Genomic DNA, 72,089 nt, shown 5'->3' with positions numbered 1-72,089 from the left:
CCGACTAAATGGGTAAAAAATTTAATTTAAGTAAAAATATTTAATTTGATGGCTAAATCTTTTCGCCTAGGAGAAAGAAAAAAGAGCCGCTAAAACTTCAAATTCGGTAGATAGAATAGTTAATTAGGCCTAAAAGATTGCAAAGTAGATGGCTAAAACTTTAAACTAGGATAGAATAGTTAATTTGGCCTAAAAGATTGTAAAGTAGATTGTAACACCCTAACCCGGAACAGGCTAACGTGTCACCTTTACAGATATCAAAACATAACTCATAAAAGCCTAAGTTAAATTAAATTCAATCAAATAACCGAAATGAATAGTCTTCTAAAATCTTGAACTTTGTTACTCTCTCACAACACTAATTCCCATGATTTCCCGAATTACTTGTGAGCAAGTAAGAAAAACACAGACAAAGAAAACACGGCTGAGCCAAAAATTGCCCAGTAATGGAAAGAATAATAACACATGTAAAAACGGACATACGGAAAACACCACATATATTGAACCGAAGAAAGGACTGAATTGGCACCAAAACTAATACGAACACAAACTCGAAATCCACACCGAAACAGAAACAAATGCTTTGCAAAATCAAAACCAAATCCGACACACGATCCTAGCATAATCAGATGCATATATATATAAACATATTAAAACATATCAGAAACAAAAAGCATATACAGATACTAAACTACACGACCGTGATGCAATAATAATAAAATAGGTCGTGTCTCACAGAATCACCCAGAGCCAGAAACAGAGGGGTACACAGCTAGCTAGTCCATGCACCTATGAGATGGTACATGTGGCGTATACGCATTGTTCCATCCCCCAGAAGTCAAGAGTCAAGGGTTAGGAGTCGGAGCTAAAATCGATCTATATGCCTCTAGGGGCCAAAGTGCTGCACAAGCACAAGTTAGAGACGCCGTGAACTTTGATTACGCACTGTCACAATAAGTGTCATGTCGTTGACGCCCCAACGACAAGTCAGAAATGCTCGGATAACAGAGTACTGAAGCTAAAGTCATATAACTAAATTCAAACAGGAACATGCAACAATGAATACAAACTATATATAACCTATTGTATGTTATAAACTTAATATAAATATATCATACGAATAAACTGAACTGAATTTGAAACTGAAAGATAACAAAAATCCGTACTACGAAGTGACGGACAGAGAATATAAAATAGAACCAATACTACGAGTGAAGAAAACAAAATCTTTACTACAAAGTAACGAAACATAATTAATACTAAGAGTGAATGACAAGAGAAACCGTACCTTAATAGTCACTGAGCAAGCAAGGCACAACCAGTTAAATCTAAGTGTGCGCACTGCGTACGATAACCTATGGTTTGATTACAATTAGAATTTGATGTATTAACATAACTACTTGGCGTATTCGTTGAGTTCCCCATGACGGCCATAACGTATTGTGATATGCTCGATTTAGTAAATACTCAAACAGGTTTAAACTTCTAAAATATAACTAGTTATATAATTAAAAGATTAAAACCTCTACTTAGTTATAAAGGAGTAAAGTAATTTAAATAACTTTACTCGAATTTCATTACTATTATCATTATTTTTATAACCTGCCAACTGTTTCGTTTAATTAATTTGTTTTAAAATTTCCAAATCTTATATATATAGATAACAGTATATATTAATTATATATATATATATATATGTATATATAGGTGGGATCTAGTGAAAATTTCTCTTAAAGAGAAAACTTAAAAACTCATAAAAAAATATTTTTAACTTTTAAATACAACACTACTACACATATACCATACAAAAATATTGAATATATGCAATTAAACACTATTAAACTCAAAAATACGTAGTAATACACATGTGTAATAAAACGGTATCGCACAATAATACGTATGTGCACTACAGCTTTTTTTTATTTTTATTTTTTTCGAACAAAGGGTAAGAAAATATAAGAATAATGGCAAAAACAGAATTTTAAAAATAATTTTTTATTTTTAATTAAAAATAATTCTTTAAGAGTTTTTAAGTTTTCTTTCTAAAGATAGTTTTCTCTTGATCATCTCCCTAGGGTGGGATCTAGTGAAAACTTCTCTTAAAAAGAAAACATAAAAACTTCTAAAAACTATTTTTAACTTTTTAAAATTTTTTTTTGAAGTTTCTTTTTTTTCCATTATTCTTATATGTTATTTTTGGTTCCAAAAATAAAAAAACTTATCAGTAACCTCGTCGGCATAGTGCGCATGTGTAATAGTGTGCATTGCATATATGCAAAAGTATTTGTATTGCATAGAATACAACACTATTACACATATTTGATACACAATGTTGTTATTGGTTCCAAAAAAAAAAAACTTGTCGGTAACCTCGTCGGTATAGTGTGCATGTGTAATAGTGTGCATTGCATATATGCAAAAGTGTTTGTATTGCATAGAATACAACAGTACAACACTATTGCACATATTTGATACACACTATTGTATATATGCAATATATGACTAATACACACATCGAATACACATTAGTACGTATGTGTAATACAACATTAACGCACATGTGCACCATATCGACTTTTATTTTATTTTTTTTTCATATTAGTAAATACATAGTAATACACAAAAACTCATAAAAAACTACTTTTAACTTTTTTTTAATTTTTTTTGAAGTTTCTTTTTTTCCATTATTCATATATGTTGTTATTGGTCCCAAAAAAAAAAACTTGTCGGTATAGTACGCATGTGTAATAGTGTGAATTGCGTATATGCAAAAATGTTTTTATTGCATAGAATACAACACTATTGCACATATTTGATACACACTATTATATATATGCAATATAAGACTAATACATACATCGAATACACATTAATACGTATGTGTAATACAACATGAACGCACATGTGCACCACAACGACTTTTATTTTATTATTATTTTTTTTCATATAATACAATACTATTACACATATACAATACACAAATATTGAATATATACAATTAAACACTATTAAACTCAAAAATACATAGTATTACACATGTGTAATACAACGGTATCACACAGTAATACGTATGTGCATTACAGCGGGTATTTTTTTATTTTTTTATTTTTTTTGAGCAAAGAGTAAGAAAATATAAGAATAATGGCAAAAACATAAATTTAAAAATATTTTTTTATTTTTAATTAAAAATAATTCGTTAGAAGTTTTTAAGTTTTCTCTCTAAAGATGAGTTTTCTCTTGATCCTCTCTCTATATAATATATATATGTATATATATATACTAGGTTAGGTACCCGTGTGATACACGGGTTTAACAAATTTTATTTTATAATTCTAAAAGCATTTGAAATATTTGAAGAAACAATTTGGTATTAAATATTAAATGTAGAAACATACATTTAATTTACTAACACATTAATCTTAAAACATCTAAAATATCATATGATTGGACACAATATAAATGATAGATCTATTCATGTAGTGAGCGAAAAAACAGAGACAAAAAGTGGTAAATCAATCAATTGAACAAAATGGGTTTACCAAAAGGAGCAGAGAAATAAAGCTTATGTATATTTGACATCACATTATGGTATTTATAATGTTATATAATTAACATTCATTGAATGTTAATTATATAATTAACATTCATTGAATGTCTTTGATGTTATTTTGGTAATAGAATAATTTGATTGAGCGTAAATTAATCAACTTAACAGATTATATATTTAAAATAAAATTTCATAATTAAACCAAATTGTCCAAAAAAATATGAAGTTAACAAAAAATAGTTGAATTTTAAAAGTCAAGGTAATTGCAAAAAAAAATATGTAGTACAAATATGAATTTTAGCCCATGGGTCTATGCACTTTGTATTTTTCAAAAAAATATAAAGTTAACAAAAATAGTTGAAATTTAAAAGTTAGTAACTAATCTAAGGCCTTAATTTACGTTAGTTAGTATATTACATAATTAAACCTTTTAGAAATGGGTTTTATATATACATATATATATATATATAAAAGTTCTAAGTTAATAGAATATTAACGAACACGGGTCTATGCACTTTGTATTTTCCAAAAAAAATATGAATTTAACAAAAATAGTTGAAATTTAAAAGTCAATTGCAATCTGGGCCCTTGATTTACGTTAGTTAGTATTTCCCATAATTAAACTTTTAGAAATGGATTAAATATATTTTTATAAGTCCAAAGTTAACAAAATAATTTGATTGAGCATAAAACAATCAATTTAATAGATTATATATTTAAAATAAAATTCCATAATTAAAACAAATTATCCAAAAAAATATGAAATTAACAAAAATAGTTGAAATTTAAAAGTCAAGGTAATTAACAAATAAATAAGAAGTACAAATTGTATTAATATATGGTAATGGTCAAACACGTAATTGAATTTTAGAAATCATTTAATTTAAAAGTTTACAAATATGATACATTCTTATTTTTGGTAATGGAAATTAATCTAAAACAACTTCATTAGTTACACTAAAATAAAATTTTACCTAAAGCTGTGCATCACAGACCAGCAAGAGAATCAACATACTTCTTCCCATTGATATCATAGACATATGAACCCTATCAGAACGTGAACACTAAAAATTTTATAAAATAAAAGTAAAAGAATTAGATAAAACAACAAATACATAATCATCGAAATTCACAAAATTTAAGACAATTAGTTAAAACAACAAATACATAATCGACTCTAAGAAGAATAACTAAATAGTCAAAGAACGATCTGTTACACTAATTAAAGATGAACTAAATTACAAATATAATTCATAAACTTATAAACAAATCAAAAATCTCTAAATATTTCCTTCTACGAATACATAATCGACCCTAAGAAGAATAACAAACACGATTTAGAGTTTATATCAAAAGAAAAATAAAGAATAAAAAGCACATATCGAACATTATTTGCATACACTATAAAACCGAAGAATAAACAATCGCCACCAACTTGTGCACCGCCGTTTCCACCTCACTATTGACCGCCATCACCATCACCATCACCATCACCATCACCTCCATCTCCAGTTGTTGTCTTAGTATTCACATCATGAACTAACATTATCAATATATCATCACAAAATTGTAGCAATGAAAAGGAAAAAAAAAAAAGGAAGAAGAAGCAACCTGAAGTACCACTAGGGTTTCTAGTATGAACTTGCTTCGGTTCCATCTCTACCACTACAGAATCTGACATCAAGAATGTTTTTGCCAATGCTGAAGCATGCTCATAACCACATGTTGTCATTTGGACTTTCATCCTAAATATGAATGATAAACCTTAAACACACCTACTCAATATAATTTAGATCTTTCATTGTTTTCTAATCCAAGCGGTTCTTAAACTCTCCCCAACCTCTGAAATCCTACTGGAATGTACAATGTTGTGTTTTGTACTGTCTTAAAACAAAACATCATCTCTCCCATTTGGTTTCTTTTCTGTCTCTGAGCCTGCCACAAACTTGTCTTTGCAGAGTGCTTTCTCATTGGAGATGGCATCTCTATTTCTAATATATCTGTTACACTAATTAAAGATGAACTAAATTACAAACATAATTCATAAACTCATAAACAAATAAAAAATCTCTAAATATTTCCTTCTACGAATACATAATCAACCCTAAGAAGAATAACGAACACGATTCAGAGTTTATATTAAAAGAAAAATAAAGAATAAAAAGTACATATCGAACATTATTTGCATACATTATGAAATCGAAGAATAAACAATGGTGAGACGATGCTTGTTAATCAATTCAAAATACATAATGAAATCGATTTAGGGTTTATATAAATAATTAACGAACACCGAAGTTGCTGCTTGTTAATCAATTCATGCCTAAATACATACTGAAATCGATTTAGGGTTTATATAATAATTAACGAACACCGAATCATATGAGAAAGCAAGAACTATAACATACCCGCCTGAGGTCCAAACACCGGTGTACCAAAAGGTTGTCGGCGGGACCAGTGGTGGAATCCGGTGAGAAAAGGGGGGTGGCGGTGGCGGGTGCGGCTGCAACATCGGAGACGAAGGTAGCTAAAGAATGACTTAGGGTTTCTATGAAAGACGGCATTCAAAAGTGGTTAGTCTAACAGATGAATCGGACCAGTGGTAAAATCCGGTGAGAAAAAGGGGGTGGCGATGCCGGGTGCAGCTGCAACACAGGAGATGAAGTAAGCTGGAGGATGATTTAGGGTTTGTATGAAAGAAGGCGTTCAAAAGTGATTAGGCTAACAGATTGAATCGGGCTGGGTATAGGAAATGGGTTTGTAAATGGATATTGGTGGGAGGCGGGAATGGGAGATAGAAGATGGGTTAAATGGATGACACGTGGCATGAAGAAAGTTTTATTTATTTAGTAGTGTATATATATATAGGGGAAGTATAAAATGAAAACCCACTTGAGTTGTGAAAACCCTATGTAACATCGTTTTTTTTTAATTTTTTTTTTACTACACACGTAATATATGTTGTAACATTTAATACAAAACATTGAAAACTAAAAAAAAAATTGTTTTGCTATTTTTTTACTAATTTTTATATATATGTGATTGAGAATGGGTTTCCAGAGTTTTCACAACTCAAGTGGGTTTTTATTTTAACCTTATCCTATATACATATATATATATATATATATATATATGTATATATATATAAAGGATAAAATACAATAATCCTTTATCGTACATTACGTACACGACACTTCAGCCGTTAGATTTTCAAAACCCAAAATCACAATTACACTCATCTGCTCGTCCCTCTTCCTCAATCCGTCTCCACTACCAGTTGCCGACATCATCACACCTTCTTCACCATCAACACTCTTCGTCACCATCATCGCCGTCGACAACGAACTCATCGGAAAAACGCAAAACTCGTCACAGGTTTGTTTAGTTGAATTAAAATTGAAATTGAAGCCAATTGATCGGTTCATCTTTGAAATCGATCCAATTAATCATTAATTTGGATCTTCAATCGATCAATTTTGAGTTCTGAATGACGGGTTTTAAAGTTGTCTGATAAAGAACATATTAGCAAAGCATATTAACATAAGGGTATAATTGTCTTTTAAACATTTTCTTAAGAAAATATCAGAGAACGTTTTAGCAAACCGTATTAGAAGAAATCTAAAATTAGAGTGTTGATGAATTTTGACATTTTTAAACTGAACGTATAAGAGGAACGTATAATAGGAACGTATAAGTGGAACGCATTAGAAGAAATCAAAATTTGGAGTGTTGAAGAATTTAAACTAATACTTTCAAGTAATAGATTCAACTAATACTTTCAACCAATACTTTCAAGTAATACGTTCACGTAAGACGTTCACGTAATACGTTTATAGCTTCTGGATGGTCTTCTTCGTCGGCGGTGTCTTCGTAATCCGAATTGTCGTCGATGAAGTTGTGGTTGGAACCGAAGGGGTGGAGCATGCAGGAGTTGATTGACCTCTATTTGTAAGCAATTGGTGGTTTGATTGCCGTTTGGAATGCGGTTAACGGATTTCGGGGAATTTTGAAGAACAGGGATTTAGCGAAATTGAAGAATAGAATTGGGGAGCATAGTTGGACGGAAAATCTTTGGACGAAAATACCCTTCTGATAACTGTCGTATAACGGGGTATAGTTGTATTTAAAAAATTTAATCACGTATAATTAGACGTACAGGATATTTGCGTACGTAATGTACGATAATGTATTAGTGTACGTTAACCGCCCTCTATATATATATATATATTCACTTCACACAACAATACAACTAATATGTTCGTTTGGATTTAGTCAAAGGAAAACATGCATGTGCATGAATTATCCAAAAGACAATAAAAGTGAGAACTCATGAATGACAACTTATGAAGACAAAGGATGACTACTCAAAAACAATCACAACCACACACAACTCTTATTTTCCTTTCTCTTAATATTATGTATGCATGAGTTATAATAGGAAATTCTAAATACAGTTTATACTTGAACGTTTCCATCTCCAGAACAAATCAACGATCGTAGACGCCACATTCAAACAACTTAATGAGGCATGCGAACTAGAAGAGAGGGAGTTGAAGATTACCTCTATTGAAGAACAAAGCTGGCAGCGCACGGAAACGAGACGGTTCGAACCGAACAAATAGAAGGCGGAACTCGAACGGTCGGTGCTTGCGGGAAACTGAAACGAGTGGCGGTGCACGACGTGAGTCACCGGAACTAGATGCGAACTAACGAACACGCCGGTGGCGTCTGACTTGCGGCGGTTGTTGGTGGTACACGATACGTGACGGTTCGTCGGCAAGTGGGGTAACTCAAGAACGCGTGCGGCTCGGTTTAACTCGGAAAAGAAAACGACGAGCGGCAGCGCTAAACGGATACGAGATGATGGCCAAAACGTGCCACAACTAGTATAGAGCTTCAAATCTCGCGTATGGCAGAATGGTATCCGGTTCCCTAACTGTTGTGCACCCGCTTCGGCTTATACAGGAGCGAGACTGATGTCGGTTATGCTGAGGTGATGGTTCATGGCTGGTTGAAATAGCCGGCGATGGAAAACGGAACCAGAATGGTGGCGGCGAGTTGTGCGTGGTGACTACGGTAGTGAAATAATACGGTTTAGGGTTTTAGTAAAAAGGTTACAATATATTTAAACAAGTGATGAATCCCTGAGCTTCGGTTTAATTCGTTTAGAACATATTAGGTTTACTCAAAGATAAGGTTTCGTATTTGACGGGGTTGCAATAGTCACCTAATGGTTTCAAATTTGGTTTTAAGATATGATCCTTCATCTTTGATTCTTAATTTATTTCCATATTTACACAATAAACCTTTTACTTTATTATTTGTTTTAACTAACCCATGAACTTATAAGAAGTGTTACTAAGTTAAATTTTTTAATATAATAACTATATTAAAAACGTTAGGTTATTTGTCATTAACATTATACCCGTTTAACAAGATACTAACACTTTTAATTAATGACATACTCGACAATTACTATTTTATTGTTTAAGAAAGTTCCGAGTATTACATAGACGGCTAACTAAAGTTTTAAACAAGCCACCTAAGAAACTAAGTTGTAAACTAAATTTAGCCAACTACTAAAGTAGTAGACCGACTTTAGCCGACTACTAATACATGTCGTCTTTTAATTATTTAAAGTGGTGCCATCTACTTTTTACTAATTTCATTGTCCGAAAAGAGTTTACTTTTTTACTAATTTCATTGTCCAAAAAAGTTGAAGTGGGTCACATCTACTTTTACTAATTTCATGGAAAAAAAGCTGACCAGACTAGACAGACAAAGTCTCACATGCCTTCTAATTGGTTGAAAATAGGTCTCATTATATATATATATATATATATCAGTTTGCAACTTTTTGTTGCATAACAGGTTGTACGTTCTGCATTGTGAGTTGTACATTAGGTTTTGTAATTAGTGGGTTGTACAAAATGCTCTATTTGTTTGTACCAGTGTGAGCACATGTCTGTATTTCATCCAAAGAAGACGTTGTCTTCTTTCTTTTAACGTATTGACGGCTCCTGCCACACCAGCTGCCACTGTTACACCCACACCTAATCGTCGACAGCTGCCGCCCCTGCTCCTTCTACATCTTCGGTACATTATGAGTTGTCAATTGATCTTGATAGGGCTCAAAAGTTTAAGATCTGAAGGTTAGTAGGCGGATTTTCCTCTTAATCGTCTTCGTGGTTCGTTTATTTCTATTGTACGCCAGAGGTAACTCCTCTGTCTTTTTTCCCATTTCTGCCTGCTTATTCTGTGTTATTGAAGGAATGCTTTTATTGATTTTAAGCTGTCTATTAAGCATACGTTTTTCTGTAAAGACTTATGTTAAAAATTTGATCTAATTTTGTTCATTATTTCGAACTTACTTTTTGAAGTTTTGGTTTGAATGAAATATATATTAATGCATCACAGTTGAAATTATGTTAAACATAAAACATGCCACTTAACACCACCAACTTAACTAGATGATTACTCAACATGCCACTTAACACCACAAATGGTAGTATTTTTTGTACCTTTTTTTTTGTCACACTCCCATGGTTTAGGAAATATTGAATGTACAAATTGCAGTAGCATCCGACTTTTGGTAGTTGTTATGTGCCTCTTCTTCCTTTTGCTTGGTTTAGTGTAAGAAATTGCTTGATTATCTAAACAACAAATTGATGATTCATCTGTTTTGTACCATCTATTCAAATCACAATGTTGGTCAATGGCCATCTTAACCCCGCCGCAACGCGCGGGGACTGCTTTCTAGTTTACTTTAATATTGATTTTTTTGAATAAATTTCAAAAATCACCATCTAATTTCATTTTCCTTGCCATACACTAAATATAAACATAACTACACATGATCTACCTATCAATATTTAAACAAATTTCACAAATCACCATCTAATTTCATTTTCCTAGCCATACACTAGGCATGAACATTACCCATATCTACCTATCAATATCTACCTATCAATATTGAACAAATTTCAAAAATCACCATCTAATTTCATTTTCATTGCCATGCTTTAAATATAAACATAACTACACATATCTACACCATCTAATTTCATTTTCCTAGCCATACACTAGGCATAAACATTACACATATCTACCTATTGTGAGAACGTTATATGAACGTTTACGAGCCTAGGAACTAGTCGCAAATCAATATGTTAAGTCGAGTTCATTCAATACGTTAATGTAGATCAATACATTAAGCCTTGAGAGAATCCGGCAGCATAACGTTATAGGGGATAAATATGGCACAGATCTCTATGTACATTCACTAGGGAAGGCCTATTTATAGGCAGTCCTCCTCATTCGTTAACATCACTAACGAATGAGGCTTCCCATAGCAAATGACCTCCCATTCGCTAAACATCCTTAGCGAATGGGCATTACTTTAACGAATGAGCCTCCATTCGTTACACAGTAGTAACGAATGAGCTCTTACATTAACGAATATGTCTAGCCTTTAACGAATGAGGCCTATTCGCTAAACATCCTCAGCGAATGTGCCTTTATACATTAATATAAAGACTAAACAACCCCTATCCTATTCGAACAGCTGCGGACACCAAATCTGTGCACTAACAAACTCCCCCTTGACCGTAGCTGTCGAATGCTTTCCAATACTTTAGCATCCAATACTTTAACGTCGAATACGTTAACCTTCAATACTTTAGCGAAGAATACGTTAACGACCAATACCTTAACGTCGAATACGTTAACAACGAATACGTTAAAGTCGAATACTTTAACCGCTAATACTCTAACTGCATATCATCAGCCGTACAACCAACCTCCCCCTTGGTTGATGATTCTCGGACTTGAGCAAACAGACAAAATATAACTCTTTGTAAGCAAACCAACAACTTGTAGCGACTCGTATAGATCTCCCCCTCAAACAAGCATGTCCATGTGATCATTTCGATCATCCAGTTGGCATATGATATGGTTCAATCAAACGAATCAATTAGCAGCAAGTCATCGGCTATCTGTCGCACCGGTAAAGTAAATGTCTTTACGTTTAACCTCGTCACACATCTTCATGAACAACCCGATCATTCCACATCTTTCACAACGGTCTTCACTCTCTCGATAACGTCTATCCCAAAATATAACCCTTTAAAGCTCTTCGGCAACCAATACGCTTGGATGCGCTAATGCTTTGGGCATATGATTCAGAGTTCCAACCTTCGATAATCAATCCCGAACGATCATATTCTTCAATCAGATGACAAGACTCGTATATTCCTCAATCAGATCAACCCATTCAAGAAGTGCCCCCTTCAACATAAGCAATCCGCCGAATACTCGTAGCCAACATTGTCAGGATCAAAGTCCCTCAGAAAGAAGTAATCGGACAGACACTCGTATCCTACATAGTCAGGTTTCAATTTTGAACAAATCAATCACCAATCGAAGAACAAACACAGTCTTGAACTCGGTCAAACATAGCTTTGCAAACATGAATTACCACCCGAATTGCAGTAATTTTTCAAGAAATCCTTGCAAATGTAGGAAAGATACCAATCATTTAAACTCTTTGAAAGTTTTATCTCCCCCTTTTCTTGACATGAATATATTATCAATTTCATAATTCATCAACGAAATCATCCGAAATAAGATCAAAACCCGATGAACACGAAGAACACGAACTGGTACGTATCATGAGCAACCTCTTGCTCTGATACCACTTGAAAGAGCTTGGTTAGGATCTAGAACTTATGATTACAACGATACATGATGTTTAGGTATACGATTAAGGTCGATATACGTTATGATTGATACGAATGATGTGAGAGAATGAATTGGCAGAGTAACGAGAGAGAATTGATAAAAAAAACTTGAAAAACTTTTATTAATGAATAAGTTACAGCATATAAATAGGGGATGATCACATTCGTTAACATAACAGTTAACGAATGTGTCATTCGTTACATTAAACCATACGAATGAACTATTCATTCGTTAATACATTTACCACATAACGAATAGCCTTCATTCGTTATCTCATTCGTTAAACTGGGTTAACGAATGAGTTTACAGATTAGACGAATGTGTTACATTCGTTACCCGTAACGAATGTAACATTACATTAGAGCGAATGGCCCATTTAGCCGTATTTACATTAAGACCCCTATACTTTAGATTAATTACATTAATGCCCTGATAAAGACTGAGACGTACAAAACGTGTATCAACACCTATCAATATTGATTAAAATTTCAAAAATCACCATCTAATGAAAATATCATTTTAATTGCCATACATTAAACATAAACATAACTACACTATATATGCTGCCATACATTAAACATAAACATAACTACACTAATATGTTGGTCTTTTGCTAGGACAGGGGGTTAAAGAGGTTTGGAGTGAGGTCTCAAATTCTATGGGACTAGAATAGAAGGAAGGATACTTGAGAGATGTTCAGGTGAACTTCTAAAACTTGTTTATTTGCTTATTTAAGCAAAAGGTGTTTGATAGAACTCCAAACAAAAACTTATTTTGAATGTTATTTAAGAAGTAATTAAAAAAAATAAGTATATTTAACAAAAATGTGTTTGATAGAACTCCACCAAAACCTTATTTTGAATCCCATTTAAGAAGTAAATAGAAAGAAAGAATAAGTAAATTTTATTTGAATGCTATTTAAGAAGTAAATAGAAAAAGGAATAAGTAAATTTAAAAGCTTACCCAAACATAAAACACTCCCTCCAAAAAAACTTATTTTGAATGGTATTTAAGAAAGTAAATAGAAACTCCCTTCAAAAAAGTACCCAAACATGAAACACTCCATTCGGGAAAAAAAACTTATTTTGAATGTTATTTAAGAAGTAAATAAAAAAAAAGTAAATCTTCTTACTTCATTTGGAAATAATTGTTTTCATTTGGAAGGTGTTTAGAATTATCCTATCTTTTTATCAATCTATCTATTCTAATCAAATAAAATAAATGAGGACACTTGTTATGTTTTGGTTAATTCTCACAAATTTTTTCTCTCCAAAACTAATATACCATAATATATGTAATAAATCAATACTTATTCACTTTCTTTTTACACAATATTTATATAATATCTATATATTTTTATAAATATTAACATATTATTTTACTATATAATTTCAAAATACTTGGTGAATTTCAAAAATCAACAACAAATCATGTTTCTCAAATGAAAATTGTTTCGGGTCTTTTTGTGAAAGTTAAATTTGATTTTATGGGTCAAAAGTTGGTAAATACATTGTTTGGTACCAGTTAACTACATTTGGGTCAAAATTTGTTACGGGTCAAAAATGAAAATTTTGAGTATTTTTAAAAGTTTGAGAATGCAAAATAGATTTATCGTTAATTTTGTTATGAGTTCAAAATTTTGACTTTAAATTGTCAAAAATATGAAAGTTAGAATTTTAAACATGATTCGGGTTTCAAGTTTACTTTTAAGGGCATTTTTTGAAATAATCAAAAGGTTCAGGATTTGACAAATTGACTATTTTTCCCTCAACTATTAAAATTTAAGAAAAGATTGCGAACACTTTCAATATGCCACACCCACGCCTATCAATGCTTCTAACTTTTATCAAATTTGAAATATTTATGTCAACATTAATTTTTCCTTCAATGATGATCAAAATGTTATAGAGAAGCATGTCATGCAAAACTATGCTCAAATGAAACAAAATATTCACAAAATTGAATTGGTTAACATGCTATTTTTTATGTTGTCAAAAAGCCTTCTAAAACTTATCAAATCATTTTTATGGTGTACCTCAGAAAAACATAGTTCTTAAAGAACATCCATTGCTACAATTTAATATCCTACTTTTCTTTGACAAGTGGTAAATTGATAAATATATCAATAAAGGTAACGCATCTTTTGTATTTAGGCTGAGTAGTTAGAACCACAATCGTATGAAAAGTCTTATTTTCGAAATTGGTTCATAACCAAAAATCTTTCAGTTATACATATATGACACCAAAAATAAATTTTTTAATAGAAAGAAGCATTCTCGGGTACGATTTTGCACGGACATTTTTTTTATTAAGTTCATTTAAAAAAATGATTTTGTGACATAAATAAAACTAATTTATGTACACATTGTATAGATATAAGTAAAAGATATAAGTATAGATGTAACATATTTTTTCATATACGCTATATAATTATTTGTTTTACTTATAATTTTATAATTTGAATTATTCCGTACGTGACACGGGCTCTAAAATAAATAACAAATATCCACATACGGATCAAAAACTGAGTAATAGCAGTCACAACCGTATCCCGTTTATTGTAAATCACATACATATAGAAATTCTTTTTAACGTAATATACCACCAGCTACACCAACAAACAACGCTCAAAATAAAATACCATATATTAGCTCCAAACTCCAAAACACCCACTTTCGCAACTCAATTCCCAGATTCTTGCAGCCTTCTTTCTCCTTCCTCTCTAACCACTGCAAAACATACCATATCTATCACCAAATCATACAACAAAAAACAAAAACATCACAACATAAAACATCCACACTTACCATAGGTAGTGGTAGTGGTCTCCTGCGTCGGCTGGTTCCCTTTACCCCGGTGAAAAGCATGCGTTATCGCCTCCGACAACACTTTATCATCGTCCCCCGGCTTAAACGTATCCACCAAAAATTCCTTCACCGTAGCTCCCTTACCCGGAGCCTCATCATGTCCGCCCCCCTGCATTTTCGACGTCACCTTCTCATAAACCGGACCCAATGTGCTCGACAACGTATCCGCAACTTTATGTGAAAACGCGGTAGGGAACGATGACTTGGTATTTGTTTTAGGTGATGTCTCGACTTTGTTTTCAGTGGAAGAACCTAGTTTAGAGACTAGGGTGCCCTTAACCGCCGCCGCTTTGTCGGCTATAGCTGAAGTTGCGGTCGATATCCTTTGGGAGTAGCTACTGTTTGGGTTGGATGGGTCGGCGGCTATAGTGTCTAGTGGCGGCGGGTTCTTAACAGGTTCAGGTGCAAATTGATCATGAGATCCTGTATACACCTTTGGTTCGGTTTGGTCGGATTTAGGTTTAGTGTCGTGTTCGCCGAAAACCTTCATTTTGTCGAAGGAGTGCAAGACTCCTGTGATCCCTACTTCTTTCTCACCTGTAAAATTATATGATCTATTTTCGTAACGGCTTTTAATTAAAATAATAAATTCAAAACAATAGTTTGAAATTTGATACCAGCTCCATGGAACGTATTTGAATGTTGATCTTCATTCGCATAGACATGAGCGCCTCCAGGATGAGCTACATAGACCCCGCCACAATATTTCCCCTCCTCTTCCAACCCACTCGGATTTCCAACACCAACCCTTAAATGGTTCATTATATACATCACCACCAAATGTGTACTGGCCACCATGAGGTAGGTTGGTGAGATGAGTTTCGTAGCCGGTGGAGGGTGGCGGTGGTGCGTAATTTATTTCCTTGTCCTCCCACTGCGCAGGGTCTACTATGTTGGAGCGAGTTGCGTACATATCCTCGGCTAAAACCGGTGTACCCATAACGGTGGGTTCCGCCAAACCGCTCCTAACCACTGCCGAATCGTTCACTGCCAAAGTTTATAAAGAAACCGTTACGTTTTGATTGATTGATTGATTTGAAGACAAACTGAAAGCAACTCACCAGTATCTGCTTCATCTTGGTTTACTACAGTACCTACAATATACATTGATCACTTCAAATTAACAAAATATAAATAACGGTTGGAAATAATCAACTATGCATGCATAATAATGGCTTGTATTATTATTATAATTATTAATATATATAAAAATAACCTACCGGCAGGATGGAGACGATCGTCATATTCACGGGCGTAAGTACGGTGCAATTGTGATTCCATATTAATTACAAATGTATTGAGTTTGCAATGGTGATGAGCAAAAGCAAAAGATGGTGCATTTTAAGGAGAGTAAGCGTAAATGGATAAGGACACAAGGTTAGCCAGCTCGGATCAAGGCTACATAGGTGGGCAGCTGACACGTATCATACGGTGGACAGGTGGCATGATTCACCACTTTATTAGCTTCATCATCACGTGACATTATTCTAGGCCGGGTTGTATTTTGTTTATCTGGAAGTAACATTTGTTTTCTTTTGCACATTACTAATTTGTCCTTTTTTTAAGTGTAATTATTACTAAAATGTTTAATTTGTGATCTAAGTAAAACTAGTGGTGAACTAAGTCGTGCTTCGCCACGGCACTATCCGACGTAAACACGCAACCATGAATAAAAAATAAAAAAAAAAGATGTGCAACACAACCAGATGTAAACACACAACCAACGAATAAAACATAAAAATAATGTTTATGCCTTTTCAAAAGTTAAAAAGTAAACATAAGTGTTTTGAATATTAGATATTATCGATCTTCGGTGAAGTAGTGCTCCCACGTGTTTTTACCATTATTTACGCTCTTATCAGGTGTCAAATAGCAAGTGATAAAGTAATAAAATTATTGTTAAATAGGGGACTTTTATTTAAACATTAGCCTTTGCTTATAAAAGATTGTGCTACTTTTATTTGAAACTTAAAGATTTTCCTACTTATAAAGCAAAACATCATTATAAAATTCACCAGGGGCAAAATTTGATTTTTAAAATAACAAAGGACTAAAGTTGGTATATCTCATAAGGTGCCAAATGTTTATTCACATCGCAACAGTATTTTATGTAAATATCAAAAGAACTTGTCCGGTATTGGTTCTGCTCATTACGGTATCGACACTCGGTATAGCTTACGATAGAATGCTACACTGTTATAAATGCTGTTGTATTTTCAACAAAACTTATATACTTTATTGTGGTTTTAATGACGCGACATAGGTAAAAATAAACATAAAAATAAATATGTTGTAAAGGCACACACAAAAAAAAGAAAATATCATCTGTTAAGCATTATAAAATAATAAATAACGTAAATTATTAACTAAAGTAAATTTGGCATAAAAAACAAATGTGAGGGCATAAATTAAAATTGTGAAAACCTTAGCGAGTGCAAAGTATATAAAGCCTTGGTAGAATATATTAGGGTACAAATTGTCAAAACATAAAAACTTTGGAGGGCTTGTAGAATGTCAAGAATAAGTGGTGTAGATGCTACAGTGTAACCCTCACTTTCCTTTAATACATAGTATAATGTTTAATTTAATTGGTTATAATAAACATATATATTAGTTATTATTAATGCTATCTAGTTACTTTCAACCCTCGTGATACAGTGGAAACTTGGTTGTACACTATGGCAACCGTAAAAGAAAAACCAAAAATTACTTATTATTTATTTTTGTTTTGTTTTTTCTTTTGTAGTCGGAAAATCAGAAGACCTTTTGATGACATCACCAATGATATTAATTCTATATTATATCTTATTATGATTATTTTATCACTTTGAACACAACCTATAAATTAATTAAATCTAAATACAAAAATTATGGTCTATACTTACAAATTAGCATAATTGGCTAATCAATTTTACTTTTAATAAATTTAAAAACCTTTTTTTCCCTTTAGCTGTCAGAATCGAACGAAGACCTTTTGAAGAAATTCCCAATGGTTAGTAATATTTTTTTACGTTACAATTTATTATACTCACTATTGATTATCAAAACTTGCTAAAAGTAGAGTTCCAAACTCTATTCAATTCAATTACTTAGAAGAAAATTGTTTTTGATCGTATAATAATGGCTGCTCAGCAGAATAAATGGGGTGTGCTCTTCGTATATGGTTATGGTGGAACAGGTAAAACGTACTTATGGAAGACCTTATCAACTTCCATAAGATTAAAGGGCGAAATCGTCCTAATTGTTGCTTCAAGTTGAATTGCTTCGTTATTGTTAACCGGAAGTCACACAGCGCATTCTAGGTTTCATATTCCTATAAATCTGAATGCGGATTCTACCTGCTACATGGATCCAGGCACAGACGAGGCACAATTATTAGAAAAAACCATATTAATAATTTGGGACGAAGTTCCAATGGCTTTCAAGCTCTTGGTAGATCTTTAAAAGATGTTTTATCTTCTAATTTGCTATTTGGAGGAAAAGTTGTATTTGGTGGAGACTTTCGACAAATCCTACCTGTAGTTCAAAAAGGCACTAGACAAGACATTAAACGCCTCTCTTTGTTCTTCTTAAATTTTGAGTGAATGCAATGTCTTGAGATTAACAAAAAAAACCTAAGGCTAACTATGGGTAGGCCATCATCTGATGTTAAAGAAACCAAATTATTTGCAAAATGGCTTTTAGATATAGGTGAAGGTAATGTTGGAAGTCTTAATGATGGTGTTGCAATGATAGATATACTTAACGATCTGCTTATAAAAGATTCTGTTGATCGTATATCAAAAATTTTTGACTTTGTATATCCTGATATTCTATAGAATTACGAGAACCAACATTACTTTCAGGATAGAGCCATACTTGCACCAACAAACGAAATTGTTGATGAGATTAATGATAGTTTGCTTAAGTTTTTTCCAGGTGATGAAGTCGAGTACTTAAGTTCATATACCATATGTAGTTCAGAATATATCAATGACACGGTTGATACAGCTCTAAACTAGCCTGAACTGCTTAATGGTCTAAGAATATCCGGACTACCAAACCATAAGATTGTGCTAAAAGTTGGTGTTCCTGTTATGCTCCTTAGAAATCTTAACCAGAATGAAGGCTTATGTAACTGTACTCGACTACAAATTATATCTTTAGGTACTCGTGTAGTTGAAACAAAAATTATTTCTGGAACTAACATTGGATATTTTTGATCCAGAGGTCGCCACTGACTCCAACAGACAACAAAATTGCATATAAATTTCAAAGACGACAGTTTCCCCTTGCAGTATATTTTGCGATGACCATAAACAAAATCCAAGATCCATCATTATCTAGGGTTGGTTCGTACTTGAAAGAATCCATGTTCTCACATGGACAGCTATACGTCGCCTTGTCAAGAGTTACAAGCAGGTGTGGGCTAAATATTCTGATCCTTGATAAATAAGATAATCTGACTAATACAACCACAAATGTAGTGTACAAAGAAATTTTTTCTTATTTGTAAAATACTTTCATAATATTTGTTTTGTAATTCCTGTAATTGTAATGCAAGTTGTAATTGTATTAACAATACATGATAATTGTGTTATTGATTGTATTTTGCTTAATGCTTAAATATTGTAAGTTTCATTAATTCCCTGTGTAATACACGGGTCTCAAACTAGTATAATATAATATAATATTGATAATATAATTTCTTATTTGAACCCAATCGACCAATCGAAGCAAATGTAATATAGGGTAAGGTTAAAATACAAAGTACAGGAAAAATGAGAAAGATGAGAAAAAATCTAATTCATTGATCTTAGATTTGAATGTTGGAGATTAATTTAAGAATAAAAATTGAGGAGAATGACATTAAGGTAATAAGTCACTTATGATAGCTTTCTCTACACATGCAAGACGCATGTCAATTTCCACATCATTTTAGAACGGTCCAAAACTTTTTCATATGGAGTTTTTTTTAAATTCACCATAATATCAAGTATTTTTTTATCTTTAATATGAATATCATATTGTTATCTAAAATTAAAAAAATTAGTGGGTTTTTTTTATATTGTGTTACTTGGTTGTTCATTTTGTTTTTCTATGCATCATGCTATAAAATTTTGGTGATGGTATTTTTCAACTAATACTTATATTAAAGATAAAAATTAAAATAAAGAAGACATCATTGCGTCATTTATTCGTCATTGTGTCTTTATGCTCAATATTTGTCTTTCTACTTATCATTGTGTTTTACCTTCATTGTCTTTTGTTCAGACAATTGGCACGTGACATTCATTTAATTTGAGAAAAGTAGTATTATGTTCATTGTGTATTACATTTAAGTCATTGTGTAATATGTAGTTTCTATTGTGTTTTACGTTTCAGGTCATTGTGATATATGTATTCACCATTATGTCCTACCCGTTCTAGGTCATTGTGTTATATGTATTTATCATTATGTTTTATAGTTCAGGTTATTGTGTAATATGTATTCATCATTGTATTTTATGTATTAAATAATTTATTGGTAATTTTTATTATATTTACATTATTATTACACAACGATGTTATTGGTATGCAGAAAAAAAAACACAAATGATAAGTTGAAAAATAATGATAAGTTAAAACACAATAACGAAAAAAACATGACAAAAAAAAACACAACGGTAAGCAAAAACGTAATTTTTGTTTTAATTGTTATATAAATAAAATCATACTCATATTAAATATAAATGAGTTTTTTTATTTTTTTTAAATATCATATGAAAAAAAAGTTTTAATAGATTTAAAATAGATGCTTTAAAATAATAAGATTAGTTTTAATAGATTTAAAATAGATGCTTTAAAATAATAAGATAATTAACATGTAACTTGTATATGGAAATATACAATATTATTTTTTTACCCTATTTTCTTTAGTGCCAACTTTAAGACACCCATATAATAATAAATATTGTTAATATAATATAATATAAAATAAGGTAAAACTGTGAAGTTTCTTATTTGAAATAAGAAACCAATCTTACTAAAGTATTTGAAATCAATCGAAGTAGAGAAGTAATTGTAGTATTATTGATAATAAGGTCGGCGACAATAAATTTTAGACTTATATCAATGGTGAATTAAGTAGGAGCACTGAACATAACAATGTGATCATTAAGCGTGAGCACTGAACATAACAGAATCCCCACAGTATGCGATTATTCATATTAATTGTCAAAATAAAAACAATATTGATCATTTCAAACTCACACGACAACATTTAGACAAAACCAAACCCTCCCCCACCCACTACTTATTTTGTTGTACCTTACAAATATGTACTTATTTTTCTATCGCACCTACAGAAAACAACATACCAACAAAAAACAACACTTAAATAAAGTATAATTCAAACACAAAGCATCTACACATGCAACTCAATTGCGACGTATATAATTGGCTTCTGTGATTCTGGCTTGTCGCCCACCTAGAAAATGACAGAACTCTTTTTAGTAATCCATTAAAAAGTCAGCTTCTTCAGTAGTCCATAAAAAATTAAGTTACCAAAGATGTCCAACCGAAGGCAATGCTTACGTCACTTAAGTGCATTTTAAAATCTCGGTTTAACAACTTGCTTGAGTTGTGGCAAGCTCAATTGGTAACAAACTAAATACTAAATGAGCCGAGTCGACCTGCTACAACTAGCAGGTAGGTTTGAAAGTTTGTTTAAAATAAACTTTCAAAAATCAAAATTAAAACTTCAATGAGCCAGAATCATGCTGAAATAGCTCGTTTAATTAAAAATTCATCTTAATATTTATCTGAAAGAGGTTACCTGAATTCGTCCCTAAGATGAATGCTATTATTTTTCTTGTTAAGATGAATACTATCATTTCAATATGGTTTTATTTCAAATTCAAAAAAAATGATCAAAAATCGAAAATAACGTTTTAAGGAGTCGACAAATAGAGTTAAGATGAATACCATTATATATCTTAAGATATGGTTTATCTTAATGACATTTCAGCCAGCCAGCTCTTATTTATTTTCAGAGCTGATAAATATCATCTATCTTTTATCTATCTTAATGACATTTGACATTTCAGCTCTTGTTTATTTGAAGGAGCTGACAAATATCATTTATCTATGAACAAGGTTTCAGGTCGTCAAGAAACGAGCAAGACGGGCTGATCCGCCTAGTGACGGACGGCTCAACTTGTTTATAGCCTATATCGGTTGTACATGGTGAGATTCTTGATGGTACCTGTATACGCGGAATCCTCCTCCACTACTTGACTTGATATCCCAGGAGGCACCGGGTAAGTATTTAAATCTTCATCCCCATAGGCATCATACCCTACCCGAGATTGATCGGTAGGAGGAGTTTCATAAATACGAGTTTCATACACTCCAGTCTCATAGACTCCAGTGGCTGGCGGCGGTGGTGCATATCCCCCCTCCCTGATCAGCTGTTCCCTATTTACCACTTGATCATAAGACGGGTCAATCTGGTAACCCGCGGGAGGTGGAGGTGGAGGTGGCGGTGGCGGTGGTGCTCCATGTCTCCCCATCTCTTCCACGCCAGTGGGATTTCCAAAACCACCCATCAACGGTTCCCTATTCACATCTTCGCCATAGCGGTCCGTAAGACTTCCATAACCTGTCGACGGTGGTGGCGCATCACGTCTCTCTTCATCCTTCAACTGCACCCTCCCATGGTCACCATGAGGCATGTCGATATGACGAGTTTCGAAAGCGGTGGACAGTGGTGGCGGTGGTGCATCATCTTTCTCCTCCTGCACGTGAGTGTGTTTTCCAATCAACTGCTCCCTATTTTCATCCCGGTGCGGCAGGTCGGTGTGATGAGTTGCGTAATTTGTGGACAGTGGCGGGGGCGAACCGCGTTTCTCCTCGTCCTGCCACTGCGCAAACGACCTCACCGGGGGGTCTAGTATATCGGAATGAGTGGCGTAAAGATCCTCGGCTAACAGTGGGTTCCACCAGACCACTCCTAACCACAGATGACTTATTCACTGCCAAAATTCATTAACAAACATTAATTAAACTAAACTGAAAGCAGCAAGTAATTAATAATTACCCGTTTCTGCTTCATCTTTGAGCTCTGATCCGCCATGATGCCCATGCTTGATTGTAGCCTTCAACTTGTCAACCTTCTCCTTCACCTTCTTCATCGTAGATTTTGTCTCTCCGCTACGTTTTTCTTCGCCATGAACATCTGCAATACATTGAAAAAATAATAGTAATAATCTATGTAACAAATGTAACAACTCATACATTTGTTAGATCGTAAAATAAGAAAAGGTACATATTTGGGTGGTTTGCGACGATACACTAAACCTCAACGTGGGTAATACCCATGCATATTGTTTGACGGTATTTTTTTTAGTCATGATTCGGCTCCATTCCATATCTTGTGGTGAAAATGTTGTGGTAAGTACCTAAAAATGTCGATGTTTTTGTTCTTATATCTCGCCACTTCGTGGCAAGTTGCTGACTGGTTCTGACATTGTCGACACCCTGCCGTTGAAGAAGCAAACGAAACCGAGTGATTACGTGATCCGAGACGGTATTGGGAGTTGTTTACTTCTACCACACACTTCAACCACCGCTCCCCCCCCCTATTTTTTTTAAGGAAAATTGGATTTTAATAATCCTAACTATTGACCAATATTAATCTCAACTATCATTCTGACCGGTGATAATCTCAACTATCACTTTTGATACTAATAAAAGTCATAGTCTAACAAATTGCTAACTTCGTTAGTTTTGTTCCATTAAGTTAACGTAAAATGACCAAACTACCCTCATTAACAAATAATAATAATAATAATAATAATAATAATAATAATAATAATAATAAAACGTGTAGCTGAATGACTGAATTCATAGCTTGGAGTTAGTAGTGACGATATGAGTTGTAAGGCGCGGGAAAATTGGTAACTCCGGTAACCACCGCCAGACCTCACCTCACCGGAAAATGGAAACTCCGGTAATCACCGCTGGACCAAACTTCACCTTCATCACCAGATACAACGAGTAGAACTCCACTCCGACGACCACCGCAAAACCAACTCCAGCAATCATTCTCTATATCCCCGGTCTCCGCCTCCTTCTCCACGCATTTTCCATGAACCACCATCTCCACAGTAGTAAAACCCTCGCCTCTTTGTCTTCCTCGCGTTTTTCCAGCGAAGAGTGTTGGGCCGGTCACAAGCAACCAGATTTCTCACTCTTTCTTTGTCGGGTGGTCAGTCGGTAAGATGATGATTGTCTCTAACATCATTTCAGACGATAGATCTGAGCCAATTTGGGAGTAGGGTTTCACATTGAACTTTGTGATTATGCGTTGTACGTCGGGTGTGATATGAACCAAATGAATGAGGTCTCTAACATTGTCTATGAGTTTAGTTTATGATTATTCGTTGATTTAGTCGAGTTGCAAGTTTGGCGGTGGTTACCGAAGTTCCCATGGAGTTAGTTTCGGTAAATTTAGGTCCAGCGGTGGCTACCGGAGATCGCAATTTTCCGGTGAAGTTAGGTCAAAGGATATGACTAATGAGGTTGGTTAGATGGTGTTATAATTTTTACTATTATTTGTTAATGAGGGTAGTTCGGTCATTTGAGACTAACTTAACGGAACAAAATTAACGGAGATAACAATTTGTTAGACTGGGATTGTTATTAGTAACAAAAATGATAGTTGGGATTGCCATAGGTAAAAGTGATAGTTGGGATTGATATTGGCCAAAGGTCTATAGTTTGGATTATTAAAATCCAATTTTTCTTTTTTTAATAAAATTAGAAATAAATTTGATGTAAGGTTGTTTGTAACATTGTTATGTAATATTGTCTCAGATTATGTTAATGTTGAAATTTTATAATATGTATATTATGTATCTCAATATAAGTTTGAAAATATTCATCACAAGTATCTCAATTTATGTTAATGATAAAGGTTAACAACAACCACTAACAACGACAATTAGTTGTTTTATAATCAATTATGTTTGGGATCAGGCAACCACTTGGGTAATGATGACAGTTTACAACAACTTCTAATACCGTTTTGGACCAGGTTACCACTCAGTTTTATTCGCTTCTACAACATCAGGGTGTCGACAGCGTCCAAACCCGTCACCAACTTGCCAAGCGGTGGGCATGATTTGAAAAAAAAATGTCGACATTTTTAGGTATTTACAACAATATTCTCACCAACGGTTACAAGATATGGAATAAAGCAGAAATCTTGACAATGGCTGAAAACAAATACCGTCAAACAATAGGCATGAGTGTTACTCATGTTGAGGTTTTGCGTATTGTCGCAAACCACCCAAATTTGCATCTTTTTTTATTTTAAGATCTACCGAATGTATGGGTTGTTACCTTTAGCCCTTAAATTTTCCACTAAAAAATAAAATAATGTTTCGATTATTTGGATTTTTTGTTTTTATATTATCAATTATTTAATAAAATTAAACATAAAGATTTGAAGGAACCAAATAAATAGATTTGAAGGCTCGGCGGAATAGATATGAAGGCCGCCGGAATAAATCTGTTGGTTGATGGAGTACATATGAAGGCCTAATGGAATATATATAAATGTAACATCTCGAACTTTCCGTATTTGTATTCGTTTACATTTAACCCAACTCGGGAACGCTATTCGGATCTTTATTATTAATAAAATCAAACATTTATAATTATTCCTTCATGCATTTTCAATTCCTACCCTCTATGTTATTTAAATTGGTCATTTATTGCTTAACGACTCTTAAAACATAAAAAATTAACACTCTAACAAGTTTAAGGATCAAAACAGCCAAACCACGCAACTCCCCCCCCCCACCTAGGCATTTCGCGTCGTGCGGCCAAGGAGGGTGAGGTGATCGTGTGGTGCGGCCACATGCCTGCATAGATTCTTATTTTGTTTCCTAGTTCGTTTTTTGTGCTAACTTGGTTATTTTTGGACCAAATCACATCAATTAAGCCCCAAGAAAACTAATCTAGACTAGGTACTTATCCACATTCAATAACCCCTTCATCAAGAATGAATTTTGATGATTCTATAGTTTATTTAGTCATTAAAACGATATTCTGTTTCTTAATCGAGCTTATTAGCTAAAATTAACTTATGCTTGCATATCCTATATAAACAAGACATCAATCATCTGCCAAATACTTCCCTAAACCCTCAATTATTATATCCCAGCCTTCACCCTCATTATACCCTCAAGTTCTTCTCTGTTTTTGCCATATTACTCGAAGATACAAGCTTTGGTGTTTGACTTTGCCATAATATCAACCTTTGACTTCACTTGTCTATCGATTCTTACACATTCCTGGTAAGTTGTTTACTGTAAATCATCTATCATTATTCCTTAGTCAATAGCCCTCAATCAATATCTAAGATTGAGGGGTATTGATGGGTCAATTCGATTCAAACCCGTTTAATGGCGTATTGGTCAATAACTTTGACCAATCAATTTCTCATACTTCTGGTCATAGATGACTTTCGGTCCAGAAGACTTTTATTTTTTTTTCGAGATTTTAAGGCTATTGACCAAAACTCGACTTCCGACTCGCTGTTCGGATTATGGTCAGTATCAGCTCGGTTAAACGTTAAAATCTCATAACCGGATTTCTTGATATCCGTTTGGATGGATTCCAGCGGCTATGTTCTCGATTTTAATCATAGTTTATTATATCTAAGTTTCAGGTCTGTTCGGTTTATCTCAGTCAGTACGTTAAAGGACGGTTCGTTCGTTTAATCGTGTTTTATTCTACTTTCTCGCACACTCGCCTAAGCAATAAGGTGAGATATCATTCCCCTTTTATTTACTGTTTTCCAACGTTTATAGGGCATATGCGTAATTAACTCATATTTTCATTATATATATACAAGCTCGCAAACATTAATATTGTGTGTATTTCAATTAAATGTTAATTGCTATTTGTTTAAGTGTTTATATGCTATCATATTCAGAGAGGTCCATCATAATCATGTTATAGTATGATCATACTCCGTCCTAGTAGCCATAGGCTGTGTTCGTGAGGCATGGTTAACCGACAATCACACTTGTATGCTAGTCCTAGTAGCCAATGCCCGATTCGCTAGGAATGGTCAACTGACTCATTATTTGCTTACGGTTTAATTGATTATTACTCACATTATTTTGTTTGCGTATTTATCATATATTATACACACACACACACACTATTATATGTATCATGAAAACTGGTGATCATCTCACTCAACATGTGTTGTTGACAAATCTCTTTATTTTCTACCCATATGCAGGTTAATAATTGATTCAAAGCTAAGGTGACGAACGCATAGAAAGACCTTATGAAATAAAATAAAGAATATTTGCTCTATTATTTAATTTGGATTTATTATTGTTATATTTGAAACTTATGCACTTTATTTGAAATTTGAAATAAATAAATTAAATAGATATTGTCATATTTTATTATGTATGATAGTACCTTTTGAGCTGTGAACCACGGTTCGCACCCCGGCATTTCCGACTTAGGTTGGGGTGTGACAATGAAGGCCCAACTGAATAGATCTGTTAGCCGACCATTTATTAGACCGTCAGACCGACCGTTTAAAGGTTTTCAAACTGTCAGACTGACGGTTTAATAAATGGTCGACGCCGTAACTAAACAGTCGTTTTTTTAAAAACGGTTGGGCCCGATTGTTAAAGTGTATGCGTGTCTGGATGTGATTGGTTCAAAAACAGAAGGGCTAGTCAGGAAATTAGTTTGGTAAAATGGAACATTTTGGTAATTATCCATATTAATTTTTTTGACTGATATTAGAACTACTAATATACTGCTTTTTCTTATTTAAATTTTATATTACTAATAGCTATTAGCCAACGTGTTACACGGGTTTATTCAGGTTTTTTTAATATTACTTTGAATATATAATCTTTTATAATAATGTAATTAATTGTGTGCTGCAATGTTATAAACCTGCAAGGGCTATGGTTGGTGTGTAGTCTTAATAAAAAAAAATGGTTCAAGACTCCATTTTGGTATGTGGATTATGTGAAATCAATTGCAACACGGGCTGCAGCTAACCTTGCATGTAGGCCTGTCAATTTTCACCCGAACCCGAGAACCGAACCCGACCCGAATAGACCCGAACCAAAGACACATATAAACCGCATAACCCGAACCCGAGATACCACGTAACCCGCCGATTGCAATAGTTTAGGTTGGTGTTTGGATAGGATTTCCTCAATTCGGGTTAACCCGATTAACTTGAGAAAGTAGCGATTTGAAATGCCGAAATTTTCTAGGTATGAATCTTTACCTATTATACCAACAATACAATTCAAAGGTAGAATAATAATAGATGCATATGACACACTCTGTTTCTTCATTAGTTTCTTCATCAGGCAATACAGTTTCAAAGTTTCAAAGTTTCAATCAAAAAAGTTTGCAAAAGGTATGCTCGATTAATGTTACATTGAAATTAGTCTATCAATGTTAGTCACTGGTACAACATTCGTGGTGTCATGATTGTTTCTTCGTGGTGTCTGATTGGATCTGTCACTATTCTTCCTAATTGCCAAATTAGTTAATTTTATATGAATAAATACAATTTGTCTAACATCCAACTCAAGGTTCTGTTTGAATACTATTCAATTTATGAAATTAGACTATCAATGTTAGTATTTTATATGAACAAATAGGGATGAGCAAATTTGGTACCGATTTGGTACCGTCGGTATCGAATCGGTACCAAATTTTTGAGTTTCGGGATCGGAACGGTACGGGACGGTACTAGTATTTTCCGAATTTTTACCTTCAATATCAGTACCATCCCGGTACCGAACCGAATATTTCGGTACCGGTACCGGTACCAAGATTTTGTGATTTTCAGGATCGGTATTTTCGGTACCAGTACCGATCGATACCTGTACGGTACCGAGCTCATCCCTATGAACAAATACAATATATCTAACATCCAACTCAAGGTTCTGCTCGATCAATGTTCGTTTATATTGAAGTATTAATTTATGATATAGTTTAAACATGATGTAGTTTATTTAATACATGTTCAGTTTCTAAAATTTGAAAAACATGAAAATATTAATTTTTTAATATTTATTTATTTTGTTACAGATGTCAGGAACATTCGATGCGGCTGAAGAACAAAGGATTAATCTTGATAGCAATGATGATGAGACTCCACCAACTCAGCCAACTATGAACAAACCTTAAATTTATCAAACAAGATCGAAAGTGTGGAATGATTTTGAAAAGTACAAAGATGTAAACGGGGTTCAAAGAGCAAGATGTATGCATTGTAATCATTCGTACAACTGCGTCAAAAACTCAAGGTACGAGTAATCTTAGCAACCATTTAACACAATGTGAACCGTACAAAGCTAAAAACAATGGTGGTCAAACACAAATTGTATTTGGGGCTGAAAATAAAATGACCACATGGAAGTTTGAACAAAAAACCATTAGGAATGGCCTAGCCTATATGATAATAGTAGATGAACTGCCATTTAGTTTTGTGAAAAGGAAGGGCTTTAGGTATTTTATGAGTCTATGTCAACCATCCTTTAAAGTTCCTTTTAGAAGTACAATTACAAAAGACATATATCATATATTTCAAGAAGAAAAAACAAAAGTTCGTGATTTTATTAAAAAAAATGTTGGGATTTGTTTGACAACAAACACATGGACTTCTAATCAACAATCTAGTTTCATGTGTATCACCTCCCACTTCGTAGATAACGAGTGTACATTAAGGTGCAAAATCTTGACATTTTGTACCCAAGAGAATCATCGTGGTGTAGATATTGGGAAAATGGTTGGATATTGTTTAAATGAATGGGGAATAGAAATATTTTAACGGTTTCGGTTGATAATGCTAGTGCAAATGATGCTGCAATAGACATTTTGAAAAGGGTATTCCAAAATTCTAATAAGTGCCTTTTAAATGCTAAATGGAGACACATTAGGTGTGTTGCACATATTATAAACCTAGTGGTCCAAGAAGGAATTAAACTAGTTAGCAAGTCGGTTGATAAAGTTAGGTAGGCGGTTAAGTGGATTAGGCAGTCACCATCAAGGATTGACAAATTCGACAAGTTTGCTAAGATTGTTAATGCCGATACAACAAAACACCTAGTTTTAGACGTAGCAACTAGATGGAACTCCACTTACCTTATGCTGGAAGTTGCACAGACTTATGAGAATACCTTTGAGAGATATGATATTGAGGAGTCTGTCTTTAGAATTGAACTTGAAAAAGCGGGTTACAGGGAACTTACAACTGAAGATTGGCAAAGTTGTAAAGATTTATGCCATTTTTTGAAACCATTTTATGATATTACTTTGAGAGTCTCGGGGACACGTTATGTAACGTCAAACTCGTGCATTGAAGAGATCTATAACACTCGTGGCATATTAGATGAAGCTATTGGTACTGCTAGTCTATGTCAGATTGCAATGGCAATAAAGGAAAATTTTCAAAAGTATTATGGGAATATACAAAAAATTAACTTATTGTTATACTTTGCGTTGGTTTTAGATCCAAGGAACAAAAAATATTACTTGGATTTACTTTTCGTCGATCGTTATGGGAAAAAGTTAGCGGATGAGAACATAAAATTTGTTATGGATTCTATGCATGAGTTATATAATGAGTATATTAGAATTCATTCCCAAAGTTCTAGTACTGCCGAGTCGTCTGGTTCGTCGGTGTTAGGTAAACGTGATAAACCTGAAGACACGACACCAAGCCAACCATTCAGAAACAAACTAAGGGAACAGATGATTACACAAAGAGTTGAACCTATTGGTGAGTTAACAAATTTTTGAAAGAAGATTTTGAAAAGTATTCGGAGAACTTCAATCTTTTAGAATGGTGGAAAGTTAATAGCCCAAGATTCCCGATTCTGTCTTTGATGGCTAGAGACTTATTCGCCATTCCAGTGTCAACAGTGGCTTCTGAATCAGTTTTTAGCACAAGTGGGAGGGTTTTGGAACCGTATAGGAGTTCTTTGACTCCTAGGATTGTTGAGAGTTTAATCTGCACTCAAAACTGGCTTCGGGATAGTTCTACTTTAAGCATCCAACTCTTGACCGAAGAAGATTGGAACACAATTCAAGAAATCGATAAGGTATTTTTATCGCTAAATAGTTTTGTAGTGTTTGTTCATGTTAATATGCAACTATGGTAATACTTACTTTAATTTACTTTTATTTGATGTAGAATTGGAAAACGAGGAACATAAAACATGAAGTGGGCCACGTCAATTTGAAGAATGAAGAATGAACACATAATATGATATTTATTTAATGCATTGGATTTTTGTTATTTGATTTTGATACGTTTTGGTTTGGGACATGGTATTTCTATTTAACAATTGCTTGTTATGAATTGAGATTTTGTTTTTTTTTTCATTTAAATGATTACTCTTATTGTTTAATATAACTATTGTTAAGTGCTATTATGTTCATATAAGAGGTGTTGTTTCATAATACTATTTCAGTGGAATTGTACACTATGATGACCAAAAACCCCACTTTTTTTTTCTAAATCATACCAGCCCTTTCACAACCTTCACTTAACCCGAAACCCGAATCAAACCGACCTGATCTAACCCGACCCAATAAACCCGAAAACCGTAAAACCCGAAACTAGAATGGTTTGGTTTTCAGTTTATATTTTCACACATGAAAACCCGAAAAACCCGAAGCCCGGCAAAAAAACCCGAAGAACACCCCTACCTGCATGTGTGTTGATTTTTTATATTAACGGAGTACTGAAACCATTATTATTTTAGGACCAGCCATTTACAGCCAAACCAAAAGTACAAACATGCATAAGAGGTTAATCATTCAATAGTAGGCCGATAAACGAACCAAATGAACATGAACATTGTCACACCCCCGGCCAAAGGCGGAAACGCCGGGGCGTGCATAGATTGAAATCATGCACATAGTATTAGATGTAAAAACTCATATTAAAATGAACTAACAAATTGTTGAAACCAAATATAATCCAAATAGAAAGCATGACATAGTTAATCATTAAACTTCTAAGTCTGACTCATCCCCTATATGAAACTTCAAGAATCTTCATAACTTAATTCCCATCACTTGAAAAACATGCGAGAGTGTCAACTAAAAAATAGTTGGTGAGACCATAGGTTTTAAAATAAGTTTTATGTTGAAAACATTCCATATGTGTTAAGTTACTTGTATACTTTTGTGAATACAACCAAACCTTTGACACGTTTAGCAAGTCGTCGAATCCACGATTAGACTATTATGTTTAATGTTTAATGATCGTCGGATTATGAACACACAGGCCTCTACCCGAGGCCTGAGTGGGCGGGTCGGGCCAATAGATCTATCATCATACTACCACGGGCTTAACAAGTTAATGGTTGTCAATGCAAATATGTATACACTTGTAATGATCACACACAATGAATATTATGAAAAAAGCTTGAATCAAATAGCATTTATAAAACATTGAACAAATAAGTTGCATGTTTCCACCCCAAAGTATAAAACGTTTAAAAGCATGTAAAAGGGACTATGAACTCACCTTGTTTGACAGATGAACACCAACATGAGCAAGAGTTTGTTGAACCGGTTACGGGATGCCCTAGATTAAGTATGATTTTTAAATTAGTTAATAGTGTCACATACTAGAATGTTCTAAACCAAGAGGATGACCTCCAGCAAGTTGATTCCCAGGTAAGAGTCACGGGTCCAATGGGATTATTTACGCCACTCTTACCTTTGACAGAACGGTTTGCTTGTCAGATGCTTACATACTCGGTTTATACTCTATTTGTATACTAACTCAAATGTTTTAGAATGGTTTTGATAAATAATAAAGTACGAGGTTAAAAGTATAATATCATATAGTTTGGGTGTCTATTGACATTTAAGAAAGTATAGGGTTCAAAGTGTAAATATTATAGTTTAGGATGTTTATTAACATTTATGAAAGTATAGGGTTTAAAGTATAAATATTATAATTTAGGATATTTATTGGCATTTATGAACGTATAAGGACCAATTATGTAAATATAATTTTTAGTTATGATAACTTTATGGGTTTTTGAAGATCATAAAAATATTCATAGTCGTTCATGGAAAAATTATACTTTGGTATAAGATTTTGAGAAATAATTAGGACTATTGGTTTTTATTGGTCCAAAGTATTTCATTTTTGCCGGCGCTGGTCCCAACTATCACTTTAACTGCCAACGGTCCCAACTTTCACACATGTGTCTGCCACCAGTCCACGACTAACCGAGTACTAACTCCGTTATGTTTTAGATGACGTGTCCATCCTACGTGTTAAAAAACCTTGACGTGGCTGCCTACGTATATATTAATAACAAAAAACCCAATTTATATGTGTTGATTGGCTTTGGAATTACCTGACAACGAAGATTACCTCGTCCTTTGTAATCACATTCCAATAACCACAATCTCAACGCCGTTGCCGGAAACCAACGCTCCTGAATTCTTCTCTCTTGACGTTGCTAACGACGGAGATGATTACAGTACGCCTACGCCGCCGTTAAAACGGTCAAAATTGGCTACGCCGGTGGTGGATGAAGAGCCGAAGAGGTTGCTTGAAGCTGGATGGTTTCGAGCTAGCTTCCAAATCTGCAAATTAAAGTCAAAATCAAAACCAATGGGGTTAGGGTTACTAGCTTCCAAAGCTCTCCGATCCAAACTCATACCCACAAACCCTAGACTCCTCCGTACCATCACCTCAACACCGGACCTCCACAAACCCGAATTCGCAGCCGAACCGGATCTCCTGAAGCGGACACCGATTGCCGGAGCCAGGGTTCATTTCCCCAACCCGGATGACGTCATCGAGGTCTTTGTGGACGGCTATCCGGTTAAGATCCCGAAAGGTATGACGGTGTTGCAGGCGTGTTCGGTTGCCGGTGTGGACATACCGACGTTTTGTTACCATGACCGCTTGTCGATTGCCGGATTGTTGGGGCAGTGGCAGATGCCGATAACGGCGTGGATTTTGCGATTGAACTGGAAGTCCTCCCGGGGGCTGGGGGGCGATCCGCCGGGGATGAAGTTGAAGCGGAGGGAGCCGGAGTGCCAGGGCTTTGAATTGGTTTTGATTTTGACTTTAATTTGCAGATTTGTGAATGAGGAGAAGGGTTTTTTTGTTATTAATATACACGCAGGCAGCCACGTCAAGGTTTTTTAACACGTAGGATGGACACGTCATCTAAAACATAACGGAGTTAGTACTCGGTTAGTCATGGACTGGTGGCAGACACATGTGTGAAAGTTGGGACCGTTGGCAGTTAAAGTGATAGTTGGGACCAGCGCCGGCAAAAATGAAATACTTTAGACCAATAAAAACCAATAGTCCAAATAATTATGATTTCTTAAAATAACATGATCATCATAATCTTTTAGAGCAAAGAGTAAGGGTTTTATTAACAGTTTATGATGATCATGGTGAGGGTATATGAACAATTATGAAGATTCAAAATAAAACTCAAAACATAAGAACAAATTAAAAGAAATTCATAAGAACAAAACCAAAATCAAAGAAATATAAAGAACAACAAAGAAAATATGTAAAACTTACTTGATTATGTTTAAAGAGAAAAGAAATAATGTGATTTGGTGTGAAAAATAATAAGAATAAGAGGCTTTATTTATAGTGAGGGTGGAAAGTTTGAATTCAATTGGGATAGAGATAAAATTGGTTTAAATATTAAGAGATAAGCTAATAATAATAATAATTAAAAAAAATATGCAAATGTGCATGCACATTAAATGTGCAAGGCACTGTGACAACCCCAAAAGTAGTGCAAAATTTTTTTATAAAAAAAACTTATCGTTAGATACCGAACATAACGTTGGTTGAAGCGAACCGTATGTCGATAGGTTTGGCTCAAACAGGAACAAAACGAACCGAAACTCTTTTAACCCAGACGAACCCGAAACTAATAACTCAAAAATTCTAAGAAACATTTCAACAAGCATTTAATCTTACCGAGTATTCAAAATACATAACTCAAACATCAAACAACATTCTATATTATGTTCAGTCACTGAATCAAACACAACAAAAACCGAAATATGAGATTTAAGACCCATTAGGTATTTCAAAAATTACCATAAACTATGTTTTTATAAAAATAAAAACACTCCTTTACCTTATCAAAAACTAATTATATAAGTTATAAAATAACAAAATATAATATATAGTTTATTATAATCCTAAAACAAATCTCTACAGAATCCATCAACCACCCCTGCCCCCCCATTCACGTTCATCCTCTAAAGCCCCAATCAGACCTTGTGCATGTCCTCAGTACCCAAGAAATCCTCTGACCTTAAGCTTTATATCAATATATTGATCTTCATTTCCTGCAACACCTCAACCCTTTGTTCTCTCTCTGAATAAGCCAAGAAATACCATGGGAAACTGCAATCCAAACTCTCTATATTCGTGGGTTTTGCCCAAGATCAATAAAATCGGTAATTCCTTGTCATAACATTATTGTATTATGATTCTGAGCCATACTCGATTGTTTCTAATCTTCTGGTCACTTACAGCAGCCCTAATCTTCTCGTGTCTCTCTATAGCCTATGTTCGTTTCTATGTATAAATTATTCTAAGCTTTGACTCCGTGTTAAACCTGTGAACGAATCAGTAAATAACTTTGCTTAAAAGTTATCTCAACACTTGTTAACGAACATATTAAAATCTGATTAAATGGATTAGTAAATTAACACTTTGAATATTTAGAATCTACAAACAAAAACTATGTTTTTAAACTAACAAACGGGCCAAAAGCCAAACTTTAAAATTTTGTTTAAATAATCAGAATCTGCAGAACTAGATATTGGTCTGGAACCTTAAAAATAACATGTCATGCAGCCCCAAAACCGAGGCCAAATTAATGGTCATTCGGTAACTCGTTTAAGGACGAACTAGTTCGAAAACCGAACAAATAAACGACTTTTAACTTCTGAACTGTTAATATAATTTCCAGAAGTTAAAATCATTTTATTTTGGTCCTTAAACCTGGAAAAGAACCAACCCAAAAACTAATGTTAAACCGTGCGTTAAAAACCTTTCAAACCAACATTCGGTAATACTTTTTTAGGCAAACTAGTTTGAAAAACACACCGATAAGTAACCGCTTCAGCTGCTGAATTTTTACATAATTTCCAGAAGTTAAAATTGTTAAAAACCAGCCCTAGAAACTGCAAAAAACCAGCCCCGAAAAACAACTCTAAACCTCACATTAAAAACCTTTTAAAACCGCATTTTGCAACTCGTTTAACTAAGAAATAAGCCCGTAAACATAAATAAGAATATAACATTATTTTACAGCTCTAAAATGATATTTTGAAGGATAATAATCTGACCCGGAACTGGTTTTCGCGAAACCTCGCCTTAAAAATCGAACTAGAAGCTAAACGGGCCAAAACCGGGTATGTTTGCATTAGTGCAGCCAAGAGCATGATTTTAAAACCCGAGGAATGATAAAACAACTTATTTTTATGCATCATAACTGGCCTTAACAAGTTTGATGGCTAAAAGTGGGTTTTTGTTTAAAAAGGGTGTTTTTGGAACAAAGAATCGAGTTAAACCGTAACTTCCGAAAAATATAAAACGAACCTTTAAAATAGAAGATTTTAATTTTAAATAGGTATATATAAGCTATGAAATGTTTAAGAAAAATTGGATTTACAAAGCGGGCCCGTTTGCAAACTTTAAAGTGTTGTTTCGTTTAAAACCGAACGGGCCGGTTTTTAAGACTTAAACGCTTCAAAAATGTAAGATTCACATTTTTTCTAGAAAAATATGTTTTAAAATAATTAGTATAAATGTATAAAACATTTTATGGAAAAACAACACCTCTTTGGACAAGATTTGGCATTTAACCGTTAGTTGGTGCGAACCGACATAAACCGAACGGGCAGTTTCAAAAATACAAATATATGAAGGTTCTGATTTTTTTTCAGTAATTATATTTTAATAAAGTCATAATTTTAGTGTTTACTTATTTTCCTAAAATTAACGAAGTTTAAAGCCCGGTTTTCGCCAAAACGAATGCTAAACGAAAGTACTGGAACTAAGTCCTTACAGCGCCAAACTCGCTGAATTCTCAGACATGAAAATAATATATTTTTTGTATACCTTTAGTTTCTGGAAAATTTGGAGCTTCAATTATAAGGAAATTGGTTTATGCAAACTATATTTTTAAGGCTTATCGTTAAAAACCGACAACACCGATGACTACCGGTATTGATAACTTTTGAAAACCCGAGGCCTAACGTTCCAACCAGAAACAATTATGTTATTGACATGAATAAATTATATAGTTTTATGGTCGTACGGTAACCCGCAACCGAACCTAAGGCCCGAACTTTCTAAATATATAAACTTTATTAAAACCCGGTCAAGTAAAACGAGATAACTGACACATTTAGAAGTTAAAGTAAATACTTTAAAACACATCATCGACATTATAAATTGTATAAGAGTAACATTTCCATAAAAGGAAACTTTATCCACCAGGAACTTAACACTTGGGCCAACGCTTAGAATAAAATACCCGTTTCACCGTTGAACCTTTGTTAAGGTTGGAACTAGAGATGGCCAAAAAAACCGGTTGGGGAACCGGTTTACCGGTTTAAACCGGAAACCGGTTTTTACGAAAACCGGTTTTTTAAAAACCGGTTTGACCGGTTTAGAAACCGCCGGTTCGTCTTTCGGTTACAAGTTCTAGATCCAAAACCGGTTAACGAACCGGTTAATGGAAAAACCGGTTTTTTTTATTAACCGGTTATGGAAAAACCGGTTAACCGGTTTATAAAAAAACCGGTTTGTAACGGCTATATGACCGTTTTTTTTGTTTTTGGACCGTTTTTTTTTTTTTACCATTTTACCTCCACAAACATCTATATATAGTTTAGGTTGGGTATTGGTAAGATCACACTCGATTATACAACTCCAAACGCTCTAAACGTTTATTTCATACGCGATTATTTTGTTATCTCACGCTCAATTATACCACATTACCACTCCATACGCTCTTATTTCGTAGTCGTTTATTTCATACTCGAGTATACCACTCTTATTTCGTTGTCGATTATCATGGCCTCCCAAAGTGCTGTTTCATCCGTCAACATGGGTGCCTCGAACACGGGAGAAACGGTCGTTCGGGTCATCCCCACGAAACGAAACCATGATGTTTGGCAACATTTCGACCTATGCGAAATGTCTAACGGTAGCCAAAAAGCTCGATGCAAACATTGTTTGAAGTTTTATGGCAAAGATGCAAACTCCACTTTAAAAGCGCATGTACAAAGGCCCTTTTGCAAGGCCTTGAAGGACGAAGCGGGAGTAGTTCGCAGCCGGAGATGACGAATCAAGGAGGGGTCACACGTACGACGTTGAAGCGGTACGTCAACAGTTTTCAAACTTTGTGATTCAACAAACACTTCCTTTCAACCACTTCGACAACCCACAATTCACGGAGATGATGCAAAACTATGTTCAACCACGCTACCAACACGTAAGTCGTTCGACCCTTAGAAGAGATTGTCTTAAAGCATGGAAAAACGCTAAATCTGAACTAATTTCATACTTTTCAAACTTACAAACTGGTGTAAACTTAACAACGGATGTGTGGTCGGTACCTCATGGTTTGCCCGACTCATACATTTGTGTGACGGCTCATTGGGTTGACCCCGAGTCGTGGCAAATGATGAAACGAACCGTTGCGTTTCAATTGTTTGATTACCCGCACACGGGTAGAAATATTTTTCAAATCTTGGATAAAGTCATTCGACAATACAAGATTGAAGATAAAATCTTTTCAATTTCGTTTGATAACGCGTCCAACAATACGGCCGCGGTTGGCCATTTAAAATTAAAGTATAAACTTATTTGTGATGGAGCGTTTTTTCATAGCCGATGCATTGCACATATTATCAACTTGGCCGTGCAAGATGGGTTAAACGTGATCGAAACGCAAAGAAACAGTTTTAAAAGAATGTTACGAGATGTTTTTAGCAACAATAAAACATTTTCAAGATACAAAAAATTTTGTGTAGAAGCTAATTGTCAATGGTTGGGGCCAAATTGGGATTGTCCAACAAGATGGAACTCGACTTGTAATATGTTTGAGAAAGCCATCCAACAAAAAGAATCATTAATTGCGTTTCATCAAATTTTGTCAAGTAGGGGTAAATGTGCACCATATGATCCTAGAAACTGGTTATTGATTGAGATCGTTACGGAGGTCCTTCAAATTTTTAAATCTTGCACAACTAGTTTATCCGGGGTTTACTATCCAACAAGCCCCATTGCTTTACCAAAAATTGCTGTCATGTGCACAAAGTTGAGTGAACTTGATTGTAGGGGTGCACCTTATTTTGATATGGGTGTAAAAATGAAAGAAAAATTTAGAAAATATTTTCAACAACTACCCGCTGTTTTGACATGTGCTGCTGCGTTAAACCCTTGCATCAATGTTGGTGGTGTTGAAGCTTTAATAGAAAAAATTTGTGATGAGCTTGGGTTAAACGACGATCAAAACCCCTATTATAGCCAAACTTTAAAGAATGCTTTCAACACCACCTTGTCAAACATGTATGATGTCTACCTTACAAAATACGGGTCGTCTTCCCAAATTCATGACTCGTTAAGAGCTGTTGCCCAATCCCAATCCCAAACCGACCTTGAAATGGGGATGTACTACATGATTTGGGAAGACGCCGGTAAACGTCAAAGGGTAAACACCCCAAGCAGTGAACTTGGAAGGTATGGTGGTACCAACTTTGTGAAACACATGACTCCGGATGAATTTAGAAGTCTTGATTTGCTGGCTTGGTGGAGAGGTAAGGAGGATGAGTTTCCGATCCTCGCCGCCATGGCCAAAGATTTACTAACGGTCCAAGCTTCCACGGTAGCTTCGGAGTCTGCTTTTTCTGTTTCTGGCAGGGTTATATCGATTAGGAGGACTCGACTCACTGCACCAGCTATAGAGATGTCGATTTGCTACAAGGATTACTTGGACTCTTTAGATAGGGCACAACATCAACGCTCACTCGAGGGGGAAATGGAGTATGAAGCGGGCTTGTATGAAGACGAGGTCAATGAAGGACACACTCAACCAATGACCGATGAAGAAGCCGCGTACGACGATTACCTAAGAAATAGCTCGGGATCGGGTAGCGAAGAAAATTAGTTAAAGAAACAGCAAACATGGAGGCAAATCATGAGTAAGAAACAGCAAGTTGTTCATATAATCGTGTCTAAGCATTCTTTTTCCTAATATGTGCTCTTATTTACTTGTTGATTTGGATTTTTCTAATTTAGTTAAAGAAACAGCAAACATGGAGGCAAATCATGAACAAACTGCGATTGGAAACAACAGGAGCATCTGCTAGTTCACGATTTAATGTTTGTATTTTTGAGTTAAATCATGAACAACAGTTCTTGGCAGAGATTTCTTCAGTGTTAATGATTTAATGTTTGTATTTTTGAGTTACGAATATGCGATAACGATTTAATGTTTGTATTTTTAATGTAAAAACTATAAATGAAAGTTATGTGTTTTTAATCTTTGGTTTGTTGAAAACACATTCACCAACACACACTCATACTCATCTTCCAAGCAAAGAACCCTAACAACGAAAGCAAAGAATGGCTTCGGTCAGTCCGTTTTGCCTTGTAGTTACCGTTTTGCCTTGTAGTTACCGGTTTGTTTATACTGTGAAAAAATAATGGTCTTCATTAAGTACAAAATATAAAAAACAAATATTCGTATTTGAAACCGCGAAATTTAAAAAAAAAAAAAAACCGGTTAATAAAAAAAACCGGTTTAAAAAAACCGGTTTATTAACCGGTTCTAACAGGTTTCTAAACCGGTCCTAACCGGTTAGACCGGTTAGGGTTTTGACAGCAAAAAACCGGTTATTAACCGGTCCGGTTATTAACCGAACCGGTTTTTTTCCGGGCAAAAAAAACCGGTCCGGTTAATAACCGAACCGGTTTTTTTAAAAAAACCGGTTTGTGCACCTCTAGTTGGAACTAGTTGATTAAGTATTTATAACTTATTATTTACCATAGGAACCATTACTTACAAGAAGTCAGTCGTTGAATTACTTGGAGCATCCGGTAAGTCTCGCGTGTAATCCCTTTTTACTTAAATTTTTGGGAACTAGTACATACTCCTAAACTTTTTATATGGTATGGAATTATCGGGGTGTTTTACTGCTAAATTTTTGTCCCAACTTTTACACAATCATTAGCCCGAGGGAATGGGCCGGAGGCTTGTATGGATAGTACTATTTAGGAGACCCCCACGCAAAGTGACCCTATGTTGGATAAACCACACTGAGATCTGCAGATTGTTGCGGCATATAACCTACTTGTTTGATTATTGCTTTTAGCAGGGCGATAGTCCGGGACGGTTTAACTTCTAGCATGAGTTGGGGATGCTTATGCTAGTTGCAAGTTTGATTGTGGACTTGATATATGTTATACCATGATGTGTCAATCTTATTATTATGTGTCTTAAACTCACGAGCTCAATAACATTATGTTGACGTATTTTAGTATGTACTTTTTAGGTAACTTAGCCATTGGGGTGAGGAATCCGGTAATGCCCTAGTCGCCTTAGCGAACCGTAGAAGCCTTGGTTCTCAAGAATAAGTAATGCAGTCATTGGAAGACTACTTGATAAATAAAGATGTAATCGTTAGATGACATCCTAGATTAATTAACGGTGCTATGCACGTAAGACAATTTAAGGGTCATGGTTGACCTGTTTGCTTTAATTATACCTTTGAATTTGCAAACTCTTAGCATGTTATTAAATTCCTTTAAGTTTATTAATTTTCTGCTGCTTATGATTGATACCAATTGGTCACGACTAGCCCCCCTTGGGTAGGGTGTGACAGGCGCTTTTCAATTTTTTTTTTCAAATTAAAAAGATTAGATAAAGTAAACTTGAGGAACAAGGTTAAGATAGAAGGTTCTAGAATGTTCTATTTCTAAATCACAAGATTAATTTAAATACTTTCGATAAAAATAATAATAACAAAATATTTTGTTGAATGTTATAAATCATTAATCTAGGCATTCCGGTTCAACGTGTCATGTTAACGATTAAGCATGATTATAATAAAATGATCATAGGATCCTATAATTACACATATATAGATAATGTTATTCAATAAATGACACATAATTCAACACTAATAAATGTAGACGATGAAATTAATACGAGAACTATATTAAATACGAGCACAATAGACTAGCGTTTTTGTAAGAAAAATCTATAGATGTTACAGTCTCGCCCACTTAAGGGGATTTCGTCCCCAAATTAAATAGTGGAAACTGCTTTGGATTGAGAAAGATGAGGGTATTTTTGTTTCATTTGATCTTCATGTTCCCAAGTATACTCGGGTCTTTGTTTATAGTTCCACTTCACTTTTACTAGACGGATTTGATTTCACTTGAGTTTCTTGACATCACGATCCACGATTTCGATAGGTTCCTCAACAAAGTGAAGTTTATCATCAATGAGAATATCATCAAAGGGAATAAGCGGAGTGTCAATGGGGATATTAGAAAATCCTGAGCCCGAGGAGTCAATCATTCAATGGGGATTGGCTTTGCTATTTAAAAGGGTATTGCATCGCAGCTTGTTGCTCGTTTGGCTACCACTAATTTTTGTTATTTCAAAATTTTGTTTATGTTATAGATAATAGTTATATAGAATATTATGTTTACAACCTGTCTTTGCACAAAAGCGGTAAACAATAAATAACCAAATAGAGTAAAGATCGTTAACAATATATTCATATAAAATCAAACAAAGAATGTATAATTTCTCAAGTTTGCTTTTATTAAAAAACTAGGATTTAAATTCAAGGCAATCCACGCCTTATAGCGTGAGTGTAGGTTTGTCTAATTTCGTGTTTATAAGCATGTAGTAGGACTGACATAAACTTAGTACTTTCAAAGTTTTTTTTTTGGGATAGTTAGATTACAATAATTGTTTATGTACCACACGTGTTTTGCATTCACTTTTGCAATTCGAAGTCGTTGTATAGCATCCTGCCTATCCGACATCCGCCAGCAAAATCCACTACAAAAATGTTCCGGGGTGGATTTTCTAAGTTGAGGGTATGGGTATTTTTTTTTCTTTTCTTGGGCTGTCGAATTGTAGCTGCTGTTTGGTGGGATTTAGGTAGCAACATTTGAAGTATTAATAGAGATATAAAACATTGTTGGCAAAGCAAATAACAACGTTTTGAAACACGGAATGCATTAAAAGTTAGTATGTAAAGGTTTTCTAACTTTTCTTGTTATTATGAACACTTGTAATGAGCATCCACAATGCCAAACCTATACAAACCGTCACATTAACGTTACATCATCTTCCATTTTTTTCTCAAAAGCTCACTTTTTCCACAACACCAACCGCCACAAACCTCATTAAAAAAAATACTAAAATTGTATGAGAGAGAGAGAGAGAGAGGGAGGGGGGGGGGGGGGGAATATGCCCCGATAAGACTGACACCTCCTAGTTAGTCCAATCTTGGTCATTTAAAGATGAAATCGGGAATCTGGAGTACGTTTTGTAAGAGCATCGCCTAACTGATTGACCCCGACAATGTGTGCAATCCGAATAGATTGATCGGACACTATATCGCGTACAAAGTTGAAATCAAGTGCAAGGTGTTATGCGGGAGTGAAAAATGGGAGCGAAATATTGTGTGGCACTTAGGTTATCAAAAAAGATGGTTGGGGTGATTGATTGATTGTAGACTTGAATCCAAGTTCGTGTAAGAGAGATTTTAACCATAGAACTTTTGTAGTTGTAGATGCAACAGCCCGAAATTCTGCTTCAATAGAGGAGCGGGTTATGGTTGGTTGTCTGATGGAGCTTCATGTGATTAGATTAGACCCCAGGTAAACAATATAACCCGTTGTGCTGCGATAGTTGTCTTTGTCTCTTACTCAATCTACATCTGTAAAATATCGATGCGTTTAAATAGTATGTTTCGTTCGTCTATTCGTTAAAATTATTCAGAAGTTTTTTTCTCTTAAAAATATATTTTCTTCACTTTTGTTTATGTTGTTGGTGAAATGAAAAAAAAAGTTTGGACATTCATCCCGGTCGTAAAATCATGATGAACTCGCAAACAGCTTGAGACCATTTCCGTAATTTACGAAAGCTAGGACGAAAGCTAGGACGAAAGCAAGAATTTAAGAAAACTATATGAACGATCCAAGAAATTTACACACACACACACACACACACACATATACATAGGGGAAGTATAAAATGAAAACATACTTAACTTGTGAAAACCCTATGTAACATCGTTTTTTTTAATACAAAACATCAAAAACTAAAAAAAAATTGTTTTGCTATTTTTTAACATTTTCTTACTAACTTTTATATATATTTTCAGAAGAAAGAAAAAGTTATATTTATATTTACATTTTTTATTCACTTTAATTGTGGATCACAAGATTTAAACTTTAATTAAAAACATGTGGTTGTGAATGGGTTTCTAGAGTTTTCACAGCTCAAGTGAGTTTTTATTTTAACCTTACTCTATATACACACACACACACACACACACACACACACACACACATATATATATATACACACACACATATATATATACACACACATATATATACACATATATATATATACACACACATATATACACATATATACACACACACACACACACACATATATATATATATATATATATATATATATATATATATAAACGAAACCCCTAAAATCATACGTGTCGTGATGTGGTCGCTCCCTCCTTTTATGGAAACCACCAGATTGCTTGATTTTTAAATGGAGGTTTTGATTTAACCCAAATTCATGGGTATGGGTCTTACCAAAACCAGATAGCTCTAAAACGGGTTATAACATTTCATTAAATTAAAAATTAATCTTACCAATATCCTATAAAATAAGGATATATGTCACACCCCGACTAGCACAATGCGGAAGCGTAAAACGAGAAGTAACAGACACCTCTGATATCAACACATTGTTTATAAAGAAACATTACAAACTAATTTACAATATATTACATTTCTTCGTTCTATCATTGTTTTACAGTCTAGGCGATACAAACAAAACTAGTTCGTTAACTATACATTCTTACTACTATCGCCCTTGCTTCTATTCACGTAGCATCGACCACACACCTCAGGCAAGTAACAGATCACCAAATTACTCCGATTTAGGTACACCTGAAAAGCAGTTTAAAACGGGTCAACTACTAGAGTTGGTGAGTTTCACGAGTTTCAAGAAAACAGTAATGAGTATTCACAAGTTAACACTTGTAATCATGAAATAAGTATGTATGTATGTAAATGATGTAATTATGCTAAGCTACAGTGAAGCCTCGACTGTATGTGCTACGTGCATCCATTTCCCACGCTCCATCAACCACTGTGGCCCCTTTCCGCCCACAACATGCCCCGGTAGCTATGTCTAACACTACATAGCCTGTTTGTATAAATATGGTCATGTGCAAACGGCGCTATGTGACACGGAAACCAGGCCGATTCCGTTTGGGTTTGTCAAACCAATAGTACTATTCACAATCCACCAGCTCGAAGTTAATCACTGTGTTAGTGGGGACTTTCATGTGTTAGCACTTACATAATTCACATCATCACATGTTTTAGGTATGTATATGAGATCAAACATGCTTTTCACCCCGAAAGTTCGTAAAACTGTTTAAAGAGTGGGGTCATGAAACTCACGGTTTAGTAGATATTCAGTTTGTATCAGCTCGTGGTTTGTTCGGTCCGCTATCAGTAGTTCCTATAATCAATATTATAATAATATTAATATTTTAATATTATTATAATCTCAATACTAAACTGGGCTGTATAACTAATCTGGGTGTAGCTGGAACGCCCAGAAAGTGGCAATAGGCTTAGGTTGTGATGTTGTTCAATGTCTAATACTTAAAACCGAACTTGGCTCAGACTCCCGTTTTCCCAGCTGGACCAAGTTGCTCGTTTACGCGTTCAGAAAGCAGTTATGGGAAAATAAGCTTGGGTAAATGTATTGGCTAATAAAATGATTAAGTTATAAAGAAGGATCACATACTGGGGTCCCGGATTAGCCACGGGGCCCGTTTTCGTTTATTCAGTTTGATTTGAGAAGAAACGCGCACAATCCATCCGGATTGTCCAGGTTTCTCATAGAAAAGTTCATTTTTACTTAATTAGTCCAAAAATATGATTTTTGATCACTCTTGGGGTTTTGATATTCCCGCAGATTCACTAGTCGCGAACTTGCCGGTTTTTATAAAAACTGAATTTGTTTAATATTTAGATTAGTATAATTAATTAACCGTTAATCATTAAATTATGAAAATTTAACCACTTATCAATTAAAATATGTAGATTTTAATAAAAATATTTTTGGAATTATTTACTGATTTATTAATTTATAAAAATTCATTTTATCAGCTATATTTCGCCTGAAAATCGTCCGTTTACCCCAAACAATTTCCAAAAATTCACCAAAAATTCCTGAATACTCAAATCATGTCCCAAAACAACCTGTATCAATTCCAGAATGTAAAAAGCTCGTGCAATATTCTTTTCGGCCCAAATTCGGCTGTAAAAATTCACACGAACGCAAATAAACAAAATACCTTTAAACTTCTTCAAATGATTCCAAAATTCATATGTGATCAAAATACATCAAATCTAAGTTCACAGAAAAATTTCATAATTTTTGAAGTATTTTAGCTATTTTTCCCAAATAAACATCCCAATTCGGTAATAAATTCGCCAAATATTCTCGGATGGTCGAAAAATTACCAAATTTGAACAGGGACTCATTGACATGGTCCCTGATGTCCCTGCAGAATTTCAAGTCCTAAAAATATGCACATCACAACCTTAACCTAAATAGCCCGTAAGCGAGTGTTTCAGCATTACCTTAGTGGGTTTGGCTCGTTTCCGACTCTTTAATCAAGTTTTCAGGTTCTTGTGCTTCTAAGAAAGATAGGTACAAGTCCTATATCACAAACCAAGCAATATTTAATCAACATAACAGCCCTTAAGTTAGGGTTTCGGCTAGTGCACAAAAACGAACTTTTGAACCGTAAAAACGTCGTTTCAACCCTTTAATCCGTGTTTATGGCAAAAAAAAAAACTCTCAAAACAGGTTACTTACCATGTGTATGATCAAAACATGTTTATGGACCATTTTTAGGATTTTTTACACCGTTAGGAATGATTTTTAGTAACCAAGACATGTTTTTATGGTATTAAACAAGTTTAAACAAGCATAAAAGCTACTTATTTAAGCTCCTTACCTTAGGGTTTGTAGGTTTTCTGTCTGGAGCAAAAGTTGTGTCCAGAATTTTCAAGAAATGAGGTTGAAAATGGCTTGAATCTAGTTTATATGTGAAAAGAAAATGAAGGGGGGTGGGGTGGCGGCTGCGGCCGGAGTCCATGGGCCCCTTTTTGGGCCCATTTTGGCCCAAGTTTCTGATTTATCAAGCCCAAATACGAAAAGCCTGGTCCAATTTAGTTCGGGTTCGGTTTTTGGCGTGAAAAACTTATCGGGTGCGTTATACAGCGCGAAAACGAGTGTTTTTCGGCTAGTTTTGTGTAAAATTATAAAAACATACTATACGTTTGTAAAAATCAAAAATATTTTCACGGGTCGCTTAAAACATTTCAAATAAGTTTTTGGTAAGTCTTTTTCGGCTTAATGGATGATACAATGCTTGGTTTGTAACTAACTTTCGCATTTAAATCTATAGAGGGTAGTTAAACGAGCATATTTTCGTTTAACTTGTTTGCTATCAAACTAAGGCCATATTTCTAATGTTTTAGCATGTATTAAACGTATATCACTTATAGATGGCCCCCAGAGATATCTGGGCCATAACCCGACCCGTTCTGTTAATCGTTCGTTTGTTACGCAAAAGGCATTTATTTGCTTAATCGGTAAATACATACTGAGGTGTACCTTGTTTTGGCTCAAATGTCACAATATACTAAAATTTAATATCTATTTATAAGTAATAAACAATTTTATAGTAAAAAACAAAAGTGGGTCATGGGTCACCAAATTCAGATAGCTTTTAAACGGGTTATAAGATATCATTTATTTACGAAACCCTTTCATCATCAAACCCTAAGTATATTATTAACTTTTTTACAATAAAGAAAAATTAAAATCCAAAACCTAATATTAAAAACGAAAAATGTAAAACAATCATTCTTTCAAGCCATCAAATTGCTTTATTTGTAAATAAAGGCTTCTTAGGCATTTGACCTGAATTCACGGGTAAAAGTCTCACCAAACCCATATAGCTCTTAAACGGGTTATAACATCTCATTATATTAAAAATTAATCTTATCAAATAGCTGATATGAAAATCCTATAAAATAGGGATATACTAAAAATTAATATTCTATTTTATTTAAAAAAAATATTATTTATAATTAAGAAACAATTTTATAAAAAAGAAAATAAACGGGTAACGAGTATCACCAAACCCAGATAGCTTTTAAACCGGATTATAACATATCATTTATTTGTGAAACTATTTCATCATCAAACCTCAAGTATATTAATTATTAACTTTCTTACAATAAATAAAATTAAAATCTAAATATACATATATAAATATTAAAAATGAATAATGTAAAACAACCCACGTAATATAGGGGGATAAAATCTAGTGTGTGTGTGTGTGTGTGTGTATATATATATATAGGGTAGAGTTATAATAAGAAGTGTAGTGTGTCTAAAAAGTGTAGAAAGTAATCTGGTGCATTAGATTTGATAATCTGATGGTCTAGATGAAAAGTGTGTTTTTTAGGCGGTGTGTTTTATTTTAATTCTTGCTTTATAACACTCTATTGGCATAATCGTCCGGTGTGTTATATTATATATGGAAACATTATCAATCTATAATTATAATTTTTTAATCAAACGTTAAAACACACCACCAAGAACATCACAACATATATAACAGTGTGTTTTAAATAAAAATAATCAAAATTTAAAAAAACACAATATTTTAATCTAAATTTAAAACACAATACAAAGAACACCAAGAACTAAAACACACTAATGAACAAGATATAATTCGTCAAACAAGAAATATAAAGAACAACAACACTCTGAACACATCATCTACGTCATTTGAACCTTTACCGGAAACAAGCCACTTAAAAACAGTGGTCGGCGACATCATCTTCCATGCCATGCCCGCGTGTGGCAAGTCCACAAATCATCACATTCCCATGTTGAAGTATCTCTTTCGGGCATTTTGTCAAACAACTAGCGTGCTTTATCAATGTACCCACATTTAGCATACATCAACAAGCCTGTTCCACACATTCACCGTCATATCATAATCCAACAAGTCTATGATCGAATGAATCATTACACCAGTTTCAATCAACCCCAACTGAGCGCAAGCCGAAACAACCGTCACTAAAACCGCCTCATTAGGCACCAATCTAACACCATTCATCCGTTTAAAACAATCCAACCCTTGTTCCTAAAACATGTCTGGAACAATCCAACCCTTGTTGGTGCCGGAGAGGCTTGGTGGCAGGGTGGCAGTGGCAGTGGCTGTTGTTGGGTGGTACGTCGGAAAAACAGGTCTGGAACAATCCAACCCTTGTTTTAAAAACTCGTTTCGAACATAACTGGTTATCAACCTTCACTGAATTGATTGTGCCGGAGCATCTTGGTGGCAAGGTGGGGTGGTGGATGCTGGGTGGTGGTTGTTGGTGACGGAGCGACTTGGTGGCAAGGTTGTGGTGTCGGATAGGGTTGGTGGCTGGGTGGCGGTGGTAGACATGGTTGGTAGCGGTGGCTGCTTTAAATGGCAATGGTAGACATGGATGGTGGCGATGGCTGGTCCAGTTGGTCCCGACGATAGGACGGAGTAAGTTATAATTAGGAATATATATAAATGAGTAAAATTGAATTTGCACAATAATAATAATATAAAGATTTGATCTTTGTGATGTAATTAGACATGGCTCAAATTAACCAGAAAAATATATATAAAGATTTGGTATAATTCATGAAAAATTAGTTTAGAAATATAATTCCAAAATTAAAAATTTTGGTTGATTACCATCATGTCCCTATGTGTTATATTGCATCTAATGATCCAGATTTCTTCTTACATTTCTTATGAAAAATCTACTTTTTATTTTAATCTATCTCTCTCTCTCTCTATATATATATATGATTTAACTAAGATATTAAATAAATAAAAACAAATCTTAATCTTAATCTTAATCTTAATCTTAAATATATATAAACAAAACATTTAAAAGTTTTCTCGTTGTTTCTCACATTCTCTCAAGTCATCAGATTTTCTTTATTTGTAAATGGAAATTTCTCATTCATTTGACTAGAATTCATGGGTATGAGTCTCACCAAAACCAGAGAGCCATTAAACGGATTATAACATTTCATTAAATTAAAAATTAATCTTACCAAATATTTGATATGAAAATCCTATATAATATGGATATATTAAAAATTAATATCCGGTTTTTTTAAAGAAAATATATTACTTATAATTAAGAAACAATTTTATAGTAAAAAAAATAAGAAGATCATGGGTCTCACCAAACCTAGATAGATTTTAAACAGGTTATATCTCATTTATTTATAAAACCATTTCATCATTAAACCCTAAGTATTTACAACAAATAAAATTAAAATCCAAAAAGATATCTTAGAAACAAAAAAAATGTAAAACAAATTTGTTGAAGCAAAATTAGAGAGATTTTAAGGTAAAATAAATTTGTTGTTAAAAAAATTATTTTTCATATGAAAATAATTTGCTGTAAAATTTTTGTTTTTATATGATCATCAATTATCAATTTATCATATTTATTGTACTTTGAATGAGCTTAAAACATGGCCACGTTGGGGCTTGGTTAGTTGTTGGATACGTTTAAGTGGGTAAAATGAGGGGGCCAACTACTCATCATCATTTATATCATACATATTGTTTAAAATCTGTGTCATTTGCCAGAAACGAAGGGTGAAAATATAAGATTTATGAAAAAGAAAATGTTGACGAGCATAATTAACCTGAAATATATTTAAAATACAACAATGACAATTACTTGATTAAAAGTTTTATATAATTCTTTTTCTTAACGTATGTCTTTGTATGCTCATTTAGCTATAACTATATTACTAAAAGCTACACTTATATTACTAAAAAACTACACTGTTGCAGCTAGGTACCGCAAAAGCAACGCTATGGCGACATCTACATGGCGCATTGGCGCTCGATGATATAGACAAGAACACAAGATACCCTGCATCTACTCGCTCCACTCTAAGAGAAATAAGTAGTTAATTAGTTAGCTGATGATACTTCCAAACTTAAAAATTTCATCCTTTGAAGACATATGGTAGATTTCATCCATTGAAGATATAAAGATAGATGGTTCAATTTTCATCTTAACAAATACGTAATTATGTATTACAAGTGGTAACAAGCCGTCTTCACCTTATACTATCATCACAAATATACAATCTTACATATATATATATATATAACAAAATCTTTAAAAGCTTTCAGGTTGCATCCCACTTCCTCTCGAGCCACCAGATTAATAGAGGCTTCTTATGTATTTCACCTGAATTAACGGGTATGAGTCTCACGAAACCCAGATAGCTCTTAAACAGGTTATAACATGTCATTAAATTAAAAATTAATCTCACCAAATATTAGATATCAAAATCCTATAAAATAAAGATATACTAAAATTAATATTCGATTAAAAAAAACTATTTGTAATTAAGAAACAATTTTATAGTAAGGACTTTTAGAGCATATCACATGCGCTGGTATTTGATTGTGACACTTTATCATGAAGACGTAGGATTAAGGTTAAGGACTTTTTGAGCATGTCATATTTGTATCTTAGTTTAGCTTTAGACTCTTATACATTTTAGGCAGATTATGCCTGTATTTGTTTTTTGTTGGTATATCTATTGGGATTCTATGATCTCACATGTGCTGGTATTTGATTGTGACACTTTATCACTGTAAGTTTTGTTATTGGTACATGTGTGCTTATATAGTACAAGCTTTGGAGCCGAGGGTCTTTTTGGGAAGCAGCCTCTCTATCCTCATAGATAGAGGCAAGGTATGCCTACATCACACTGATGGTTGGGTAAAAGTTAGTTATTATTATATATTAATTAGTTATATTTAGGTAATAAATGAATGAACATTGGTACTTCAAGCATTGCTATGTGTTTTCAGGACATTGGAAGTTATGGAGTTTAAACGAGCTAATTCAGAGCCATCCAGATGAAGATTAAGCAAGCCTCGAGATGATGGAAGCATGGGGAAAAATGTATTGAGGGTTAAGAAGGATTCGGGAAAGGATTGGATGAGAAACTTGAAGCCGAAGTGAAAACTGAACAAGATGGGTTACCAAGAAAGTGTCTTTTAGTAAAACGGGAATATCTCGGCCTAGAAAATGAGTTACGGGACCCATAATATATGAATTTCATGTTTCTCAATGAGACGAATCCGAATATGAAGTCAGTTGCATCTTCGCGATACGCAAAGAGGCTGGACATGCATCTTCGCGATACGCGAAGAGGCTTAAAGTCGGCAAAAGTTAGGGTTTTCACTATATAAACGATTTTTTGACCCTATTTCGGATATCACGACTTCCAGAGGCAGAAGAGGTGTTCTAGGGCTACTTTTATCCATCCCGAAGCTTCCGGTTCCATCATTGATCGTATGTTCATCAAGATAAGTGTTTTAACAATTATGTCGATGCTCGGCTAAGTTCCCATGTTCGTTCTAGGCTAAGGTTTTGTGTGAAATACTGTTATAAACAGATTCTTATGCTTAATGAATATAGCTTGATTGATTTTATATGAATTTGTCTTGCTTAATTAGTTATTTGGTTGATTAAAGTTTGTGTTTGCGATTATTGATTTGTGTAACATTTGTTTGGTTGTTCATCAACATTTAGGGTTTAAGCTCTTGTATCATTAAACTAGAATCATCAAACGTAATCATTGAGTTAGTTTGTCCTACACATAGAATTGGCAATTGTGTTGTCCGGGTTCATTTGTCTCAACAATTCGGTTAGGATATCGTTTGTCATCATAAATCAAACCATAGCACTAGCAATTATTATAAAACCAAAGACTAAAGAATCTGTGATTAATGTATGGAACACATAACCTGAACCTAGAATGAATACTTTTTATTAATATTATTTACAAATCTTTTAAGTAATCATTAGTTTTAATTAAATCTTTTTCTAAAAACCGTTTGACATCGTCTGTCTGCTTAGGTTAAATAATTAGTTATAAATTAAATAAACTTGTACTTTCCTTGAGTCCCTGAGGAGACGACCTTACTTACCAGTACTTATTATAGGTATTTAAATCTTTAAAATTGATTGTTTGAGTAGACCGCGACAGCCTACGTCAAAATGGCGCCGTTGCCGGGGACTCAACGCGCTTAGTGCTAGTTTAGTTTAGTAATTTAGTTTTAGTTTTTTTTTTATATTTATTTTGTTTGATTTTACGCGAGGTATTTGTGTGTCTCATGTGTGTAGGTAACTCAAGATGACGTGGATTTGGGTTTATGACCAACATGAAGGATATAAGGTTGTGGAGGATGATTATTCAGAATAGCCACATTCATATGATGAACCATCGTCACCAAACCCTCAAAGCTACTACGAGTCAAGTGAATATGATAGTGATGGACCTGAGACGCCAGCTTTTGTAAGTTACCGAGAGGAGGAAGACTACTATTATAATGAGTACCTCCAACCTATATATGAAGAAGTCCCTCAATATTATAATCATGGTGGTACTTATCAAAAGAATTATCAGCAAGATCAAGAAGATTCCTCCGGTAACAATGAAGGGTCTATGATAGACGTTATGGATTTTCTGAAGGAGATGAAGAGAGATCAAGAAGCTCAGTATAAGGCAATAAATCAAAGGTTAGAGCTTCAAGAAACGTCTAATGCGGCCCAAGATGAACTGATGGGTCACCTATTAAAAGAGGTGGCCCAAATTAAACTAGAACGAGAGAAGTTGGCTAGTGGTGTCGTGGTGGATGTGGTTATGACAGATGAGGTTCAGGGACTTTTAGAGCACGAAATGGAGGAAGAGGTTGTGGAGATTAATACCACATCAACTCCGTTAATTATTGATGAGCCAATGAATGTGGTAGTTGTGGTTGAAGAAGATGACATTGAGGGACACAGTTCAGATCTTTTAGGGCATGAAGTTGAGAGTTTATACCATGTTGAGGACACAGAAATCTTTGAAGAACCCATAAAGGAAATAACCCAGGTTTTGTTTGATGATGATGTAGTAGTAGGAGAGGATCCAGAGCTATTGGAGCATAGAGTTGAATGTCTAGACCCAACCGAAGAGATAGTTTCATATTATTCTGATCATCATCCATTACCCATTATTCATATTAATAAAGTTAGGGATGATGATTTGAATTCGAACATAAAGAAGGTGAAGATGAAGAATATTTGGACTCACATGGGTTCTAAAGACATGTCAACCATGGAAAAAAGTTTGGACATGGCAAGTCAAATACCGAGCATACACCGAGAACTCGATGGGAAAATGCTCGGGTCGGGCCCGATCAACATTTGACGTTTCGAAGATAAGAAAGAGCATGTGGGATCGACATGTTAATCATCGGGAATATGTTAGAAATTTTGAAGGGAAATGTGCATTCACACCGGCCTGTATTGGTTCATTGGATATGCTGAACATGGCAGAGGAATCAAAGCCGATGCGTGCTGATTACCGAGCTTACTTGGGAAATTCGGTAGGTAAATGTTCCATTAGACCACCGTAACCGCCAAATCAGGTAATGGTCTGGCTGAAGACCTTAACAAAAACTTAGAGCTAACCGGGAGGCAACCCGGCCTTGTATTCAGGTATGTGTATATTTTTGTTGTAGTTGAACTTTGTGGGTGCAGTTCACTATAAACCCTCACGAGACCATACTCGTCCACCCGGGCTACCGGGGGGTTTAAAGGGCTTGTTGCATACGGTAAATGCAATCGTAATTCCTACGAAAGTGAGTTAGGTCTTTTAACATTTTTACTCGTTTAACAAATTTGGTTATGAAATTAATTAATAATATTTGGTAATTTAAAATCAACGGTTTTGCAAACGGTTTAAAATACCTATATTTTTAACACTTGTGAGAAGCGTGCTTCTACATGTTTGAGAGTTTGCAGATTTTGTTTTGAGAGTTGAAGAGGTAGGTTCACCGAGAGATCATCGAGGGCACGAGAGTTGCACATGAGAGTTTTATTTTCTATCAGGTGATTTTGTTTTCATAACCTTATTTGTTTTATTAATTTTTGTGTTAAAAGTGTAATTGTATTTTTGTATATTTAATAACCACCATCACATTAGGCCCGGTTTGAAAATTGTCAAGTGAATTTTAAACCATGTCCCTATTTTGTGTCTTAAATTTTAAACATTGAGGACAATGTTTTCCTCAAGTGTGGGGATGGGGGAGAAATTGAAATTTTTTAATGTTCCTTGAATTAAGATTTTTTGCACAATAATGGAAAATGATAGAAAATCGGGGGTTATTTTTCAAAATTATTATATAATAAAAGATAAATAAAACGGGAATACACTTAATTTGGGATGTGCCGGTAGACTCAACCTTGAGAATGAAAGGATAATTTGGTTGTTGACTTAATTGAACTTTAAATGCTTGATTTTTAGTGGGAAACGCATTCAAGGTTTTGTTTGTTTAGCTAAGCCTGTGTAAGGACTGGAGTAAAAGATTAGGCCATACTCAAGCCTTTTATTAGATTTGATCACCAAAAATAAATTTTTAATATGAATAGTCTATAGTACAATGGTTGGATAGGCTTAACATTAGAGTATGCTAGATGGCTTGTGATATAAACATAAGTGAAAATACTGCTAGTTTAAGTGGCTAACACTTCATAGGCGTAAGGTTTTATGGCCTTAAACCCTGTATTGATGGGATACCCCGGGGAATGGAGACCATGGGTCGGTATGCGGTTTATTATCTGGTATGCGTAAATCCTAAGTGGGTTTATTCATATTAAATAAACTTAAAAAGAGCAAACCTGCAGCTTATCTGCCAATTCATAAGTCAATAAACATGATCATAAAAAGTGCTTTCAAAGTGCAAATTAAGTACTGACTTGATCATCCACGCTGTTAGTCATATGGGGTCCCCGTGCTCGCGTCTCATTACCAGTAAGAAACGGACCACACGGGACACGTCATATGTAAGCCCTACAGATGAATTTGTGCCTACTCACGTATGGTGATGGACTTCGGGGTATTGCTTGATAACGGGGGTATATCATGTAGTGGGGGCTATTTACTAGTTGGTTACCTAATTGCACCTTAATCGTATCTAATGGCCATTTTGGTACACTTTAATGCTTAAATTCAGGTTTTGGTTCGATAAAAATATCCAAGATTGTCTTAGCTATTACATATGGGCTTAAAAGTTGTACACATGTGCAAAATTTTGATCGTCTAATTTTAAGGTTTAAGTCAAGTTGGGGTGGTCTGGTTCGGTAAAACTATAATGAAGCATGGTAAGGCAGCTTCAGGGCTTTGAGGTGTGGATTACATTTTAATCATATGAACTAATAAAAACTGTCACACCTTATTTTTCCCGGTAAGTATTGAGGCATGAGTTTAAGTGGACAACAATATCGGTAATCGCGGTTTTTGTGTTCTTTGTGCTTAATTAAGATAATCTATGAAGTATTTTGAGAATGATCTCTGATTCTAATTTCATTGCAAAGTCTTTTTCGGGACGAAAAAGGATAAGTGTGGGGATGTGATGGTTGGGTAAAAGTTAGTTATTATTATATATTAATTAGTTATATTTAGGTAATAAATGAATGAACATTGGTACTTCAAGCATTGCTATGTGTTTTCAGGACATTGGAAGTTATGGAGCTTAAACGAGCTAATTCAGAGCCATCCAAATGAAGATTAAGCAAGCCTCGAGATGATGGAAGCATGGGGAAACATGTATGGAAGCATGGGCAAGCTTCCGGTTCCATCATTGATCGTATGTTCATCAAGATAAATGTTTTAACGATTATGTCGATGCTCGGCTAAGTTCCCGTGTTCGTTCTAGGCTAAGGTTTTGTGTGAAATACTGTTATAAACAGATTCTTATGCTTAATGAATATAGCTTGATTGATTTTATATGAATTTGTCTTTCTTAATTAGTTAGTTGGTTGATTAAAGTTTGTGTTTGCGATTATTGATTTGTGTAACGTTTGTTTGGTTGTTCATCAACATTTAGGGTTTAAGCTCTTGTGTCATTGAACTAGAATCATCAAACCTTATCTTTGAGTTAGTTGTCCTACACATAGAATTGGCAATTGTGTTGTCCGGGTTCATTTGTGTCAACAATTCGGTTAGGGTATCGTTTGTCATCATAAATCAAACCATAGGACTAGCAATTATTATAAAACCAAAGACTAAAGAATCTGTGATAACGTATGGAACACATAACCCGAACCTAGAATGAATACTTTTATTAATATTATTTACAAATCTTTTTAAGTAATCATTAGTTTTAATTAATTCTTTTTCTAAAAACCGCTGGACATCGTCTGTCCGCTTAGGTTAAATAATTTGTTATAAATTAAATAAACTTGCACTTTCCTTGAGTCCCTGAGGAGACGACCTTACTTACCCGTACTTATTATAGGTATTTAAGTCTTTAAAATTGATTGTTTGAGTAGACCGCAACAGCATACATCACACACCCTTCCTAGACCCTACCAATAGCTTTTGCTATTTGTGGGATTTACTGGGTACGTTTATTGTTGTTGTTTTAAACAATTTTATAGTAAAAAAAATAAACGGGCCATCACCAAACCCAGATAGTTTTTAAACCGGGTTATAATATTTCATTTATTTGTAAAACCCTTTCATTATAAAACCCTCGTGGCGCGTTCGTTTCACGGACTTTTTTTAAAGGATTTTGAATTGGAAGTGGAATGGAATGGAATGTAATGTTTGAGAATCTCTATCATGTGTTTGGTTTGTTAATATGTATTGGAATTGGAATCTTCTTCATTCTCGATTTTTTTTAAAGAACGAGGGCAAAGGCGGAAACGTTTTAGTTTTTTTACATTTTTTGTTTTTTATTTATATTTTGAGTTATGATTTTTTTATTAATTTTATTGAATTTTTTTTGAGGGGTTTTTATTAACAATAAAAACCCCTCCAAAAAAAATTCAAAAAAATTAATAAAAAAATCATAACTCAAAATATAAATAAAAAACGAAAAATGTAATAAAACTAAAACGTTTTCGTCTTTGCCCTCGTTCTTCAAAAAAAAAACCCGACCTGAAACCCGTTTTGACCCTTCCGACCCGGACCCGAACCTTTTGACCCTACCGGTTCCAACCAAACCAGAACAACCCCTTTTTTTAGTTGACCCATTCTGACCCTAACCCGTTCCGACCCAACCCAACCCATTTGCCACCCCTAGTACTGATTAGGGTTAATAAAACAATCATTTATTTTCCATAACAATCTTTTAAAATAGGTGGGATTTTAAAATCCCATGAAATGTGGGATTTGATGGGATTTAGTTTCCAGTCCCGTCCTTTCATTTAATGAAATGAACATATCAATTTATGGGATTTAAAATTCCATTCCTTATAATTCTTTCTAAATACTTGAAACGAACATGACCTAAGTATATTGTTAATTTCCTTACAATAAATAGGGTCAGGTTATTTTACAAAGAGAGATAGAAATGAGAATGATGAGAAAGATTTGTAGGCATAAAAAAAACTCTCAAAATAAATAATGAAAAATTAATAAAAAAAATCATAACTCAAAATTTAATTAAAAAAAATGTAAAAACACAAAAATGTTTCCAAAAAAAAAGACGCAATGTTGAGGAAATAGATCATTGTGTCTTTTTATTTATCATTGTGTTTTTTTTTATATTCGTAATTGATTATGTCTTTTTTTTTCTTGATATTGTGTTATATTAATCAAATTGTGATATATTTTGTTTGACATTGTATTATATTTTATGACATATTGTCTTTTTAATTTATCATTGTATTGTTTATTCATTTCTGTATTGTGTCTTTTCAATGTTATTTTTAGAAAAGGGAATGACAAAGAAACATTTTGGTTTTTTAAAATGTTTTATCTTTTATTTATATTTTGAGTTATGATTTTTTATTATTTTTTTCAGTTTTTTAAAGGTTTGTTGTGTGACCATAAATCTTTTTCACACTTAACAACAGAGATTCATTTAATCAAACATAAAAGAAGTTCTTGCCACCCTCCGATCTTCCGTAGATTTCTTGTGTATCCTTTTTAAAAAGATACATTTCCAAATTTTCACTTTTTAAAAAATATTTGATATATGACTAGCTTATAAGAAGATACTAGCATCATATATATTATGTATATGATCAAAATTCAAAACAATCCAGCAAAATCAAAGTATCGGAAAGATTTGGTTGGCAAGTATCGATACAAAAGTTTTCCAACAAGAATCATTGTTGGGTGAACGCATCTTGTTATACTTTATAAAAAAAATCAAATCCTAAAAACCAATTAATAAACAGGATGAACAGTCTGTTAAACAGCAGATGTTTCCAGCTCATTCTAAACCGTCCACACTATATATAACTATGATAAACCGCCAATATCCAACACCAACACATCCTAAACCCTTCAGAACTTTCATAACCTCAGACATGGTAGCAGAAGAAGCTAACAAGGTGGAGGTTCAACCGCCGCCACCACCCACCGAGGTGGACTCCGAACCAGTTCCTGAACAACAGCCTACCGATGTTGAAAGTAAGTTGTGTTATTTACTTTTGATGCTAGACCTGTCAACTATGCCTTCTTAACTGTTAGATTATATCAATGTCAGACCCGGAGAAACCACGTGAAGAGGGTTCTAAACACAGAGGTATAGTAGTTAGTTTGATTATTCATATTCATGTTTTGAGTTTTGTTCATCATGACTGTTTGCTTGCTCAGACGAGGTTCTTGCTCGAGTAGCAACCGAGAAGAAAGATGCACTCATCAAAGCATGGGAAGAAAGTGAAATATCCAAAATTGATAACAGAGCCCAAAAGAAGCTAGCAGCCATTGGAGCATGGGAAAACAGCAAGAAAGCTGAACTAGAAGCTGAACTCAAGAAGATTGAGGTCACAATCTCTCTCACCATTTTGTTATAACAGATTTCAGCCACAAAGATTCACATAATTCATTCATTTACTTACCAATTTTCAAACATATACTAACAGGAGAAACTAGAAAAGAAAAAAGCTAAATACACAGAGAAAATGAAGAACAAAATAGCTCTTGTTCACAAAGCTGCAGAAGAAAAGAGAGCAATTACAGAAGCTAAACGCGGAGAAGATGTTTTAAAAGCAGAGGAATTAGCTGCCAAGTGTCGGGCCACCGGTTCGAGCCCGAAGAAACTCACTAGATGGTTTTCTTCAAGCTAAATGTTTCATGTTTACATCATTTTGTGTGCACTTGTAAGAAAAGTTTGTAACAAAAGTTTGAAAAGTAACATTTATATCATCAAGTTCTGGCTTACTGGTCTTACTTCCTACTTCCTAATTTAGACATAATAATACCCCATGGTTTTAACATTTAACCAGCACTGATTTTAAACAAAATGAGGGCATTATAGTAAATAACCTGTCAAGTAGAAGCTTGATTATCATCATCTGGGTCACCTTGAAGATATTCTAGAAATTCACCATCATTTGGAAAATCAAGCAGCAGATCCAATGTTGCTTTATACGAATTTGGAGAGTATGAACCGCTGTTTGTTGCATCTTCAGTTTCAATCTTGCAAATTTGATCACTCGAGCTGGCGTTAAATGCGGGTTCCGCTTGCATAGTCACCACATAATCTGACTCGACTTTTAACACGGGTTCCGCCTGCATTGTTACCACATAATCTGGCTCGACTTTTATCGCGCGTGCCACGTGGCTTGTACCCTTTGTGTTTTGAAATGATTCACCAGCTTCAGAATTCCATGCGCGAAGAAAGTAGTCGCAATCGGGTAGTCCAGGTGGTGAGCTGTGAATGATTGTGTCCATTGGCAGCTTAGCATCGGCCTCCACCTGTTCTGCAGTGTGGGTAGCTGATGTGGAAGCTGAGCTGGCTTGCAGGGTTGTGTTTATGTTGGGGATGCGTTTTCTCAAATGCGAATTCCAGTAGTTTTTTATCTCATTATCTGTTCTTCCTGGAAGCCATGATGCTATAGTTGCCCACCTGCATAGTTCGGTTTTCGATTTGATCAACAAAAAAAATCCATAATTCCGAGAGAAATGTTTAAAAAGATTTAATAAAGAGTCAATGAAGTAGTTTATTACTTGTTACCGTGCAAGGCGTGCAGCTGGAAGATTGTTTGTTCTTCATCATAACTGAATGCACCTCGTTTAATATCAGGCCGAAGATAGTTTGTCCACCTGAGTCGACAGCTTTTCCCACATCGACGAAGACCTATCGCATAAGAAATTACCCTTTTACCCTTCGTTGTCAACCTAGTTCGGATAAATAAACTACCCTTTTCCCCTTTCATGTCAAACTAGTTTGAATAGAGAAATTACCCTTTTACCCTTTATTGTCAAATTAGTTCCCAATGCTAAAAGCCTAAAACTCACCTAATATGAACAATGACATATGAAAGAGCTAAAGAACATGAAGTGCAGACTTGAATGCTAGTTTAACCATTACCAGTAATGTAGGACCATGTAACAAGAAATCACACGCATGAGATAAATGTACCAATTAAATATAGAAAACAAGATTATCTTTTTGTTAATATGCTCTGATTATCAGTTTACAGTCAATAAAGGATCAATCTTTATAAGATATCATGAGTTTTCAGAACACATGATAACTCTGATCAGTGAGGACCAAAATTTTAACATGAAACAGACTTTTCCACCTAGGGTTTTTGACTAGATAAATCGTCTTTCTGCATCATCATGATATGATATAACATAACATAACAGGACATCTATAATGAGCCGAAACCAACGGCTCTATGTGGTCCAAAGGATTCAAGATGGGCTGTCTCAATCGGGACCAATCTGGTATTTAATTGCAATATGGTACAAACAAACTTTACTTTCTAATTCTAATTGTTTTGGGGATTTTCTTCAACTTCTGTTGAGATGCTTAGTGCTTACAGGCATCTCATTAATCGGTCCATGAACATCAATAACGACAGTGCTCCAAATCACTACTTCTTTTGGCAAAACAAACATTGGAATGATAAAAGTATACTCAACAATGCTGATTTGTTATCTTTCTTCTTCTATACGCCTAACAAAACGTTTATGCACAAGCATAGGCGGATCTACAATGGAAGCAAGGGTATTCTGGGATACCCCACAACTTTCTTGCGAAGTGTAAAATTGGTGCAAAATTATTTATTTTTCTTCTCCGTTTTATTTATGTACATGTATATGTATACACCACATACATTTGAATAATCACGAACACAGTTAATGCTACGGGGAGAAAGGATTAACCTGCAAGCTTGGGAAAGGAACGCCAGGTGCCGTGGCCGTTCTTCGTGATGTAATCGAGAAGAATCTTATCTTCTTCGGCAGTCCAAGCACCTTTTTTGACCTCACCTTTGTTGCAGCATGGCAATCTCCCCATACTTTTGCCCCTCTTTCTCATCCAACACACAAGTGTTTGAATAAAAAATGTGTGTTTGTAATTTAGAGAGAGAAGGGTCAAACAACAGATGCAGTAGGTCAGTAATGAACCGCCATTAATTCGTACGGCTTCATCACTGCAGCAATTTCCAGCACGATTTATTAGAAACATTGAAACATTTCAAAAGGTAAACACGTCTTCATCACACATTGAAACGATTACGTAATAATTGGTGCAATTATAGCAAAATTAAACATATTTATTACGGTAGCCAGGTGTGACATTCGGTTAAACATGAAAAAGGTGATGAATGCTGACCTGAGGAATTGAGAGAATGATTGAGGTGGAAAGGGGGGATTAGGGTTTTGTTTGAAGAAATATGTTTGTTACATACATGTGTGTGTATGTATGTATGTATGTAAATGAGAGGTGGTCGAGAAAGATGACAAAAAGAGTGTGAGGTTTTAATGCTGGTGTAATGTGATGGGTTTTGATAAACTCACACTCACTGCCTGTTTATTTGCATTTCCCGTGCACCTGAATCACGTGCTATGCTTATTCTTTTTCTAAATTTTATAACAAATAAAAATATTATCCAATGTTATTTTTTTAGGTTTATTAACGTAAACGGTTTGTTGATTACAATGTGGAGTCTTTGAGGGAAGCGAAACAATTTAGCCCATAATGGGGACCGGTTCATCTATGAAGCTTGATTGAAGGGACTAAAGTTATTGGTTACTTTTGAATCAAATATAGGTCCAAAAACAGAGGGTTGATATTAGGGGATTGGGGTGGTTTTTAATTGCAGTAATTGATGATGTACATAAGTTTCTTGTGGGTGAAGAATAAGTCCAGGTTTGACAAGGGTAAAGTGACGTGTATCGGGAGTGATATAAGTCATTGGGTGATGCTGTTTTCATGTTTTTTCAATGTATAGATGGATTTGACTCTACTAGTATCTTGCTAGTTTGCGATGATTATGTGAATATTCTAGGGGTGGCAATCTTGATCAAAACATTTTCAAATGAGTTAATTTGGGTTGTTTTAAAACTTATATGGGTAGATTTAGGTCATAAATTTTAATAAAATGGGTTACTTGAAATTCCACCTTTTTATTTTCGGGTCAAAATGGGTCGACAAATTTAAAGAAATAGGTCAGTATGGGTTACTGTCTTAAGGAAAAGTGGCAAGCTCAGGTTGAAACGGGTTTTGGATTGGAACGAGTTCGGTTTAGGTTTTGAGCCGACACGAGTTTTCGCACTGGACGGGTTGGGTTTTAGTTTCCTTTGTTTCTTTTTGGTCGGTTTCGGAGCACTGGACGAGTTGGGTTCCGGTTTATTTTATTTGTTTTTGGTCGGTTTCGGATTCGTTTTCGGCCTTTTGTTTCGTTGTGGTCGGTTTTTTCAGTTTCATTTCTGTCGGTTTCAGGTTTTTAGTTTTATTTTGATTGATTTTTTCGGTTTCGATCAATTATGTTCAGTTTTGGTTTATGTTTCGTTTTCGTCGACTTTCGGTTTCAGTTCATTTCTCGGTTTTTTTTTGAAGAACGAGGGTAACGGACGAAACGTTTTAGTTTTTTTTTTACATTTTTCGTTTTTTATTTATATTTTGAGTTATAATTTTTTTATTAAGTTTTTTGAAATTTTTTTAGGGATTTTTATTAACAATTAAAACCCTCCAAAAAAAATTCAAAAAAATTAATAAAAAAATTATAACTCAAAATATAAAACCGAAAACGTTTCCGCCTTTGCCCTCGTTCTTCAAAAAAAAGAAAAAAAAAAGAAAACCGATTCGAAACCCATTTTGACCCGTTTCGACCTTGACCCATTTCGACCCGGACCCGTTCTGACTTGAACCTTTTAACCTAACCCGTTCCGACCCGAACCAAAACAACCATTTTTTTAGTTGACCCATTCCGACCCTAACCCATTTCGACCCTAACCCGTTCTGACCCATGACCCGTTTCAACCCAACCCAACTCATTTGCCACCCCTATACTGAATAATAATATGTTTTGTTAGTTGTTAAAATAACACAAGATGAGCCAAAAAAACATGTTGTACACATTTATAATCATCTTATCAATCTATCTTGATAAGTCAAAATAGATTGATAGGCTGTAAAATGAGTAGTAACATAGATCTACAAATGTAATTGTTAAATATTTAGTTTTGTTATCTAGAAAATACTAACGGTGCAGCTTGCTGTTTATTTATATTCTACTAGATTTTATCCCCCGTATTACAGGGGTTGTTTTATATTATTCGTTTTTAATATTTATATATGTATATTTGGATTTTAATTTTATTTATTGTAATAAAGTTAATAATTAATATACTTGAGGTTTGATGATGAAATGGTTTCACAAATAAATGATATGTTATAATCCGGTTTAAAAGCTATCTGGGTTTAGTGATACCCATTACCCGTTTATTTTGTTTATTATAAAATTGTTTCTTAATTATAAATAATATCTTTTTTAAAATAAAATAGGATATTATTTTTTTATTATATTCCTATTTTATAGGATTTTCATATCAAATATTTGATGAGATTAATTTTTAATATAACGAGATGATATAACCCGTTTAAGAGCTATCTGGGTTTGGTGAGACCTTTACCCATGAATTCGGGTCAAATGCGTGAGAAGCCTTCATTTACAAATAAAACAATCTGATGGCTTGAGAGAATGGTTGTTTTACATTTTTCGCTTTTTAATATTTATTTTTTGGATTTTAATTTTCTTTATTGTAAGAAAATTAATAATATACTTAGGGTTTGATGATGAAAGGGTTTCATAAATAAATGATATGTTATAACCCGTTTAAAAGCTATCTGGTTTGGTGACCCATGACCCGCTTATGTTTTTTACTATAAAATTGTTTATTAATTATAAATAATATCTTTTTTTTAAATTGGATATTAAATTTTAGTATATTCCTATTTTGTAGGATTTTCATATCAAATAACTGGTAAGATTAATTTTTAATTTAATGAAATGTTATAACCCGTTTAAGAGCTATCTGGTTTTGGTAAGACCCATACCCATGAATTTGGGTTAAATCAATGAGAGGCCTTCATTTAAAAATCAAGAAATCTGGTGGCTATTATAAAAAGGGGGAGCGACCACATCGCGACACATAGGATTTTTGGGTTTTCGTTTATATATATTGTAGATTTTAGTGTTAAAAATTGTTAGATGTTTCCTTGCCAATTATTTATTATTGTGTTTTATCCCTGTATTACGATGATTGTTTTCATTTTTTGTTTATATATATATATATATATATATATATATATATAAATGAAAACCCAAAAATCGTATGTGTCGCGATGTGGTCTCTCCCCCCTTTTATTGAGCCACCAGATTTCTTGATTTTTAAATGGAGACCTCTCATTGATTTAACCCAAATTCATGGGTATGGGTCTTACCAAAACCAGATAGCTCTTAAACGGGTTATAACATTTCATTAAATTAAAAATTAATCTTACCAGTTATTTGATATGAAAATCCTACAAAATAGGAATATACTAAAATTTAATATCCAATTTAAAAAGAAAAATATATTATTTATAATTAATAAACAATTTTATAGTAAAAAACATAAGCGGGTCGTGGGTCACCAAATCCAGATAGCTTTTAAACGGGTTATAACATATCATTTATTTATGAAACTCTTTCATCATCAAACCCTAAGTATATTATTAACTTTCTTACAATAAAGGAAATTAAAAATTCAAAAAATAAATATTAAAAAACGAAAAATGTAAAACAACCATTCTCTCAAGCAATCAGATTACTTTATTTGTAAATGAAGGCTTCTCACGTATTTGACCCGAATTCACTGGTAAAGATCTCACCAAACCCAGATAGCTCTTAAACGGGTTATATCATCTCGTTATATTAAAAAATAATCTCATCAAATATTTGATATGAAAATCCTATAAAATAGGAATATACTAAAAAAATAATATCCTATTTTATTTTAAAAAAGATATTATTTATAATTAAGAAACAATTTTATAATAAACAAAATAAACGGGTAATGGGTATCACTAAACCCAGATAGCTTTTAAAGCGGATTATAACATATCATTTATTTGTGAAACCATTTCATCATCAAACCTCAAGTATATTAATTATTGACTTTATTACAATAAATAAAATTAAAATCCAAATATACATATATAAATATTAAAAACGAATAATGTAAAATAACCCCCATAATACGGGGGATAAAATCTAGTATATATATATAGGAAAGAGATGTTTTGAGAACCATGTTGAGTTTTAAGAACTTAAGAACTCAATTCTATGCCACACATTTAATTAAATGGATTGGAATATGTGGTTGAGATTAAATCTGGCAAAAAAGTCAAAGTGGGAGATAAAATAAATATGTAAGTGGTTACACTAACTTTTACGTCCGTTACACATGTGTAAAAAGTCGACTCGGTGCGTAAAAAACTCTGTAATTTTTTTACGTGTATGTAACTTACATATATTACGCATGTGTAAAAAAAATTCGAAAAAAAAAATCGTTACACTGAGTTCTTTCGAGTTCTTAAAACTCAAAGGGGTTCTTAATTGAAATTTCCCATATATATATATTGGATTTTTAATTTTATTTATTGTAAGAAAGTCAACAATATACTTAAGATTTGATGATAAAAGGGTTTCTCAAATTAATGAGATGTTATAACTCTTTTAAAAGTTATCTGGGTTTGAAGAGACCCTTGAAATCGCTTATTTTTTATTTTAAAATTATTTCTTAATTATAATTAATATATTTTTTTTTAAAATTGGATATTAATTTTTAATATATCCTTATTTTATAGGATTTTTATATCAAATATTTGATGAGATTAATTTTTAATATAATGAGATGTGGCTATCTGGGTTTGATAAGACCCATTTCTTTAAATTCGGATCAAATGCATAGAATTCTCAATTTAAAAATAAGAAATTTGATGGCTTGAGAGAACATGGGAAACAACCAGAGAGCTTTCAAAGATTTTGTTAATAAGATTTGTGCATCATTTATGTGAGTAAAGTTATATAAATATAAACGGATTTTAGATGGAATAGGAGGTTAAAACCATAAGTTATAGCTTTTTATTTTTGTAAATATGATCATAGCAGGTTAATTTGTCCAACTTTTTAGTTTTAGTACAATGAAAGATGATTCATTTATTAATCTTGAGGTATGTCATCTTAAAACATAAGATAAGACACGTATTTATTTACGTGATCTTAAATAAAAATGACCGATTATTTGTTATTAGGTTTTTTAACCGCCAACGAATCCTCCAAATGAGTTATTGACTAAATTCATCGTATCGAGATACACTTGTCTTTCGATCCGGGAAAAACCCTCACCTAAGGCCAACGTCTGTGAACATTCGCCCGAAGCCACGACAGTGCGGTGAGATAAACCCTTCAGTCCAATGATCCAACTATTGAAAGCCACTTAATCGCGTAGTCTCCCGTCATCACTCCGATGCCTTTGAAAACTAAATGCTGTGTGTAGGATTCGAATCTAAGTCATATGAAACATCAAATCTCTTCCTTACCGGTGATCATTGGCCTTATTAGTTATTAGTAGTTTGTGTATTTTCCATTTTTGTTTAATTGGTAATGGAGACGTTATTAATGTCTATATTATTATATTTTTTAAATTACAAAGTTCTTCAAACACACATCTGTCACTGTTTGTTAGGCTTTAAGCTTAAAACTATGTACTTGTTGCTTAGACTATTGTACAATATCTTCTCATTTATAGCAACTCCACGTGTTAGCTATATTTACACCTAGCCTCTTTTGTGTGGAAAGTGAAAGGCAAACCACTGCTTCTTTTTGGTTTCTTCATAGTATCCACTGGTGGCTTCTCTCTCCACCTCTTTAATTTCGTCAAGGGGTTGTATGGCGACATTACTAGTTCAGACGGCACTCCGCTAGCCTTAGTTAGACGGTGAGTGTACGTGTTTTTAAGTTCTGATGTCTCCATTCTTTACAATTTTCTTTTCAGATGCATTTTCGGCAGCTGATGTTTAATTACAAAATATGGATCGTCTATTATCGACCTCTGATTACACATTGCATATGTTGTTCTTCTGTTTGTCTTTGTCTTTTCGTCCTGCATGTTTGATTAAATGCCTGAGTGAACTTTTGCTTCAAAAATGACTCAGCCAATTCATATCAATTTTCTTAAACTTTAAACCCAAAGTATATGATTACCACAAACATGCAACAGCTCGATTCAGGAGGACATCATATGCTTTTTTCCAAAATGGATGATGTCCATTTATGCTTAAAAGAAATATCATTACTACAAAAATAAAGTGAACCTCTAACTAAGACAAATTTATATGATATTAACAATAAGAAATTTCTAAAGATATTATTTAAAACAGGAAATTAATCATTCTCTTGTTGATATTTTAATAATTAATAATCAAATAAGTAGGGATCGTTTTCTCACTCTTATTTAACGTTATTATATTATTATTTCAGTTAAAAACAAATATTTTAAAACTAAGAATTATTAATTTTATATCTGAGTAACTTATATAAATTGGTAAACGTATAGACGCGTTGCGAAGAAATTTTGCATCGATCAAAAGTATAAAAGCTAATGTCGTTAGTGTTTTGGTTAAAAATTAACAAATGATAATCAAATAACCAAACTAAGATTGTGAGGTAGGATGCTTGTAAGGATAATAGCGTTGACACAGTGATGAGCGAGGAAAACCCTTGATCCTTAAAGATCACCGACACAAAACCTCGGGAGGCGATTGAAAATCGACCTGCCTAGGACAACATTATTTGGTAAAAATACAATTACAAATTTGGAGGTGTTATGATCTCTACTATAAGTACAAGAGTGTGTTCATGGCGAGCGTGTGTGTGTGTGTGTTGTGTGTCTTATGCGATCAAATCACTGATATATAATATATAGTAAAACTAGTAATAATGAGTAATAAATGCATTGCGAGGATCCTGGAGCAATTACAGAATTTAATATCTTCATTATTTGAATTGTTGTGGCAACCCCCAACGTCCTAATATTCAATGCTTGAGCGAGTCTTTAGTTGGGTATTAAGTACTGGTAGTTTCCTCCAAGACCGAGTCAAAGATAAAAGGATTATGTCAATTAATAAGGCTAATTACCAGGGATATTGTCTTCTATTTAGGATCCTGATGTGCTGCAAGGATCCTAGAGCTGGTTCTAAATTATGGTATTCTTAGAATTTTTATCCGTAACAATTGCCCACAAATATTTACAGCTGTAATCCACTTTACAAGGTTGTGAATATTTCAAATATTTGAAAATCCTCTTAATAAAGGCGGTTATTTGAATGATTTGACATGGTGCGATAAACGAGGCGTAATTATTGCTTTGTGGTTATTATCTCATCCTCAATATCACAATCTTCCATTGCTTATTCCTTGTTGCTCTCTAGGTAAGTTTCTTTCTTCCTTATCTACTTTTCAAACACTTACTATTGTTTCTTAGTGAACCACGGGGAAGAAAATAATCAGGTCTCGTGCTTCCATTTCGGATGTGTCGATGAATGAGTTTGTTGATCAACGCATTCTTGAGCTTATCGTCCAAGATAAGTGTTCTTTCATCGATTCTGACGTCGAAGCTATGAGATCTTCTCTTTCTTTTTATAAAATACCGTTTTTAAACCGTTTGACCCTAAATCCAAATCTGACTTAGTATTAAATAAATGAGTTTTCTTCCCTTATCATCCTTTCAATATTGGTTTCTCTTATCCTTTTCCCAACCTAACCGTTGATTTTTTCAAAGTCACTGGTTTGAGTTATGCTTAAATCATGCCTATAGCCTAGAAAGATCTCTTCGTCCTTGAGAACTTGATCTAGAACCACAACCTAGATTTTGGTGTCTCAGAACTTGCTTATGCATATGATCTTCGTCCCATGGTTTTTATCGCTTCTTTTCAAAACCAAACCTGGCCAAGAACCCCTCATTCTGATGAACTTGCTCCTTCTCAAGAGGATACTACTACCAAGGTGAGTCATTTTTATAAGCTTGAACCGGCTGAAAGAAGTTTAATCCAAAAGCCTCAAGTGTCGAAGTGAGTTTCGAATCCCAACATTCTCAATCTGCCATGTATCAAGGTAAGGATCCTGCATAACTAGTTAGTGTACGTGTATACATATGTAAATAGGATAATGACATGTTTTGATCCTCTTAACAGGATATAAGAAGCCCTGTTTTGATTTCGGTGTTGACGAAATTGACAACATGCTTTCTACTGGTGGCATGGCTATCAAGGAGGAAAAGCTGATTCCCTTAATCTCCAGGCCCCCTTGTCCTTTTCCAACCCAACCGCTAATTTTTTCAAAGTCACTGGTTTGAGTTATGCTCAAATCATGCCTATAGCCTAGAGGGATCTCTTCGTCCTTGAGAACTTGATCTAGAACCACAACCTAGATTTTGGTGTCTCAGAACTTGCTTATGCATATGATCTTCGTCCCATGGTTTTTATCGCTTCTTTTCAAAACCAAACCTGGCCAAGAACTCCTCATTCTAATGAACTTGCTCCTTCTCAAGAGGATACTACTGCCAAGGTGAGTCATCTTTATAAGCTTGAACCGGCTGAAAGAAGTTTAATCCAAAAGCCTCAAGTGTCGAAATGAGTTTCGAATCCCAACATTCTCAATCTGCCATGTATCAAGGTAAGGATCCTACATAACAAGTTAGTGTACGTGTATACATATGTAAATAGGATACTGACATGTTTTGATCCTCTTAACAGGATCTAAGAAGCCCAGTTTTGATTTCGGTGTTGACAAAATTGACAACATGCTTTCTACTAGTGGCATGGCTATCAAGGAGGAAAAACTGATTCCCTTAATCTCCATGCCCGTAACCCGAAGCACTCCCCCTATTCCACCCAAACCATACCCTCAAGCAAGAAGATGAAAACTCAGGATCCTTTCAAGGACTAGATCATGACGGGATCTTGGATAGTCTGAAAATCAAATTTTTCATTTTTAGTCCTTCTACTTTTAAGAGTTGACAAAAGTAGCCAGAAAGTTTCTAGATGTTACAGAACTCAACTTCACGAACCGAAGGAAGAACAAATTCGTCATCGGGGAAAAC

General features: G+C 34.1%; 5 protein-coding genes and 1 long non-coding RNA gene across 7 annotated transcripts; 3 read left to right on the top strand and 3 right to left on the bottom strand.

Moving 5' to 3' along the window:
* Positions 1 to 14,968: 14,968 nt before the first annotated feature.
* On the bottom strand, positions 14,969 to 15,915 carry LOC143536696 (low-temperature-induced 65 kDa protein-like). Its single transcript, XM_077030632.1, has 3 exons — positions 15,785 to 15,915; positions 15,094 to 15,722; positions 14,969 to 15,033 (listed from the first exon to the last, which is right to left on the bottom strand). Exons 1-3 carry the CDS (start codon positions 15,913 to 15,915, stop codon positions 14,969 to 14,971), a joined length of 825 nt encoding a protein of 274 aa, XP_076886747.1.
* A 144-nt stretch (positions 15,916 to 16,059) lies between these two features.
* LOC143536680 (uncharacterized) lies at positions 16,060 to 16,434 on the bottom strand. The gene is made up of 3 exons (XR_013135918.1): positions 16,374 to 16,434; positions 16,215 to 16,247; positions 16,060 to 16,140 (listed from the first exon to the last, which is right to left on the bottom strand). It is a non-coding gene; the product is annotated as an uncharacterized LOC143536680 (long non-coding RNA).
* Positions 16,435 to 18,779: 2,345 nt separating this feature from the next.
* Positions 18,780 to 19,154, top strand: LOC143536695 (uncharacterized). Its single transcript, XM_077030631.1, has 2 exons — positions 18,780 to 18,920; positions 18,972 to 19,154. The coding sequence occupies exons 1-2, from the start codon at positions 18,780 to 18,782 to the stop codon at positions 19,152 to 19,154; spliced, it is 324 nt and encodes a 107-aa protein (XP_076886746.1).
* Positions 19,155 to 29,991: 10,837 nt separating this feature from the next.
* LOC143536694 (zinc finger BED domain-containing protein RICESLEEPER 2-like) lies at positions 29,992 to 31,441 on the top strand. The gene is made up of 5 exons (XM_077030630.1): positions 29,992 to 30,069; positions 30,202 to 30,586; positions 30,695 to 30,871; positions 30,991 to 31,286; positions 31,379 to 31,441. Exons 1-5 carry the CDS (start codon positions 29,992 to 29,994, stop codon positions 31,439 to 31,441), a joined length of 999 nt encoding a protein of 332 aa, XP_076886745.1.
* Positions 31,442 to 59,902: 28,461 nt separating this feature from the next.
* On the top strand, positions 59,903 to 60,895 carry LOC143536679 (remorin-like). Its single transcript, XM_077030617.1, has 4 exons — positions 59,903 to 60,113; positions 60,190 to 60,228; positions 60,300 to 60,469; positions 60,569 to 60,895. The coding sequence occupies exons 1-4, from the start codon at positions 59,903 to 59,905 to the stop codon at positions 60,770 to 60,772; spliced, it is 624 nt and encodes a 207-aa protein (XP_076886732.1). The 3' UTR covers positions 60,773 to 60,895.
* Positions 60,896 to 60,923: 28 nt separating this feature from the next.
* On the bottom strand, positions 60,924 to 62,976 carry LOC143536678 (transcription factor MYB17-like). Of its 2 annotated transcripts, XM_077030616.1 has the most exons (4): positions 62,823 to 62,976; positions 61,656 to 61,785; positions 61,195 to 61,554; positions 60,924 to 61,146 (listed from the first exon to the last, which is right to left on the bottom strand). In XM_077030616.1, exons 1-4 carry the CDS (start codon positions 62,974 to 62,976, stop codon positions 60,975 to 60,977), a joined length of 816 nt encoding a protein of 271 aa, XP_076886731.1. In that variant the 3' UTR covers positions 60,924 to 60,974. The 2 variants fall into 2 exon arrangements, with proteins under 2 accessions (XP_076886731.1, XP_076886730.1); XM_077030615.1 differs by having other exon boundaries at positions 60,924 to 61,554.
* Between the last annotated feature and the right edge of the window lie 9,113 nt (positions 62,977 to 72,089).

This window comes from Bidens hawaiensis, unplaced genomic scaffold (assembly GCF_021521415.1).
Source record: "Bidens hawaiensis isolate Kalapana, Puna unplaced genomic scaffold, B.hawaiensis_p1.1 tig00010894_1, whole genome shotgun sequence".
NCBI lineage: Eukaryota > Viridiplantae > Streptophyta > Magnoliopsida > Asterales > Asteraceae > Bidens > Bidens hawaiensis.
The sequence above is the reverse complement of the archived record's forward strand: the minus strand, read 5'-3'. Positions and strand labels throughout refer to the sequence as shown.

Coding starts and splice junctions, on each gene's coding strand:
- LOC143536696 (XM_077030632.1), bottom strand. CDS start 15,915: ATGAACCATTTAAGGGTTGGTGTTGGAAATCCGAGTGGGTTGGAAGAG. Junction 15,723..15,784: donor GAAGATCAACATTCAAATAC/GTTCCATGGAGC, acceptor TTTAATTAAAAG/CCGTTACGAAAATAGATCAT. Junction 15,034..15,093: donor GACCACTACCACTACCTATG/GTAAGTGTGGAT, acceptor ATTTGGTGATAG/ATATGGTATGTTTTGCAGTG.
- LOC143536695 (XM_077030631.1), top strand. CDS start 18,780: ATGGGTAGGCCATCATCTGATGTTAAAGAAACCAAATTATTTGCAAAA. Junction 18,921..18,971: donor ATCTGCTTATAAAAGATTCT/GTTGATCGTATA, acceptor GATATTCTATAG/AATTACGAGAACCAACATTA.
- LOC143536694 (XM_077030630.1), top strand. CDS start 29,992: ATGGGGAATAGAAATATTTTAACGGTTTCGGTTGATAATGCTAGTGCA. Junction 30,070..30,201: donor CAATAGACATTTTGAAAAGG/GTATTCCAAAAT, acceptor AAAGTTAGGTAG/GCGGTTAAGTGGATTAGGCA. Junction 31,287..31,378: donor CAATTCAAGAAATCGATAAG/GTATTTTTATCG, acceptor TATTTGATGTAG/AATTGGAAAACGAGGAACAT.
- LOC143536679 (XM_077030617.1), top strand. CDS start 59,903: ATGTTTCCAGCTCATTCTAAACCGTCCACACTATATATAACTATGATA. Junction 60,114..60,189: donor ACAGCCTACCGATGTTGAAA/GTAAGTTGTGTT, acceptor TATCAATGTCAG/ACCCGGAGAAACCACGTGAA. Junction 60,229..60,299: donor AGAGGGTTCTAAACACAGAG/GTATAGTAGTTA, acceptor TTGCTTGCTCAG/ACGAGGTTCTTGCTCGAGTA.
- LOC143536678 (XM_077030615.1), bottom strand. CDS start 62,976: ATGAGAAAGAGGGGCAAAAGTATGGGGAGATTGCCATGCTGCAACAAA. Junction 61,786..62,822: donor TTCCTTTCCCAAGCTTGCAG/GTTAATCCTTTC, acceptor CTTATGCGATAG/GTCTTCGTCGATGTGGGAAA. Junction 61,555..61,655: donor CACGCCTTGCACGGTAACAA/GTAATAAACTAC, acceptor CGAACTATGCAG/GTGGGCAACTATAGCATCAT.